General features: G+C 40.7%; 1 protein-coding gene across 1 annotated transcript; it reads right to left on the bottom strand.

Moving 5' to 3' along the window:
• Positions 1–31,180: 31,180 nt before the first annotated feature.
• baiap3 (BAI1 associated protein 3) lies at positions 31,181–57,296 on the bottom strand. Its single transcript, XM_061090429.1, has 33 exons — positions 57,163–57,296; positions 49,163–49,250; positions 47,764–47,847; positions 47,458–47,565; positions 46,766–46,825; positions 45,822–45,888; positions 44,724–44,937; positions 44,481–44,525; positions 43,916–43,993; positions 43,188–43,293; positions 42,913–43,020; positions 42,738–42,830; positions 42,008–42,111; positions 41,792–41,909; positions 41,494–41,618; positions 39,532–39,622; positions 39,230–39,286; positions 38,982–39,079; positions 38,819–38,870; positions 38,573–38,724; positions 38,298–38,421; positions 37,585–37,725; positions 36,941–37,036; positions 36,492–36,707; positions 35,290–35,358; positions 35,108–35,187; positions 33,745–33,853; positions 33,235–33,306; positions 33,049–33,132; positions 32,281–32,401; positions 32,074–32,197; positions 31,483–31,688; positions 31,181–31,284 (listed from the first exon to the last, which is right to left on the bottom strand). Exons 1-33 carry the CDS (start codon positions 57,294–57,296, stop codon positions 31,181–31,183), a joined length of 3,528 nt encoding a protein of 1,175 aa, XP_060946412.1.
• Positions 57,297–72,089: the final 14,793 nt, after the last annotated feature.

The raw sequence follows: 72,089 nt of genomic DNA, 5'->3' as shown, positions 1-72,089 counted from the left end.
ACTCGTGGACTGCAGGCAGCAGGAACTTGGACATTTCTGGAATGGCATGAAAGCCGTCAGAGAAACATGAGTCTCCCTGAAGAACTGTGGGGGGGGGGAGATAATCTCAAAGAGACTGTATCATCCGATAATGTCGTCTTTTTTCAATTGCCACAATTGTTTGTTTCTTGTCAAAAACATCATTAATCGCCAAACAATTTCAGAATGTCATTTATTGGGGAAAGATATAGGCCACTGCTCTGTCACTGCATTATTGAAAAAGACAATATGTCACTGTTGGCTGAGATTAAATAATCCTTCCACAAAAAGAGGAAAAGCTTTTTTAGGCTTGAGAAAGTGTCTCTTGATGTCCTGGTACTCCCACTGCTTCAGACAATTGCTTCTGCGCAGGTGATGCTGCCAAGTTGTGTCCTTTCAGCGACTGCGCTCATATTTCAAGGCCCCTTAGCAGCCGCTGTTAGTTTCTATTTACAGAAAACAATCCCCACGGACAAACAGTTGCTGGAAAATGTCAGATGATGAATGTCTCATGGAAAGAAGTGTCTAAACATACCAGCATTAAAGGAAAAGAAAACATCCCCTGGAGTTATATAGAAAATATCGTGCTACATTTTCACAGAACGGTGGTTAAAACAGTTCTTTCAGTTTTGTAGATGATTGGTGTTCTCGTGTGTGGTATGTCAAATGCAGACATATTAGGTTTTTTTCATCCAGCCTGACCCTAACTTGTCAATTTGACCAAATAAGGTTAAAAATGTGTATATTAATTAAAGTCAGAGCCTCAGTAGCTCTGAGCAGAGATGCTGCTGCAAGATTTAAAGTTTATTTATATAGGGACTTTCCCAAGAGAAGGAATTCAAAGTGCTCTACATGAGATTTAAAAACATTCATGATGACAAGCAACATAAGACAATACAATAAAAAGGCGTTAAGAAAGAAATGTCAAATAGATAATTTAAAATGAACCAAAAGGGCACACACCTTTCTCCCCATGTCAAAGCAGTGCTTTATTATTAGCTGTGTGTTTTTTCCTGCCACTGTTTCATGATGAACTGTTTCTTTCCACTTCTCATAATAACATAAGAGATTTATAACTTGGCGTTTAGCCTTATTGTACGTACTTGCTGTATGTTTGCTCTCATGCTCGTGGTATCGTCCACAAAGTTGTTACCGTCCACATAGATTCAGCTGTAGTGAAGCACACACCCACGAGTGGCCTGCACTGTAGTTTTGTCTCATGCCAGAATTTGACTGCTTAGAACCTGTTGCATCATACATTCAATGAGTTTTGGAGGAAAACGCTGCAGAGAAAGTGAAACAAATTTCCTTGGTGCAACCCAATTTTTTTCATCCACCAAGATTCGTGGTAATCTGTCCAGTAGATTTTGTGTAATCCTGCTAACTAACAGACAGAACAAAATTATAACCTGCTTGCCGGAAGAGATATACAAATCAATAGAATCACAAGAAAGCAAGTCAGATTGCAGTCCAAGAAATTTGTGATTATTTAATCTAATAAAAGGTCTTGACAAAAAGGAAAGTCTTATATTAAAGTTTTTTACAACTCCATGCCGTCATGACTCTCTAACAGAGGATCGCTGATACGAAATCCTGCAGAAAAATCAGCTCAAAGATGTCTGGTCTGTCTTTCTTTGCCAAACCCCGATTTTTGTTTTCGACGTTCAGGCCTCATTGTTGTTTTCTTCACCCTTATTTGCTCGAAACACTTTTCCTCAAAGACTCTCCCAATAAATCGGAAAGTGGAGCGGTCAGGAGAAATTGCCGTCCTTCCAAACTTTCTTTTTCTCGAAAGGCTTTAGTGCGCACACAACGTCAACACAACAACTGTTTGGATTCTGTGTCTCTTTCCTCTCACTCTCTCTCTGTGTGTGTGTGTGTGTGTGTGTGTGTGTGTGTGTGTGTGTGTGTGTGTTTGATGTCGTGGTTTGGCTGTCCTCTAAAGCATTCATTTCAGAGCGGTTACTTTGGGCCTCATTTTGACTTGCTGGCTGTCTGCCTACACCCTGTGGCTAACCATCCACTACAACTGCCTGTGTGTGTGTGTGTGTGTGTACAGCATTTCTTTTGTGCACAAGTACTGTACATCCCACTGTAACTTATAAATATATATAGACTATAAGTTGTTCTATCGGCAGAAAAAGACTTGTTTAGTCTGGAAAGGTGAAGCATGAAGGAGAGCCCCTGCAGCCAGTGCAGCGACCGGCCTCCAGTCAGCTGATGTTTTTCAGCTCCACTCATCCTCCAGCAGCATGCAGTACATCGCAGTTGACTCATGAGCCTATTAATGGAAGGATGGAAGTGTGTACACAGAACATGATGAATTATTTTCTTTTAATGGATTCCATCATTTTTAATCAGTTAGAGTCGCATCCTGTGCAGGCAGTTCAGTGGAGAGCAGAACTTATCTTGTCAGATAGAGAAACTTCTCCTCTGCTGCACTTCCTCCTGCCTTCCCGGACAAGATCAACCTTTACAGAGGAAGTGTCTTGTAAAATAGTTTTATCCGCAACAGGAAGGCCCGTATGGGGAAACTGTCAGTGTCTTCTTTAATGTCCCGCACAGGATGTACACTTTATATTCATGACTTTAACAGAACTTTGGAGAAAATAGTTTTGCGACGTTTGACATTTGTATTTTATGTTACTTGTTCCGTGCCCATTGTAAACGTGCCTGTTTGGAATGGGTTGTCTGCTTGGCCTGTGGTTATGGTAGTTGCAGCTTTCTTTCTGAGGGCACGATGATCACACATCCGTATATGTAGAAGTGGCGTACCTTCAACTCTCGTTCACCCACATTCAGGTGCAAGTGAGGGTGGGTGAGTGAAACATTCACTTCCTGTAGCGAAGCAAATCCACAGCGCGGCTTCGTGTGGAGTTGAACTTTTGAAAATTTTAACGCAACGCGATTGTGTGGTTGACTCCACTCGGCTGTCACTGGCATCACATCCTGCACTGCCCACATTCAGCAAGGGGAGATATGTACTTTGCCCCGGCGGGCGATTATCATTTGCCTGCATTCATGTATGTGTAACCGTTCTTCAAACTGTATAAATGACCTGCAGTTATCGATCTGTGGAAAGTAAAGCTTGTCTGCAGAACCCTGAAGCTGCTGCACAAAGTGCTCTTGATATTTTTATTCAAAGTTTGGAGATGCTCAATCCAGTTTGCAGAGCCAGGAACTGGAGAGTTAGTTATTGTAGTCGTTGCCGTTACGTTGATGAGCCCCAGCCGCAGCTGCTACAGAGCGCTGGTCGTCTGTTTAATTAAGTTTTATTATATGAATATATCATGTCTCCAAATTCCACCAAATTCAACACTGCACTTCCCTTGGGCCCTTAACAATACAAATGTCAAGTGTGAAGCTGGTAACACAAAAGGTTATCAAGAAATGCGAACCCCATACAGAGAGACATTTTGGGAACTATAAATATTCTCAAAACACAGCGATGAAAAAAAGACAGAACACAGTTTTGGTTGGAAATGAAAGCAATCATTTTAAACGGTTCCTTCTGCTGTTTCAAAACAAATCCCTCTTTGACTAAGAGACATTGTGTAAAAACAATGGTGCCTTTTTATATCGTGCATGAGCGGCGCCTGAAGGGGGAGTTCAATCCGTTTTTAGAATAAATGAACCACAGACAGGAACTGTGCAGGGAATGACTGGAAGAGGAAAAGGAAGTGAACAAGTGTTATGAATCCTTTGAATGGAGGAAAAAAACAGCCTCTGGCCTTTGGTGTTTCTAACTCTTGATCTGCACATGGAGTTTGTCCCGTTGCTATTCGATCTGTAGTCGCTGTGAAAGCCTCTCGTCAGTGTGGAGAGCCGGATTTGTGCGGATGTGTGCACAAGGGAATGGGAGACAGCCGGGGAGGAAATGCTACTGATCTTTATTGGCAATAAACTGGACATATATCTTGCGGGTGATAGACGCACATGACCTTTGAGGTGATTTAGTTACACTTAGGAATCTGAGTGAGTGTCTGGGGAAGCCTGACGTCAACAGGTTCTTTTTGGAGCTCTAGTGATGCAGAGACGAGAAAACACAGGAGTTGAAAAGGCCTCGGTCAGTGTAAACTTTCCTATTCCTGCTCTATTCTTCTCCTCCGGGAACCAAATCATCTCTGCTTCACCTCTAACGTCTTAAAAGCTCTTGGCACAAAACAGTGTCCCAACTTCCACCTCCATTCTAACTCAGGGGCCGACATTAGTCCAGGTGTCTGTGGCAGCCGTTGTAACATTGATCGATCTCTCTGGAATCTCTCGGTCATTGACCTGTGCACGTGTATCAGTGGGTTTAAACATTTAAAGTGCTCTGTGTTCTACTTCATGATCAAAGAAAAACATTTTTTAAAGGCCAGGCTGCGGTTGTACCTCCTGCTGCAGCTCCTAATCAGGCAGAACACCCCCCCCACCTACCATAAGCCTCCTCTGCCTCTACCAGGCCTGATGAGATGGCTTTGTGGGCCCCTTCATCAGATAAGGCTGTGACTGATAAGGCCTCGACTACTCTGAGAGGGGCCTTCCTTTATGGTAATGGATAACAAATACTTATGTACCCACAAATAGCCGTGGGGGTAAGTAAGGGCCTCTGTCGTTTGTCCTAAAAGACTTGATATAGCAATGAAGATTTGTTAGTTGTCTTCCTTGCAGATATTTGGATGTGAAGGTGAATATCACATCATGTCTGTATGGAAGCCTCCACCAGCTGCTGTTGACTTAAAACCTGAAACAAGGTGGAAAAAATTTGCCTGGCTGTGTTCAGAGATAATAAATCCACCTACCAGCGACTCCAGAGATCAACACATTACACCTAGCTTGTTTAATCCATGTGAAATCCAAAGTGAGGAAAAAACCCACATGGTTTTATGAGGATTATGTGCAAGTCCATCTCACGTCCTTAAAAGTCCCAGGGAAACGGATGTCAGAGCTAGTGGATGGTAAAACACAAAGCTATGGAGGGAATTGTGTCGGACATGGACTGGTGTTCGGTCGCCAAAAGGGCTGAAAGTGCACAGTTGACATTAACCTCGCAGCTCAACTTGGAAAGTCGTGACTGGAGCCTGCTTGTGTTGTCGAGGACGACTCGTCACCTACGGATGCAGATTTAACAGTCGGACAGTCGGTAACTTGCAGAAAGGGAGTTTATTAAAAAGTCAGTTGATGGCAAATTGCCAAACACCCCTGAGTGCAGAATGAATCATCAAACAGTGGTATCCATTTTACAGGACGGCAATTAAAACAATATGGTTTCCTATGACAAATAATTGCGAATGACAAGAAAAGTAAAGAATTATCACAGGGACAGAAAACTATATTGGGGTTCAGGTCGGGTTTGGTTCATTTCTGTCGGGCTCTTACAGGGAAAAAGGATTAAAACTGTATTTTTTTTATTTCATTTCATGGGGCTTGAAAGAGGAAACTCCCGAAATCACCTGTTGATGGCTTTTTGTTGTTACTATTACACAGTGTTGGGAAGGATACTTTCAAAACGTATTCCGTTACAGAATACAGAATACATGCCCAAAAATGTAATCTGTAACGTATTCCATTACATTAACTAATCTGAGTAACGTATTCTGAATACTTGGAATACTTCCGGTTTGTATTGCATTTTTTAAGTGTATGATTGCGGCGTTGTTATAGTCAGTGGAGCAGCAGCAGTTTAAACTCTCTCTCCACCGATGCGGCGGGCCAGCTGGATGTCCGGCTCCCATCCACTCCCACCTCTGTGCCGGCCCCACCGGAGGCTGAAGGACCCCCCCCCCCGCGCCAAGGCTGCCTCGCGCCGTGCAGCGATCGTTTCGGCGTCGAGTCTATTTTGTTTGCGCTTGACGCGAGCGTATCGCTCCAGGAAACACACTGAAAAATGATTTTAAACGATATTGATGACATATTTTATATGATATAAATGATAAAGTATGCATCCCATAGTTTGTATTCCCCTTCTGTTGTCCTGGAGTTTTAATTTGACCAATTTTACCGATCACATTATTAAATGCCCCCCTCTGCCCATCCACTACAGACACACAAGCAGTCATAAAGATAAAAAGAGAGGGGGGGGCGGAGAATACGTAATTTACCCTCGACACCCGACATTGAACGGAGCAAACAGCGGAGAAGTTCTTGAAGATAGATGACATTAAATTGGGACGCTGTTGCAGTTAATGTTGGAGAAACAAGTGACCATATGCTTTTATACTTCTGGGTCAACGGGTGATATTATCAGCGCTTCACGGCGCTTCAGCGTCCGGTGTGAACCCGGCGTGCCTCGCTAGCCTCCTGCAGAGCCATGACAGCGGAGCTCTGGGAGCGCAGGTCGGTCTTCTCTCACCAGGCGCTGGAAGGGCAGCTTGCGGATCAGCAGCTCCGTAGATTTCTGGTAGCGACGGAACTCTCTCAGAGCCTCGGTCCCGGGCCTGTAACGGTCCCGAGTGGGTCGCGGTGAGGCTTCTTCACGCCGCCGGGGTCCGGGCGCTCTTACGGCAGCCCTGGTCTCCAGCTGCTTCCTGGGGGCTTTGCCTCCGGTGGATTTACGAGAGAGTGAATAAACTCGAGAAGTACCGTCATGTAATCCACTGATTTCAACAATGTAACTGTATTCTGAATACCATCTATTTAATTTGTAACTGTAACGGAATACAGTTACTCATAATTTGTATTCTAAATACGTAACGCCGTTACATGTATTCCGTTACTCCCCAACACTGCTATTACAGCAGCTTGTGTGCAAATCTGCAAGACTACTGCCTCTGCCTCGCTGTGCTGTACATATGAGGTCCACATGTATCGTGATACAATAAAAAAAAAACAAATAATGCTCCTCTTGTTGTGGTTATGGCTCGTGTTGTAGTTTCACCACCAGATCAGGCCAAAAAAAAAAAAAAAGCCACAATTTCTCCAAGATTTATCTCTCAACACCCTTGTGGTGAACCAACTGGCAGCCAGCGGGGGATCTAACATCAACCAGCCATTTGTAAAAAATAAAGCCGCAGAACAGTACCACATGTTCTACAGTCACATGAGGTATATATTCTGGCTCGTGACTGTTTATACAGCATCAGTGTGAGTCATGATTTCTACATGGGCAAGATATAAAGTACATCAAAGATAAAACTGCACATTTTACGTCAAAGCTTTCAGCCTTAAAACCTGTCCGATGGAAACACACCAAACTTACTCTGCCCACAACTGAAACAGGTGAAACCCAGAGCTCGTCCAAAACTGCCTTCTCTGTAATCCTGCGATAAATTCCCAGGGTAGAAAATTAATAACAATGTCATAACAAATATTTTTTTATTTGAATAGAATAAAAACCCTGTTGGTGTGTGCGGTGGAAGCTGCTTTTGATTCCGAATTTTCTTTTCACCACTTTTGTAATAACACCCACTCTTCTCAGGCCAGGAAACAACACACGGAGTGGAATTCTCATATAACCGGCTTCAAAGAGCGCCATCTCTCTCTCTCTCCCTGGGATTACGCTGTGAATTACTGCCGAGCTCAGAGAGGACGAAGCTACACGCGCATGACGTCCATTGATCTCGCTCCGATGCAAATTATATGGTTGACTAGCCACATGAAATCTCTGTGGGCAGTGGGAAGCTAAAAGGCTGTGTTAGTACACAAAGAACGCCCCAAATTAAAACATCTGCTTGGTGCACCCCGTCCCTCGGTGGTTGTGTTCCACCTGTTCCAGCTTTTTGACAGAGAAAAATTAAATTTAAAGCAGAGTTCGACTTTTATCTTTTTCAGACAGGGAAGTGCACTTTAGAAGGAGGAGTGTGGCAGCTGTAATTGAGGAGGGAAGACAAATGCAAACAATCACAGTGTATTCATTCGAGACCTTAATGGCTCCATCAAGATGAATCACAAAGAAAAGCCAAGTGCACAACACTGTTTTGACTCAAATGAGGATGAAAAGGACAGAAAAACAATATGGGACTCTCTTGCTCAGTTAGACTTGCTGTTAAATCATCATCTCGGCTGAAGGGGAAAGTCTTTGGTTACTACGCCTCCAGCCACAATGAGGAAGTGCTGAACAAAGTTAGACGCCATGAGTGGTGAGGAAAGGGCCCAGATGCTGTTGATGCTCATCCCTCACATCTGCCACATCTTGCTTGTGTGGCATAACAAACAAACAAATGTTGTTCTGTACAAATGAAAACAGTACCAGATGACAAATTATGCCAGAAACAAACAGCGGGCGTAACATGGCGCCTCAGAACGGCGTTTTTTGCTCCTCACGTCACCAGTTATTTTTTCGAATTACACACGAAACAAACTTGTGACAGAACTGGAGGGACTCATGCAGCTCATCAATTTGATGTTGCAATACCAGAATTACACAGAGCTGTGTCCTCATTCAAGGGTCAAGTCCTCGATGAACCTGCTCCTCTAGCGACTGAAAAGTAACTAAATTCAATAAAAACAGGGCGTTTGTATATATATTAAAATCTGATAAAAAGGGTTGACCTAACAGCCGCGTGGTTTCGGGCGCATAACACCTAAGGGCTGGACTGTTTACTGTCTCTCTTTCATTGGCTCTATCCAGTCAAATAAAGTTAAAAATAGACAAATGTCATAAAAATGTTGCCCTTAAAAAGCTGATAAAGTCTATATAATATGTCTCATTTTACTAATCTTTCAACAAATTGTGGAAAACCAGCAATATGGCGTCTAAATGTAATGATTCATTTAGCCACATAACCTTAAACATAACCAAGAAAACAGGTTGTGTGTAGATGTATCCTCCATTATTTTAATTTTCAGATCTGAAAACCACTTGGACTTTCTATAGAACAAATAAACCCGAGCACAGTGGATAGTTTATAAGTAACACATGATGCTTGTACTCTCAAAATTCAAGGAAATTATGCTGGGAGGATACTTTCAAATTGGGTGTAGTTGAGTTTTTATGACCTATTCACTCTAGAAATAGAAAAATATAGACCTGTCCGTCAAAACAAGCTGAAGCTGTGAGTGTGGTTCAGGTCAAGTCAAACGTTTAATTCTTTACAGTTTAGAGATCTTATCATTTTCTCTTTGGCAGAAACATTTCCATGTTCTGGTGCGACTACACGTCAGAGGAACACAACAAGGCAGCTGATCCGTGAACTGGTGAAGGATGATGGCAAAACACGTTGGCGGTGCTGTTTTCAGAGTGGTGCTGTCAGCATGGCGCTCCGTGCCCCCCCCCCCCTCTCCCCCCCCCCTGTTCCCGTACACAGTGGGCCTTTCAGCTGCCCCTCTCTGGGCCCCCTTCCTCTCCACAGCCCTCCCACTCCCTATTGTTCTGCTGTGCGGTGCTTTGAGGCCTCCTCTAATCAGCTGTGCAGGCTCCAACTCTCCTATTCATAAACAAATCTCTCCCTGCCCGACTTTCTCTGCTCCCTAAAAAACATTCAACACGGAAAGTAACATTAAACAGGAGTCGACGGCCGATAAATCACGTTTGTCTTCCTCCAGCGGGTTTTGCTCCTGACGCTCACCCCTCTCTGCCTGCTATCTGTCCTGTTTATTGGCCGTTTGAATGCATTGTGGGAGGTTTGCGTGGAGGTAGAGCTGAGGTGGCCGCCCTTGTCTGGGAGGCTTGTTTTATGGCACGTCTACCTTCACCACACATGCAGACTTTAGCAGACCTCAGAGTGTTGGACGGCACCGACTCCCTTCTCCCACACGGAGCTGGAAACGAGACAAAGTTTGGAGCTTGATCCATTGTTCTTCTGCTCCTCCTGCGCACATTATTTATGTGTTTTAGGTTGGTAGAGGGATGGATGGTGTGAGCGTGGTGAGGTCACGCCGAGGTGGGACTCTCCGTGTTTATAGCCAACACATGGGGGACCTGGGATGGGATCAGTTAACCACCAGGGTGTCATTACACAGTTTTTCTTACATCAGCCACATTTCCTTCACACCCCAAAACACATGATGACTGTATAGTGCAAACAAAGCACATGCCTCATCTCTGTCCGGCTACACGGAGACGGATTGACTGCTAGAAAACCCCTCACCACAACCTTCTCTAAACTCCAGGGATTGTCTGGTTGACATCTTGAACTCAAATCACTCCGCAGCAGCTGCTCCAGGAGAACCAGACCTCAGGCTTAACCGGCTTGTATAAGAGAGCCTGAATGAAAACACGGGCCTCCCGGTGCTTTCAGTCAGATAAGAAGACGTCCCTGAGCATTCCTCTGCCGCTGCCACTGCTGCCCAGGACCGAGTTTTATCTGCATCTCCATATCTGTGGCAGTTCAGGATGCATGTTGTTTACTAGCTGTGCTGCAGAAGCTTTTTACTCACTTGTCTCCGAACTGGATCGCACAGAAACACGATGCAATCAGCCTACATTTACTAAACATAATGGGCCACCCAGCAAGCTTCAGCGCCACGGAGATAGTGCAGCCAGTCAGCCACTGGCTCCACGTATTAAAAAGGAACACACCCAAAGTTTTCTTTTCGGCTTCACAGAGTACATTCAGTCTGCTCAGGTGGTTGTGTTCACTGCACCTCCTGCCAGTCGTAAAAGCCACCATCAGACAAACCACATGCATTACCTCACAATAACTACTGAGGTGTTGATAAATCGCGTCGGATCTTTCAATTGGAGCTTCAAGGGGTTAATGCTCTCCGCTGGGACGTGCAGGAAGAAAAGCTATCATTATATTTAAAAACCCTCTGGGGGCATTCCGGGATTTCTACACCTGGATACATTAAATCAGACGCAGTAAAAGTAAAAGCTGACAGAAAATATAAGATTTACTTCGTGTCATTAGACAGAAAGGATTTACCTCCGAAGAATATAAGCAGCAGAATTATGACTGTGGTAGACAATAGCTTCTTTCAGTCTTGATTTATTGTTGATAACATAAGCTGGATCATGTCACGGTGGTTAGTTTACCACATTCTGGATAAAAACTAATAAATAACAGGGTTAACCCTTTAAGAATGAGGTGTTAAAATTCACAATGTGAAGCCAAACATTGTTCAATCTACACTTTATTTTATATTCAGAGAGATTCTGAAGATATTGAAAATGATTGGCTACATTTATGAGAGATTTATATAAAATGTTTCCTATTGACACCTTCTTCGTGCCTTTCTATTGGATAAATAACATAATATTTCAAATTTCGTCAGAGAGCAAAAAAATGCCCTCGGCTCCATCAGCTCTGGAGTATCGGATCAGAGCTACAGGACGATGCTGCCAAAAATCTTAAATAACAAACTACAATATGAGTGCAGGTGTACGTCTGATAAGAGTTAGATATAGATGTGCCCTTTTAAAACTCAAGTTTAAATGTCTCAGAACTTTCCTGCAGTGCACACGTTTTCAGATCAGCCAATTAACATTAGTTTAAAACTTTCAAAGCCCAGTTTTGGAATACCACATAATATTTATGCCATGTATGCTAAATAAGTCATGACTTCATCTTCAAGTGACTTGTACATGTACTGTACCTGCTTACACACCTGAGCAAACCTTTGCTCTCTTTTTCAAAACTAAAAGCAACACGTTTGCTTTTAGCTTGCTTCCATCTGTGTATGTTGCTTCCCTTCTGGGGCTCTTCTGATGGATTAAATTGTCGTGAAAAGTGTTTCCATCCCATTAATATCTGATGTCATTATGTTGGCACTGCTTGTTTTTCCAGGATTAGAATTAGACCTACCATAAATAATACTTCATTATGTCTAATGACTTGTTTACTGGTCTTGGCTCGACGCAGAGTTTGATGTATGGGCTCTTTAAAGCCCACTTTGAACTACACTATAAGCTAGTTCCAGCACAGGCAGAGATTTATGATGCAGATTGTTTCATAAATAATATGTGAAGCAATAATGCATTTAAACAAAGCCAAGTTTAACCTTTCCAAAGATTGTACATATATGCTGTTGACAAAGATACTCGGACCACATTTAAGTCTTGATTCATATTTGACTGTTAATCTATTAATTTGTGCATAAATCCAGAAGACGTATGACGTAGTTACATCTGGAACTGGAGTTTCTACCTGAACAGATCTGCTCCTGCTATGAAAACAAATACAAAAGACAATGAGAGAGGATTGGGATAGATACAGATGCAGCGGGGGGTCTAATATATTTCTTCCACAGATACGATGAACACATCACTCCACACTTCAAAGAGAGCAGTGCATTCTGGGGCAAACGGCGGGATTTCGCTGTTGTGTAACATCAAGGGGTGTTTCAAGGATTTGAGCGAAGGGGAGGCTGTGTGTGTGTGTGTGTGTGTGTGTGTGTGTGTGTGTGTGTGTGTGTGTGCGTGTGTGTGTGGATAGGAGGGTGAATGCACTTGATTTATTAAAGTACACTCTGTCTGGTCATGCACTGATTATCTGTGTTTGTGTAATATGCCTTCACACTGTGATTGGCTAACCTCACTCTACATTACACATTGTATGAGCACTGGAGTGGATCTATAGATTGCATCTCTATCTTCTTGACCTTCTGATTAAAAAAGAAAATCCAGAAGCTGTGAAAGATCAAATATCAGAATGTTTAATTGATTTAAATAAATGGATCGAGGTTTATCTGAAACTAAAGTATTTGTCCCATTGTTTTTCAGACTTTTACTGAGTGTCATTAAGTTTTGGAAAATACTATATTCAGACTACAACTAGAATGTCACTCGGTAAAGCTCACACCTTCGTCAAGGCCCTTTATGAAACCCCATTTAAAATTCATTAGATCTGGATTTTTATTTAGACCTGCACCAATATTTAAGATTTTTGTAAAATTGAAATCCATGAATTATTCTCAGAGAAATCAACAAAAATGTAGGAAAACTATCAATCTTGCAATGTTCTAGAAAATCTCTGCCGAATGCCGCATCCTTCAAACTAATTTTGTGATAACCCGTCCAGCAGTTTTTGCATAACCCTGCTAACTAACAAACAAACAGTGAAAACCTCCAGGTTGGAAGGGACTGGTGAGATTCCCTTTTCTCACAACTCAATCTCTCCCATCAGGGAATCATTTTGTTGGATGTGAGAGAGTCTGTCAGATCACGTCAACACACCTCCACCAAACTCCTGATGACAGACGGCTCTGCTGCCATCTCGACAAGCAGCCGTGTTGTTTGTGGACGCCAGTCAAGGAGCATTATGGGTGAGACCGAGCTGGCGTTGCCAAATAGCTGGCATCTGGATTGAGTTTCCCGCTGCTCGGGCCGTGTCCTCAGCAGATGGTCCTCGCCAAACAAGCAACGCAGCACTGATTGGAACCAGAAAGGGGGGGAAGGTCCACGCTCTTACAGTACGTGCCCCCATTTCATGCATGCTTGTCAAAAAGCCAGTGTTAATAACATGTACCTCAGGGAGTGAAAAGCACTTCCACACTGTTCTGTGGTTGACGCAGGCGAAGCTTCATTTACTGCACAAGGGAGCGATGATTGATCAGCGGAGTTTCTGTCTGTATCTGTTGACTTCAAGTAGGAAACTGCACATGCTTAGTAAAGCTGTGATATAGATAGATAGATAGATAGATAGATAGATAGATAGATAGATAGATAGATAGATAGATAGATAGATAGATAGATAGATAGATAGATAGATAGATAGATAGATAGATAGATAGATAGATAGATAGATAGATAGATAGATAGATAGATAGATAGATAGATAGATAGATAGATAGATAGATAGATAGATAGATAGATAGATAGATAGATAGATAGATAGATAGATAGATAGATAGATAGATAGATAGATAGATAGATAGATAGATAGATAGAGTACTTTATTCATCCCCGAAGGGAAATTAAGTTGTCATAGCAGCCGGTATATTTGAATACAATAAAATACAATACAATACAATAGAATAAAATTAAAAATAAAAGGTAGAAAGAATAAAAAAACAGAAGCACAAGATAAAAATACAATAAAATAAAATAGGTAGATAAGGTGCATTGGCAAGATGATATGATATGCAATTCAGTTTTAATTGATGCCTTTGTGGGTACCGTCTCTGCACAGAACAGAGGCAACCAATTTGTTGGCATGTCAGCAGATGGGATTCGGGGCAGGTGGTGTTGTGTCAACAGTTCAGTGGAAACGTCTTCATCGAGCTGAACCAGGGAGAACAAACAAAGTGCAAGGCGACAGGAGAGTGAGACGTCACCTCGGTGCAGCTGGCCTGCCGCCTCACAATCTTCCCCTTCTCTCATCCACGCTGGGTGCACCCTCGAATTACCAGGCATTAGCTCCTGGACCCTTTGCAAAGGGAGGCGGGTCAGACATTGAGCTACTGTTCGGCTGGAGTACAGGATGGCAGGTTCTTTTGAAAGGCTCACCGCATGATGTCCACATGATGCAAATACACGCTGCAGCGCAAAGCCACAATGGCCGCAGAGTTTACTCGCTGTGTGGGAGCGGATGAGAGCAGGCATGAGTGCTGGCAGCTGCCAGGGTGGTCCCGGGGTCTGTGTACGACGACATCCATCAGGCTTTGAGGTGGACTATAGAAGCTGAATGTGGGATTTGTGATTAAAGCCTGTCCCGGTGTAGAGGCATGTCAGGGCTGCTCTGTAGAAAACTGCCACGTTCAATTTGTTTGTCTGTCCCTGTCATGGTGTCTTTGTTCTTCTTGATACACCCACACTCCATTAAAGGCAACTGTGGAGACATTCACAATACTAAAAATGGAGTTTACATTTTGAATAGCAACTATACATAAGTGGCTAAGTGGTCATATATGTTTAGCTGAGGATGTGTATTTATACTCAGATGTCAGAGCTGAAGGAATGTGCTGGAAACAACAGAACTATATAAAGAACTTAGTTGGGTCTTCAAGTTACACTGGCTTTTGTGGAATCTTATATATATATGAAAAAAATGAGGAAATGTTTGAGTTACTATGTAAAAACAACAAGAAAAAGATTTAATAGAAAAATTTGGGGTTGAATATATATTCATTTGCTCCATGGAAATCAATCTCGGAGACCATCGGCTATCGTCTGATGATGAATGAGCCTCTGGTGGCTCTGCCCAAAGTGTTGGAGCTTCTAGTGTTGACAGCAGATCTATCTGAGACTCTGTTAACAGTCCGACTACTTTATTTAATCAAATGAGTCAAACAGTGATACTTCTTTCTGGTGTTTTAGGTCTAGACAACATTTTGGCAAATAACAGTCATCTTGCTGATGTATTTCCTCTTTCGCTCTCCACCTGAACTGTTTACCTCGGTGATTGGTGATCGGTGATTGGTCAAACTAGAGATGGATACCAGAAGGTTTCCAGCCACAAAGTTTTGTCCCTCGCCTACAGTGTTAACATATTCCCATGGTAAATCTGTTAATAGCGATTACATCCAAATAACACGAGTTGTGTGCAGGGACTCGGTTCAGACTCGCTTCAATAACGTGTCGCGTTAACAAAGTTAAAGTCAAGACCACGGGCAACAGCCAAACAAAACATGGGACAGCTGAGCCAATCGGGAAACACTGTGTGCTTCGACAGAATGCTAGGATAACATTTTAACAGCTGCTCCTGCCCTGAAAAAACACAACTTTAGAGTGCCCACACACACACTTACACACACAAACACACGGACTTCCAGTGCATGCTGTGCACTCCTGGTGTTCTGAATCTGCTGCAGGCGTTGATGCTGGTGTCGGAGCGGACAGAGGCTTGGTCGGGGGGGCGATGGGACTCATGTGAGGGTCCGGGGCGGGAGAGAGAGGCTGCTCCAGGGACTCACACACTGTACCCACCAGACCTGTGACCACAGAGGCTCTCTTAAGTTTTATGTTTCTCGCTTTTATTCCCTTCAGGGAGCATTCCTCCAGTCCATTCCCACAGCCTCCATGTGAGGGCTGGGGAGAAAAAAGACAGAGAGCACTCCCACCTACTGAGCTTTGACTCAGGAGACTTGACGGCATTGGAACCCTTTTGCAACTTCCACTCATTTATCCACTTTACATGAAAACAAGTTATTTTCTACGAATTTTGCATTTGTTCCAGAGGCTTGTCAGGTTTTTTCTTCTGCTTATTTCACTCATATTCAAAGTGGCAATCTGGGACTGAAGCAGTTATGGGAACTGCAATGTGTCAGTTGTGAATTCAGCACTTAGCCCTAGTGCGACTGCTCACAAGTCATTTTTGAGGTTTTTCATCAGCAGCTCAGTTTGAAACATTGCAGCCGTGTAATGGAACAAGAAGGTGCAGCCACAGAGAGCTGTTTGATGAAGAGCTGCGGGCGACAGGCGGCACACCTCCAGCTTCTAACCCGTCCTCGGTGAAACTGGTGAGACGGCCCATTAGGAGCGGGTTCAACGCAACCTTTTAAGAACTAGATGCCAGGCTAGAGAGACCACTGTCGTTAAGTCCCTGTAGACGTCACTCTACTTCTCAGATTTCCCAGTAACACAAACCAAACAAGCACAACATCCACAGACTCATTCAACCCCCCCGCTGCTCGAAGGAACGATACAGGAAATCGTTCCTCCCAACCGCAATAAGACTGTTCAACTCTCCCCCTCTGTCAGAGCCTCCATCACAGAACTGCAATATACCTGTCTCCTTGCACTGTGTACCTGTACAACACTCCGCTCCATATACACTTACTTCACATCAAATGTGATATGTGTTCATATAAACCATATTGATATTATATATCATTTTATACAATAATGTCTTTTGCACACTCTGTCTACATATTCTTACACTCATAGTATATTATATTACCTATTGTATAGTCAAATACTTATATTCATACCTCTACTATATATCATATATTATATCATACTCTCTGTATATTCTTTGTATACATAAGTCTATATACACATATTTATACATGTGTACATGTTATAATTACTATTATTATATCACTATTATTATTATTATATATACTGTTGCTGCCATTATTACTATATACTGCTTGTATATTGGTATAATTACTATCATATATAAATATATATTATGTTATATTATATACTATATATACTGTACTATTTTTATATACTGTCTAACAATAACATTACCATCATATCATCAGTACTATTACCATCATCTTGCCACTGCACCTTATCTACCTATTTATCTTGTGTTTCTGTTTTTATTCTTTCTACCTCAATATTTTTTATTTTTTTACTATTGTATTGTATTTTATTGTATTCAAATATACCGGCTGCTATGACGACTTAATTTCCCTTCGTGGATGAATAAAGTAATCTATCTATCTATCTATCTATCTATCTATCTATCTATCTATCTATCTATCTATCTATCTATCTATCTATCTATCTATCTATCTATCTATCTATCTATCTATCTATCTATCTATCTATCTATCTATCTATCTATCTATCTATCTATCTATCTATCTATCTATCTATCTATCTATCTATCTATCTATCTATCTATCTATCTATCTATCTATCTATCTATCTATCTATCTATCTATCTATCTATCTATCTATCTATCTATCTATCTATCTATCTATCTATCTATCTATCTATCTATCTATCTATCTATCTATCTATCTATCTATCTATCTATCTATCTATCTATCTATCTATCTATCTATCTATCTATCTATCTATCTATCTATCTATCTATCTATCTATCTATCTATCTATCTATCTATCTATCTATCTATCTATATATCTATCTATCTATCTATCTATCTATCTATCTATCTATCTATCAACTATGGTGGAATACACCAAGGGCAAGGAGACAGTTTGTTACTTCCCTTTGGCATCTATAGTTAAAAATATCTTCTTTGCAGACCAGATGACACAAGCTCTCTTCTTTTTTTAAATGATGGTCAAAGTGCTTTGGTTGGATTTATTGGTCTTGCTGGTAACTTTAATTTCTCCCTTGGTCCCTGACGTAAACACAAAGAACTGGTTCGAGACAGGAAGCTGGATCCAAACGACCCCCTTTAACTGCCTCGGTGGGAAATAAGAACGTGAGCAGACAAAGCAGCATAAAATCAGATCATAGTTGCCTGCCACTTATTTATTAAAATGAATTCTGTAATTTTTGTCTATTAAACCACATTTACTGTTACCCCTGGAAACCAGAGGTGTCGCTAAAGCAACAGGAATGAAATCCTCCAGATTGCCTCTTTGCCACCACATCCTTTGCACTATTCCTTACCCAACCATGCAATTAATGCATGGAATGAAAGGGGGGCATGGGATCCTTCGTGTGAGCTGTGTTTGGGATCAACCAAGGGAACCGCAGGTGGTGTGCTTTGCTGAACTGGGCGGATAAACAGAGGGATTCATGTGAACATGCCCTGCACCGAAATGGACTTCTTCGGAAAGCCCTCCGATCGGAAAGAAAACAGTTCTGGTTTAATTGAAGTCCCAACATGAACTTCCTCCACAGCCATCAAAATATGGTGTTGGCTGGCCTCCACTTCATGCATCTTGGGTTTGTTATTTTAGAACCATCCTCTCCGGGATGACCCAGCTATTCATACGAGCAAGAGAGTGAATTCACAAACAAAGATGTCTTGGAGATCTGATGAAATGATCAATGGTTCTCTATGGAATCAAGTGATCTCCTCTGGGCTGTTTTGGGACGTAAAGATTGGATTCAGATGCTGTTCGTGTCATGACCTCTTGGGTTATCACATAAGTCTATAAAGCACTTATTGTTCTTGATTTCCTCTGGCATTTTGCATGTTCAGCCGTACATAATCATCTCTGCACAATTGATAGATCTATATAAACATATCACAGACTAACTACTGTAGACATCATGAAGATATTTGAACAAGAGTATTAACAGAAACATGTAAGGAAGCAAACTTTGCATGGGAACCAGCGTCGGGGGAAGTCTGCTTGATGTGTTTGTTTGAGAAACTAGTTTCAACTGTCACTCCCTTCAAGACAGAACAGAGACAAGGTGAAACTCGGGGCTCTGCCAAGATCAAACTAAAAATTCTGGATTTTAATTTGGATCTGCACCAAATTTTACAAACTCATAAATGTCAGTCCCCTTAACACGTCTGTGCTTCTTATGAAGATTTATGAATTTTTCATGGAGATATCAGGGATGTTGAAAGACGCCCTGATTCACTAAAGTCAAGAAAATCAAGACTTGATCTGATTCAGAACTGCACCAACACTCATCAGGTTCTTTCCTGACCCCTGCTGCATCTTTCTACCGTGTTTCGTGGTAATCCATAGTATTCTTTTCATAAATCTAATTTCAAACAAAAAAAAGCAAGTAACAAACAAATGGGTGAAAACATAACCTTTGTGTTATTAAGGTTTGATTATTGTCACATACAGCACTTAAACATAGACAACCGGGACTCTAAAGAGCTTTAAACTAATTCAACATGAAACAAGGTTTTGAAGCCGTCTCTAAAATAGTCCAGGCAGTAGGCGCCGAAAACCTAAAAGTTTTATTTTCCAATTAGCTCTACTCTTTTGGAACAACAAATCACAAAATGTTGATACATTGAAGAGGACCATTTACAATCCAGTTCCATAAAGCAGATAAATAGTGAAGGTTTTGAACGCACAGCAGTGACTGAGATGGCAAACATTAAGGGTGTGATATGGGTAAAAAGGGAAACTATGTGATGCAACTAGGGTTGCAAAGGGGCGGAAAGTTTCCGGTAAATTTCCGGAAACTTTCCGGAAACTTTCCGGAAACTTTCCACGGGAATATTAAGCTCGGGAATTTTGGGAATTTTGAAAAAAAAACAACTATGCAAATTAGACGCTGAGCAATAAAAACATCATTCAAAACTCTATTTTAAAGATGTATGGAACGTTGAGTTTCAACCCTCCACTGTGCATTCTTCCATCACATGCACAGATAACTCCCAGCATCCTTCACTCTACAGCAGGGCTATTGAGGCCTGCTGTAGAGTGCAGGACTAGTCAGGTAAGTTTCCATGATATTACTGGAGAAAATATATTAGCATGCTGATTGAGGATTGTTCATCTGTTCATCTAGACTATTTCCATTAATTTATCCATCAATTGTAAAATATTTGTACAGATGATTCCAATTGTTTGGCTAACTATTTATATCTCTGGCATTGCATTAAGGCTTTTTTACAAACTTTTTTCTCATCTTATTCTACAGAACAATGCCACGTGCACTATCTCATGTGTGGAGACATTTCACCCCATCCAATGTAGAAGGAAAGGCTGTGTACATTTGCAAATACTGTGCAAAGACCTATGTTAAGAGTGACACAACGATGCAGAAGCATATAGTCAAGTGCCCAAAGTTTCCTCAGGGCTCAAATCAGCCTATGACACAACAAAATGTTTATATTCATGTCTGTATATGACAAGGTAAATACAATTAGTATAAATTACCCACAACATTTCCAGTTTATTCCTGTTAATTCCCGTATATTCCCGTTTATTCCTGTTTATTCCCGTTTATTCCCGTTAATTCCCATGGAAAGTTTCCAACTTTGAATATTCCCAGAATTTTGCAACCCTAGATGCAACTGTGGCCAAAGAACAAGACAACACACAAAAATAAGTAGGAAGTGGAGAGAAGAAGTGTGTTTAATGGTGGTTGAGTTCATATTTACTCAACCATCCAGTTAATGTATAGACAGGAAAGGGAACATGCATGGGATCCTTCACGTGAACGGGAAATTCACAAAGAAACTCAATAGTTTGCCCTTTACAACACTCACACACATGATATGAGACATTTGCAGCCAGCACCAGCACATACAAACAGCATGAGAGGAAGCACATTGTGTCCAAGTCGGCCTCAGTGCCCCCCCCGTGTCCCGTCTGGATCACAACCAGGGGATTTCTGCGGTGGTTTTCCTACAGAATGAGTTTCTTGTTCCGGCAAAGTATTTGGGAAGTGTGAAAAGTTTGCTGACCTTGAAGTGAACCGCTCGGAGACTTTTATCGGCAGCAACCAGTCACATTCTCGCTCTTTCACCCCCGGTGGCCATGGCTACAGTCGTCTTTGTTGGTTAGCGGCCTTCAAAGGCTTCAAACGCAGACCGGTGATCACTTTGGCTTTGCGACTGACCACTTGACCCTCGGACGGCCCTCTTGTGGGGAGCTGCAGTAGGAAATGAACTGAAGATTACTCCGACCACAATCAGTCAGGGGATAAGAAAAAGGGGCTTCACACCAAAGGATATCAGCTCCTGCAGCAGCACAGAGCGAGAAGAATACCCGGGTCATTCAAAGATAAATGCTAAGGTGGTGGTCCTTCAGATTCAATCACTGCCAACTTTGGGTGGTACGGCTGCTACTTTGAAGGATTCAGACTTGGCTTGTGTTATTTTCTCGAATTTGAAAAGGGCAACGGTGACACAGAATAAATAAAAGGGGGTCTAAACAGCTCTGGTCCAAATGTCATCTTTAATGTCACCCCGATCACTGAGGCAATGCTGATGTGAGAACAAGTCCTCTCCCTCTGCACCAAACTTCAACTTTTACGACGTCAGACCTTCACACCGCGGGAGCAATTAGAGTTGGTTCTTTTCTTTCAGGGAGGGAGAAAAGTATTACCTCATCCATCACAGCAGTCAACAACAACAGAGAGGGTTTTGCTTGTGCAGTGGTAGAAAAGTAAAGCAGAGCGTCGCATATGAATAATGATGAAAAATACTTTCAGTGTCGGAGGAAAGGATTCTGTTCAAACTTTTATCGAGGCCAGATCACTGGCATGATCCCTAACTGCAGTTTTCTTTTAAGTCGAACAGGAAAACAGGGTGCATTAAAAGTACAGGAACACAACATCTGATTTGATGGATTATTTACGGTGTTGGAGGAAGTACTCGAACATTTTACATAAAGTAAGACAAGGCAGACAAAAATTTTGTTGAGCAAAAGCAGAAGTACCACATTGCATTTTCTACTTGAGAAAAAGGAAGTTGCTTTTTTAATATGCTTAAAACATTAAAAGTAGAAGTAGTTGGCAGAGTTAATGATGTAGTTGTTTAATACAAGAATAATACCAAATAAAGAATGCTGTAGTTCTAAATTAAATCTTAAATTAAATTCACAGCATTTGGCGATATCCAAATACAGCAGTTACCGACTGCTTGATAACAAGTGACCTGGGTGTCAACAAGATGTAACAATAAAAAAGGAGTTGTAGATTTTGCCAAATTGGTAAAAGGCATCATACATTAAACTTTTGTTGTAAAACTGGGAGAATAACTTCAGACATAATGACCTAGTGGAAGTAATGACTGATCATCAGACTGTGCTATGTAACATGCAAACAAGAATATGAATGGAATATTCTATTCGCAACTCTTGTGAACACTATTATCAAATAATGGCGAAGAGTCAGAATATTGGTGTCCATGTAAATGTAGTCACAGAGTGATGCGGCTGCAGGAGGCGGGGTCTATTAACGGACAATTCCTCTCTCGATATTGCTTACATATAAAACAATGTGAACTGAATTTTAAAAATGAGTGGGAGTAGAAGATGCAGATGTCTTCTGATATGTGAAGTTTAAAATGTGTAAAAGTAGTCAGAAAAAAATCAACTAGAGTACACATACATGAAATATGTACTTAGGTACAGTAACAAAGGTAATGTACTTCATTAAATCCCACCACTGCAGACTATAGGTTCAAGAAATTAAGAGTCCAAACTACACAAGCCTCAAAAAATCAATCAAAATACTCTCAGTTGGACAACTTCTTCTTTGCTAGTCTCAAACTTCTGTGGAAAGCTATTAGATTTTATGGCTTCATGGCTTCTATTTGCTGATCATTAAATTTAAGTGACAACCTCCTGTTTGTTTGAGGAAGTCTGAAGCCTCAGAGGCCGCTCGACGTAGACTCTCTGTGGCAGCTGACTTCTCTTGGCCCCGTGTTTTAAGGTAATGGACAAGGTTCCTTTTTACATCAGCAGCCAAGTAAGACACAGTTAGCCCCCATTTTACACACATTAACGAAACTGCCAAGAGGAAATAACATTTCCACAGACAAAGAGGAATAGCAGGGAAGCTAATGAATGACTCCTAAAGCCCACTTATCCTCCTGTAATCACTGCCAACGTTTGAATATTCCATTGTTGGAGCCCTTACGTCATCAGAACTACAGAATCTCCTTCTTTGTGATTTGTTGACGAGCCCTGAGTGAGCACATAGAGCTAAGAAAGCCTATAAGTCAGAAATAGCCGGGGCTAGATGTGCGTGTTTGGGACCGACCGAGGGAACCACAGTTGGTGTGCTGTGCCCGACCGGGAGGATAAACAGCAGGATTCATGTGGACATGCCCCGCCACAATAATGACTTCTTCATTGAGCCCTCTGGGAGCAAAGAAAAAACAGTTCTGCTTTCATCTAAAGTCCCAAAACGAACTTCCTCCTCCGACAACAAACCATGGTGTTGGCTGGCCTCCACCTTGTGCATCTTGTCTCTTATTTGCCTGCTCTGTTTTTGTAGGACCAGAGAGAGCGAGTTCACAAACAAGGACGGCCGGTTGTCGAAATGATCAGTCGCTTCAAGAGGGAATCAAAGAGTCTCCTCTGGGCTGGTGTTGGACATGAAACATCGCAAGGAAGTCATATGCTGTTCATGTGATAACCTCTGGGGTTATCATGAAGGTTTCATTATTACCTCGTGTTGCATGGTTATCTCTGTGTTAATGTACGTTTACGAGTTATTTCTGAATCTCGTGTTTTCCCACTCCCTTCTTTGTTCTGTCTCCTGTTTTATTTTGTAGTTTCTGCTCCTAGTGTGTTTTCTTTCTTCACTTCCTGTCTTTGTGATCATCTGCACCAGTCCTGAAGTGTTCCACCTGTGTTCAATTGCCCCTGCCCTCCCTGTGTGTATATAAGTCTCTGTGCTTCCCTTTGTCCTTGTCGGTTCGTTGTTGTAACGCCTGTCGTAAATGCCTTGTCTCCTGTGCTCCCCTCCTCTGCTTCTTCTCCTCTCGTAAGCTTCCTGTCTTTTCCCCTGTGTGCTCTTTGTTTTTTCACTTTTGACTTTTTGAGATTTTCTCTGTTTATTGTTTTCCATTAAAAGGACATTTTTTGTTTAAAACTCTGCTCCTGAGTCCACCTGCATAATCCAACCCTGAAAATAAATCCACGAAGAACTTCTTGTTCTTTATTTGCTTTGGCCTTTTGGCATGTTCAGCTTAATAATCTGTATTATCGCATAATAAGCATAATCTGTGCATCACTGTCCTGTACAGCTCTACGTATAGTTATAACAGTCAGTTACTGTGTCGACACCCTGCAGACATTTTAACAACAGCGTAAACCGGAAGAGAGAGTGAAGGGTGACTTCAAGAAACTCTCCCTTACAAAGAAATGATTGCAGTGTGAAAGAGCCATTTTATAGGATATGTTGTTTACTAGAAACAAGACACTTCCCTGCGGATAGTGCTCCAACAAGCAACCCTACAAAACCTGATATATGTACAGTGTAAACACAAGCAGTCATTCAAGCCACTGTTTATATAAAAACATTAGTTTACACAGCTTCCACCATGAGTTCTCCTGGTGCCAGGATCTACATCAGATCTTGATCTACATCAGGATCACATCTACAGCATTTAAGGAGCTTCATTTTATTGCTAGAAATGGCAAAAAACCTTCATATCCACACGTTTCATTTCTATATGGGGAGTTTCATGATGGATGACTGCCTCCGCTGCAGCGTACTCTGGTTGCCTTACCTCACAGTGATTATTGACAAAACCAAACTAAAGTACTTAAATTGAATATATAAATACAATAAACTATAGAACATCATTTTTTAGGGTTCATGAATACCTTCCACAGAACAGCATGTCTACACAACTTCCTTAACCCCACAAACACAGCAGCTGGCTGTCTCTATGACTGCACTTTCCCTCAGTATTACCCACGCAGCAATTTTTAGCTTGACTGACGCTATTGCAGGGCTCTGCTGCCGACACTAAAATAAAATGTTGCAGTATTTGTAGTATTTTACCTATTTTATCACGATCCAAGCAAATGTATGCTTCAGTGCTTTTGTCATTTTGCTACTCCTCGCAATATAATCTCCTCCAGAAAATGCAAGGCGATTAAAAATGTCGCTGTAGCTAACTGAAGGGACGTTGAGCTGTTCTCACAACTTTTTAAATCACCCATACTGTTTCGTCATCTCTGATTTTAGTCTATTTAGTTTATTTAAAAGCCTGGTTTCACAGCGAGCCTGACAGAAGCGAGCGTGAGAACAGTATCTTCTGCTTAAACTGCTAATAAACGTTTTGAATCAAGGGGAACCTTACAATGATGGAGAAAAGGTGGATTGGCTTTGTCAAGCAGTCACTGTTTTTCACTTTCATCACTCTTTGCTCTAAACTCTGAACCCTCTCTTGAACTTGCACCACCTTCAAGTGCAATGGAATGCATGCGAGTACAGGAGCTCAAAAACACTGAACTGACTGAGGCACAGGACAAACCTGAGTGGGGACCAGAGAAAAGGGCTTTTTCAGGATCATTTTAGAGACATTGTTTTTGTTATTTAAACAAGATATATGGTGCTGTTGTTGGCTTGACTCATATGAAAAACATTTGGAAATTGTTATTATTGGAAGGCGTTCATGCAATGATTGCTACGGAGCTCAGCACACGTACGTCTTAGCTCTTGCCAAATCTTTTTAACAGAGGTCTGGGTTTCCCCTGTCATTCTTTTTAATTGTCTTACCATACTAAGAATTGTGGGTAAACTCTGTGCGAGGTCTGCGGGAGTTCAAAACGTCTGCGACAAAGCCCTGGAGCACGTACTGATTATACAGTGTGACAGACCTTCTCCTTCGTGGACTGATCAGATCATGCGTGGAAGTCTGTGGGTCCTGACAGCGGACCCCGGGATCGGACCGCTCACTTCGTCGCTTGCTTAGCTGCGCTGAGATCAGTTGACGCGGCACCGTGTGAAGCTGAAGGGATTCTCTAATAGGTTCTGTTCAGGGGCTCAGTGGAGTCGCTGGCTTCGGCCGAAGCCCATTTGCATTCCTCAGGGGCAAGCTGTCCGGTATTATCTCTGCTCACTCCAACACAGGCCCCTGAGATCACAAAGGACTTGCTGTGTCGGCCTCTCCTCACTTCGGCCCCATCATATCTGACGGAGGGGAGAGGCCCAACTTCAGAGGCACCTAATTATGCGAACGCCACAGCGAAGGATGCACCTGCAGACAACAGGTGTTTATCTACTTATCGTGTGAGGAACCTTCCTCTCAGCCCAGAGGACACATGCAGCCCTCGACAGAAGCAGACTAAGTCTTGATTGAATCATATTTCACTTTGAGTCGTACGGGAGGACGTCTCTGCGGAGTGCTGCAGAAATGCTCATTCTTTCCATCCCCTTAAGTTCTCTGAAGACATGTAAATAACTCAACAGCAGAGCCTGTACATACATGCATGTGCTTGATGAATTGATGTGGTTGGGCTGAATTAATGATCCTTCTCTTGGAAGACCAATCAGGTGAAGTGTCATGTGGCGTCAGGTCCTCGCTGGAAAGCCTCACGGTGCCACGTCAGGGAATCTGCAGGTGTGTAATCTAAAATCTGAGCCAGAGGGGGGGTGAAAAAGAAGGAGGGAGGGGACGGCCTCTGCAGGGAAACATTTCTGTGTGGAGGATTAGGGTTGTTTGAGGGGAGATAAGACACGGCGGGATCACAGCGCTGTTTAATGCATCTGCCAGAGCCAGAGGAGCAGCAGCCGTCCAGGGCCGCTGCCAACATTCCGGGGGATCAACACCGGCTGAAGGCCCCCCCCACTCGCCCCTGCTGCGGAGACTTGAAAGAATACCTGATAAGGAAACCTCACAGGAGCCTCTTTCAATAATACACCAGACATTTTTAATTTTACTCATGTACTCAAATTTTAGGTATAGTGTATTTTTTGGGGCATTATGTCTTTTGTTACTTTTGAATGAATATAAATGATACAAGTCATACATTATATAATTTCTAACTTATATGAATTGATTGTTGGAGAGTAATCAACCTATTGAAATCCTAAATATCACCTCCACTGCATCGATAACACATTGACACATCACTTATACAATAATCAATGATATATTTAAAACATGAATTTTAGTTTTCAATCAAATTCTTCTCTATTAAATCGGATGATTTTATGACTTATGTTTGAATTGCTGCCTTGTGAAGGACTTTCTATTTCTTATTAAAGTAGATATTTCCATATGATATTTTGTATATTTGGAAACACATTAACATGGGAAATTATTTTTTGTCTACGGCTCATATGCTTAATTTTGTTACTAATACTTTCTACTTGAACATTAGTAGCATTGTCACATCACTGTTATAGACATTTATAACAACTAGAATGAAAGTGCTTCTTCTTTTTCTTCTTCTTCTTCTTCTTCTTCTTCTTCTTCTTCTTCTTCTTCTTCTTCTTCTTCTTCTTCTTCTTCTTCTTCTTCTTCTTCGTCTTCTTCTTCTTCTTCCTGTTTAAAGAACTGTTGGGTATATAATATAATTAGGTCTCAACCTCATGATGTGCTCTGACCATGTGACGACTGCAGAACCTGTACAATTTTAAAAATCACACTTTTGATGAAAGAGGAAGACCATGAGTCTTAAGAGGACATCTGGGTACTGAGTCTTGATTTCCAGCTCTGTGCTGCCATAAGTAAGTGACAGTTTGGGAACTACATGCACAGGCTACAAACCAGTTAAAAAAAAAGGATGTATAAAGTTACGAGGACCTCTAGTGGTTAGAAATGGAAGTTCAAATACAATTCTCAAATTTGTATGCCACTGAATGCAGCTTCATATTTCAGGACGCAGGATAGAGGGTGAACCACTGAGTGTTATAAACTCTCAGCTGCACAGAGACATTACAGGCTAGTGAGCTGTCAGGTGCACCGATGAATGTAGCGTGTGCAGGAGCTGACTAGAGGGCATGTCTGCATTAGATGACATGTTCCTCTTTGCACCTGAGCCAGCGCAAAACTCGGTGGCCTTCAGTCACAAGGGGGCTTGTAATTTGAAATGTATTGACTTGCTTTCAGTCGAGTTTTAGACCCTTTCAAAAATAACCATGCCCCCCAGCCCCACCCAGGCAAGAGAAATCCTCCTCTAATCTTCAATCTCAGGAGAAAGTGTCAAGATGAGTCCTCTGATCTAACATCGGACAGAACGAACAGACCTGTTTCACACTGTTTGTGTGCAGGGTTTTTTCTCCGGGGTTGCAGCAGTGTTTACCGAGCGTGTTTGATTGTCAGGTAGCGACTGCCAGGGATAGGTAACATACGGTATTAAAGGTCGAGGACAGAGGGAGAGACAGAGATTGATCGGAAGGATGAGGGCATGGCGGGGAAGATAAAGTGAAGACAAACAAGTCGGTGTCAACCTGAGGCATTTCTTTACAGCGCACACACCCATGCTGAGTCTGAGCCCCAGCTGCAGATTTCATCATTCCTCTGGTACTGATGTTTGCTCATGTCAATAAAAGGAGTCTAACGAGTTCAAATTTACATACAATCTTTATTCAAGATCATGGACATCTCTCAAAGGTATAACCCAATAAACAGCAACACAGGCATTTACAATTCAAGGACAAATAATTCACTGTTACGATAACATATCGAAGGTGTTTCGCCTCTGAAGATAACTTTTCACCAACCTGCTGCCTTCAAGTCGGGCTGGCAGACCACAAACCATATACGCTTGAACAATATTTCTATATTATATATCTCAAACTAAACATGTCCATGTCAGCACTGATATTCTGTTCACAGTCTGATGTCAATGAGGCCTTTGACCTCTTTTGTTTTTCTCCATTGTGACCAGTTTATGAAATGCAGTTTTTTTAGGACATGAAAACTATGATAATACTACACTGAACATTTTCAGACTAAAATATCTTTGTTAAATTTGAAAATCAGTAAAATAAATTAATCTACTCAACCAATACTGACCAGAGTGAATGTCTATGGACAACATACAGACATCTTTAATACTTTGAATAAACACAGACAGCTGTACGTGTATGCTGTGTGTGTATGAGAGACAGTGTGTTTCCTTACATAAAGCAAAATAATTTTCATGTTATATATCAACCCCTGCACATTGATAAAGATTTACGTCTGTATTGTGATTTAAAATTGATATTTTAATATATCATTTCAGCTTCATAAGATCATATCATAGTTTACATTCATTTTCTGTAAACATTTGACCTGTAATGAACATGAAATATAATAGATTTATAATATTTAAGTCATATGATGTACTGTTGACATGGATGAGATTGAGAGGGATTGCTCAGGAATACTAACATATTCTGTCTAGAACATCTTAAAAAACGGTATTAAACATACAGGGGAATGATGGTCTTAAAGGATTCCTCGCTTCTGTTTGCTAAAGACATATTTCTTGAACACCTGAACGATCCCTGTAACGCAGCACACTCTCCAGGCATAGATATGTTTGTTTTGTTTTTTTTGCGTGCTTTTAACTCGCAGCTCCACAGGGAAACGACAAAGCACGACACAAGCAGCTACTGTAAAGATACATCGCTATCAAAATGCTGTCGGTGTTAAGATTTGGTGCTAAGTTCTCACTACTTGCTACAGTGTTTCTTCTCTACTCTACATATTACTACTTTTGGGATCCTGTTGTTTTGTCCGTAAGGTGTCTCTCCATAATAAAACTAGCTTCTTTCATTAATAGCTCCCCCAAAGGCCAGAATGTGCATTATTCATTTTTTTGTGAATGCTAGCAGGTGGCGTGTTTACTAATTGTAAACTTTAAGCTACATTTTCAACAGTAAGGGCCAGTTTCCTAGACAGGACTTAAACCTAAAGTTAATACTTTGGTGACATTTTAAAACAGACTGATGGCTATAGATATACAGTAGCTTCGAATTTTCCTGCATTTAATTGTCTACTAATGCCAAGTTGGGGCTTCAAGACTTTCTTCTTCAACAAATCACTGTGAAGTTCTCAAAACACGACTTGCTGTCTTGTCATCGTGAGTTCACACTATACAACCAAGGAAGAAACAGTTTTTAGCCTTGTTTGTCCACGATTTTGTTTAGTTACAATTCCAGATACTTCAAAAGTCCTGTTTTTAAAAACACAATGAACTATTCTAGATTAAAGCCTTCTCCTGGTTTAATTAATTCTCCCTAGGAAACAAGCCCTTGAGACTAGCACCGATAACATAGCTTGATAGGTCACCCCTACTATGAGAATCAAATCTCTGTTATTATGATAAATCTCTGATTTCTTTGAGTAGTTTTGTTTCTCAATGTTCATCCAAAGGTGAAAGTTCGAGTGTGTGTTTTTCTGCAGTAACGTGAAAGTCGTAACCTTTCAGTCTGCGACACACAGCTTCAGAGGACTGGAGAGAGTCGGGCGATGAGAGTCTTGTAATTATTCCCACACTGACACACAAACTTGATGGCCGTTTCCAGAACTCTCTGAACGCTACATAAGCTCACTCGCTGCAATTAGCATCATAAACATTGTTGACTCACTGGTGTCAGAAGAAACAATCTTCCCACCACTACTGTAGCACTGTATTTGGCCTCTTAACTGACCCATCATAAGCTTTTTGAAAAGCGGTATGAACCCGATCTGTGGCGTGTGTGTGTGCCACGCAGCCCCCCGGCCCAGAAACACAACCCTCAGAATAAAGTGAAACCCCCCAAAGCTACTTGTTGTTCATCAATGATTCCCTTCACCTACAATAGGTACCACAGGATTTATTTCACATCCTTAAATAAGCTTTTAATGCATTTTATCCCCACAGTGTTTGTGAAGAATTGTGAAAAGTCTCGACACCTGTTAAACTCCTCTGCAACTGATGAGGTATAGATTTAAACTCTGACTGGATACTATTGGATATGTAAGCTACTTCCACAAAATAGTTCTGAAATGTTAAATCTATCATATCAAAGATTATACAACAAAGATAACATTACTTCATTACAAAAAATATAGACTAGTAACATTTAGGATCAACTATCCATTCAATTCTAAAATATAGCTGAAATGAGACAGCATAGGGTTGCACAGTGACAGGATGTTCATTTTCCCAGTAAGAAAACATCCTTGTTTTCCATTTTTTCTCTTCTCATTTTGGTATAATTACTGAACAAACATAGTATTGGAGAATAAAAATCAAATATTGTAAACATCGTACCAGTACAAAAGCACAGGTTGCAAGACGAGGTCAGAAGACACCGATGCAGGCGGCGCTGACGGCTTCTACTCCTCCTCCATTGACTTCTCAATCTCCTTCAGCCTGCGGACAAACTCCTGAGCCTCCCTGTCTCCGATGCGAGCTTCCAGCATCCTCATGATTGGCTTCTCTGGAGGGGAGAGCAAACATATGAGAGTAGTTCTTACACCTGACACAAATACCACTAGATTAAATGGCTTTTCATGGTTGTATTGGAGAAGTAATTGGAAACCCTGACCTATACCCTCTGGTCTCCAAAGAAGACAATATTATGTTTGTGTAAAAGAAAGAAAGAAAACATTCTGATATGGCCTGGAGCTGTATGTACCACTGGGTTTACTGCGAGACAGGTGCAAAATGGCCGGCTGGACACTCTTGCCGGCAGGTGAGGCGTTCGGTCTCCCTGGCCAGCAGAAGTCGCTGAGAGGAGCCATGGCTTCGCCGGCGAAGTCGTTGGTGGAGAGCCAGTCGTAGTCCATCACGGTGAAGGTCAAACATGCAAACCTGTGTCTGTACTGCTCAGGACTGACGTGGCTGGAAGAGACAGGAACCAAATCACTCAGGTTCATAGATGTGAAACAAACCTCTGGCATTCCCCTTGAAAAAAAACATTCAAATCCACTGTTTTTATTTGGATCTGGCCCAAAGTTCATCACTGCTATACATCCTCTAAACATACCGGACTTTTGCCATCAAAATGAATCATTCTTTAAAAAAATCAACAAAAAGAATAAAAATAAATATATTCCTGTATCAGCCCCGGATCCGAGTCCTCATCAAAATGTTTAAAGATTCTTCCATGACCCATATCGCACCCTTCCACCGAGTTTTATGGTAATCCGTCTGGTCTGAAATTATAATCACTGACAAAAACATAACCTCCTTGGCGGAAGTAATTTAATAGATAAGCATTACTCACAAGTAAAAGAGTTCATCAAACACTGGGTGCAGGGTCTTGAGCTTCACTTGCGTGCGTTGACTCTTGGCCATAGGGAAGAGGTGGTGGGGACAGAGCTCCACTATGACGAACGGGTCGCTCAGACCTGGTGACGAGAAGAACGGAGAGTGAAAACCCAACTTCAAAACATGAACCTGTATTTGAGTCAGAAGTTTTGTTTTGTTTTACCGTTAGCGTCCAGTGCTATGATATCCGCAGCATGCAGAATCTCCACCGTCAGTCTCTGCTCCGGAGCATCGTAGTAGCACTTGACACTGATTCGACCGAAACGGGTGTGTTTGAGTGTTTTCTGCAAAACATTGAGTTCATGTTATAATACAATATTATTAAACAAAACAAATTTAAAGCTTTGAGAAGAAGCCCGTAAGTGAACACGAACATAATAAAGACCTATATCAACATATTTAGTATGTAATATCTTAACGTATTTAACACATCTGAGGATTCTTAAGACCCTGTAGATACTACGATGTTAAATCACTTAACATATGGTTTCCCAACATGCAGCCATGGATCATAAAAAGGACTAATTTAACTGAAACCCATTATTGTCAATTTGCATTTGTATTTTTTTTAATGCAGTGTGAGATACTTCTGTTTTCATATTTATAGTTGGATCAAATATATAAAACACCCATGTATCAAAAGATGTACTGTAAATATATTTTACTCTATATATTACTCTAATTTATAACACCTTTTATACATCTCTTGAAGTCAATGCTTGTGGAGACTTCACACCATCAAGGTATAAGGCATAGAAGTCGAGCAGTATAGTTACAATGTCTTTATTGTGCTCTTTAAAGAGCCTGGTAGAAGGGAATTGTACACTCAGAGGTAAGACAACAGAAGACAAAGTGTTGTGCTGTCCAATCGATACTTCTCTGTCCACTCTGGGGCTAAAATGAGACTGTCACCAGGTATGCTCAAACGCACTTGGTGGGAAATCTTCTCCAGATAGTACTGTTCAATCAGCTCGAAGGAGGAACATTTATTCAGCCTGAGCTCCTCGTCCAGGACCTGAGGTGACATGAGGATGGTCAGAAAGGGAAAGAGATAAATGACATGGGAGGTGGAGGCCCATAAACCAGACCTGGGCTGATACGCTACGAGAAGTCCTACCTTGTAGTCTCCGCTCTTCATGTCTTCCAGGGAGAGACCCTGTCCCTTAGAATTGAAGAATTGCAACGCGGCCTAAACAAAATGCAGAAAAAAAGTAAATTGCAAGCTTGTAGCAGCACATTCGAGCCTTTAATTTCTTTCATCTCAGGATAGACGTGTTGTTAACACAAACAGCATGGGGCCTCTGACAGCAGGAAAATACCAAACTCCAAACGCAGCCCACTCCTCTGACGCTGGCTACTGATGCAAATCACATCCAAATGCACCGCAGCTTCTCTATTGTCATTCATGTGGGAACACGGAACTACTACCTGGTGACTTTTCAAACATCTAATTTATGCTAACGATGCACGACATACTGAGCTAATTAAAGGATGATGATGATAACAGTGGTGATGATAATCATTACAGGGGTGACACATGTCTACTCTTCTTAGCTGGTGCGCAGTGGGAGAGAAGCTGAAAATAGGGTAATTCAAGAAGAAAAAAAGTATTTCACTGAGCACTGACCTCCACTGTGTACTGGAAGCGGTTGTAAAACTCCACCTGCACGCCTCTGTTTTCTGTCACCGCGTCCAGGATCATTTGCAGGAGCAGCTCCCACATGCTTTGGAGAGCTCTGCGAGGCGGCAGCAACAATGAGGAGACACCCACAAGTTTGTGTTTACCAGCGCATCCAATTACAACCCTGCACCCCCTCACTCAGCCTCGATAATAGCTTAATAATAATAACTTGTAGCACAAAACATGTTCAAAGGGTGTTATCAATGTTGCAAAGCTCACACATGCCTACACAATTGCAGCATCTCATTTGTTGAGCTGTCACAGCTTTTAACCAATACTTTTAAATGTACAAAAACATCGTATGTAGAGAAGAGGAGACCATGGTTGTGTCTCGGTTCAGGTTCTTGATCTTTCGAAGGCTGCATTTGAGAGAACATGCCTCTCAGTGGCACAAATAGGCTGTCCCACTTCGAAGTGTCCTTTAAATGCGGCTGACTAATGCGTCCTTCCATTCCAGAGAAACAAAGGATCCGACAGGTGGATCCTTCCCGGCCCAACGTACACCAGGATTCATTGTGTTTCGGTGACAGAGGGGAAGTGGCACGTCTAAGACTATAGTATCTCACTTCATCTGAACTGAACAGTTAACGGTGCAGGTTAAAAAAAATAAGGGCATTTAAGCTTTCTCTTTGTGTCCAACTTCAGCACTGTTGCTAGGCAACAGCAATAAGGGTGGTAGTTGGTGACCCTGATCACAGAAAGATTTCGGTTCAGCCTTTGTGGTCGGACGCCCATGAAGACCTCCTCCTCTGTGGGCCTGAAGTGAGACACAGCTAATGAGAGGCATTATGTAGTGTAAGGATATATTTGTCAAGGAGATGAAGTGATTTAAAGATCTTACTATTCTTAATTCTTTTTGTGGCCTCACACCTCAGCATCTCAGGCCTTTCCCATCAATGCCCCCAGTCTTTGCAATAGACCGCCTGTGGGCCTCAGATTAACTGGCTCAGTATATAAATGTCTGTGTGTGTGTGTGTGTGTGTGTGTGTGTGTAAGGTCAAATCATTGACATCTTTAAGGACAAAGTTGGCCGAAGTCAGAGAAAGTGAAACTCCACACACTAGTTTTAACACTTTGATTGCAATACGTAATGTGCAACAACTGCTGCGTTTTCTGTTGTTTCAGTTATGATTTAATGATATGGTGCTGGATGCTTCTTCAAACTTTTGTCATTTGCTTCAACAGATAGACATGAGCAATAAGACAGCATGTGTCCCAACTATAACCAAGGACAGATAGAGTTAGGGTTATATGATGTGTACAAAAATAAATGAAGATATTTTGACAGGGAGGAGAAAAGAAGAACTACCTCGTCAGGTTCTCCTTCACCAGGTTTTCAGTGAGGATGCTCATCGTGTCTTGTAAGTACTTCATGAGAGGTGACACAGCCTGGGAGAACGTCACATCAACACAGATTACATGTTCTGCAGGAAAGATCGCTGTGACAAGAAGGAAGGCTGCAGAAAAAATAAACACTGCCAGAGGCCTTACGTCGTCGTTGTTGATGGAGTCGGGAGACAGGCTGATGTGCTGGATGTATCTACGCAGCTCCGGGAGCATCTGCACAGAAATAATCTCTCACACATGTGCAGCAGGGGAATGTGTATACACCAGCGTGCACATATGGTTTCCCAACATGCAGCCATGGATCATAAAAAGGACTAATTTAACTGAAACCCATTATTGTCAATTTGCACTTGTATTTGTTTTAATGCAGTGTGAGATACTTCTGTTTTTACATTTATAGTAGGATCAAATATATAAAACACCCATGTATCAAAAAGATGTACTGTAAATATATTTTTACTCTAATTTATAACACCTTTTATTAGGGACGGGAATCGGCAGGGACCTCCCCATACGATACTATCACGATACTTAGGTGGCGATACGATATGTATTGCGATTCTGTAAGTATTGCGATTCGATATTACGATTTCCTGCGATTTCTTTTGGTTATTTTTTTTTTTAAATACTAGACCATGGAAAAATGTTGAATCATACCTTCAAATACAACACAGTCAAATTCACTTAGAGCTTTACAAGTTTTATTTCAAATATTAACATTAACTTAATGACTGCTGGGCAGCCAATAGAGAAAATAAATAAAAATGTTCCCTATTATTGTATAGTCCCCAGTCAACTGCACACAAACTGACAGATTAAGAAATGTATGCCACCTAGGCTTCTTTTAAACAATAAATAAAAGGTAAATTGAATAGAATGAATAAAAGTTTACTTAGAATATAAACTTTTATATAAACAAACAGTAGGCTATTGTTGTTTGCATGTAGGCGATGCAAAGCTAGTGCTTGGGTATGTTTAGATTCTTGTGCAAAAACAAGAGCTGGTCAACTTGCTCCCTCCATATATCCCCCCCGTATAAACCAATAAATAAGTTTAAAAAAATTTAAAAAAAATTTAAAAATATATATTTTTTTATTTTTAAAAATCGATTTTGGAGGCAGCATGGTGATTTAAAATCGTCAAACACAAGAATCGCGATTCGTAACTGAATCGATTTTTTCACCCATCCCTACCTTTTATACATCTCTTGAAGTCACTGCTTGTGGAGACTTCACATCATCAAGGTATAAGGCATAGAAATCGAGCAGTATAGTTACAATGTCTTTATTGTGACAAATTGCTGCAGGTCTCACATGTTCAAGTGTGGCCATAGAGTGAGTGTTTACCTTGTCAGTGAGCAGCGTGATGAGACGCTTGGCCTCTCTCTGCAGGTCCAGGTCCATGTTCGATAGCTGCCCGTTGAGGGCCTTGTACACCTGCTCCTTCCCCTCCGCCCCACAGGACTCCTCCATGGCCCGCTCCACACCTTGCCAGTCCAGGTCCTGGGGCAGGCGACCCAGGAACACGCGCACATGCTCCATGTTGTTCAGGGCGATGCAGAGCTAGTGGAAAGCGAGGAGGAGCCGAAGAGGAGAGACAGAGGGTAAAGGTGGAGAAACAAAAAAAGGAAAAGAAGCAGGGCTACAGAGAAGTGGAGGGATGGGGTGCTGATGTGAAGGATTGTAAACATATCTGTTCCCCTGTTTAGCCCTTTGCGTTGCCAGGGAGAACTCTCGCTGACATTTACTTCCCACCTCATGGTGCTCCCTCCCCCAGTGGCGTCTACAACCCTCACCTGCACTGTGAAGCTCTTGTTGTCTCGGCCCAGCTGGTTCCTCTCAATCTTGCGTGTGATCATCTCCGAGTAACACACGGCCTCACTGCAGAAGTTCTGTGGCGGACAGAATTAAGATATTAAGATGCATTTATTTGTCCCACACAACACATGCACAGACATGCACAAGCACACTCATGCAAGGAGGGAAATGTAACCTCTGCTTTTAACCCATCTGGTGCAGGACACACAGAGCAGTGAGCAGCCATGTACGGCGCCCGGGGAGCAGATGTTGGGGGAGTAAGGTGCCTTGCTCAGGGGCACTAGACAGGGTAGGGAGAATCCTCTTGGATTTTTGGACAGATCAATCCAGGTTCGTCTTTTTGTTGTTTCTCCGTGGAGTCGAACCAGAGACGAACCAGAGACCTTTTCTGCCCAGAGTCCAAGTTTCTGCCACTAGTCCACCGCCTCTCCCTGTTACTATCCAGTCCTGTTACTATCTCCTACTTTTCTTTTTCTTGTATTTTAATTCTGTTAAAATCTTAATAATTCTGTTAAAATCTTTTCATTAATCCTGACTATACATGTTGTGTCTTTTCTGAGTGGTGTTTGTGTGTATGCAGGATGTGAGTCAGGTGTGTGTCGACACTGGAAGTGACACTCACGTCTGTCAAACGAGTGACAAAGATGAAGGCGCCTGCAGAGTCTGGCCAGGCCAGCTGGAGCCAGATCTCCCGCACCTGGCTGAAGCACGTCGCCACTTCCACGGCGGAGGAGCTGTGTTGGGCCTCCTCCACGGGTTCCAGCTGCAAAACACATGGAACATGTGCATGAATGAAATGGGCAACATTGTTTTCGAAAACTATGTGAAACATTTGCTTTTTTTAAATTCTTCGGTACTTCACTGACCCATTTAGCATGTGTAAGGTTAACAAAAACAATTATAAGCGCATCATTTTGTAATTTAAAGCCGCTATAAAGACATTTTTTAAGTTTATATTATTAATTTGTCAGCTCCTCTGATGAAGTATCCATGACTAGTGTATTAACATTCCTAACATGTATTCATATATTGTAGTTTTAGCAGGTTTAAGCACATCTTCATCAACAGTTTTATCTAATTAAAAATAGCTTTTACTTTATATGCTTGTAGAATTCATTAATAGTTATGAAATCTAAATTATTACATCCACCAAGGAGGTTGTTTTTCACCACCAAACTAGGTGGAATGATGCAGTATGGGTCAGGGAAGAACCCATAACATTTTAGTATGGATCAGGGGGCAGATCGAGGAATTTTTTTCTTTTTCTTTAACATTGTGAGTTATGAGACCTTTCTAATTTTCATTTGCTTAATTTCCAGTGCCGGTGTCTCTTACTTGGTCTGTGTCCACTGCTTTACGGATCCTGTCGCAAGATCTTTCGTGAACGATCTGCAGCCACTTATGAATCGAGGACTTGAACCAGTTGTGGAAGCCTGTCAAGGCCAACATTTTAGCGTCCCTGTCAGAGAAGAACACATATCTTTTTTATTTGTTGTGAAAAATCCAAGGCTGAGTTTTCATCTTCCTGCTGACATTTCAAATAAATGACCAAGAGACAGAGCCTTTTAAGCTGCCATGTGAACACCCATTAGTTGAAAGTGATAACTCACTTGAGTGGAAGGAACTCCCGGAAGCCTTTGAGGACTTTCAAGGACATGAAGAGCTCAAAGATGGTCTCTCCCATTGTTTGAGTCAGCTTGGAGCTCTCCTGCTCCAGGGTCCCACACACTCGCTCCATTGCTACATTTACGTCATCCGCTACCTGAAGGTCGAAAGAATTTGACTGTGTTCGACTCTGATGTGTCAAAGTAACAAAAATCCAGTGTGCAGGAATATATTTGTGTCTTTTCACATACCTGTTTCTCCAGCTGTCTGTATGATATGCTGAAGAAATCTACTTTCACAGCACTATGAGAATAAAAACTAAAGTTAAAATGGCAACAGTCCAACTATGCAAATCAATGTTTCTATGGCAGGGAGCAGAACAAGTTTGATTGAATTTACAGTATAGTTATTTACCTGTAGAAGAGTTTGTTGTAGATCTTCTGGGCCCTCTGGACGTCTGCAACCACAGCATCCACCACCTGAACCAGCTTCTTCAGCTGCTCATCCAGGGTCTACATTAAAACAAATATACAATCAGCATCCTGTATATTAATTCAGTTCAAAGGCACGTCACTACAAATAAAAAAATATACGTGACGAGATGAGTGAATTTTCATTTTTCGGTGAACTATCCCTTTAAAAATGAATCAGTTTAAACTTACCCCATCCTCTGGTTTATAACGGGCAATTAAGCTCTCGTACCACTCAGCCGCTCCTTTCTATTGAATAATTACACAAATTAAGAAGATTAGAAGGATTAATTAAGTATGTTTGTATAATCAAAGCCTATGAATTTGTTGAATACATTTTACAGCAGCATAACAAGCATCAAGTTTTCCTGCTTTATTACAAACACAACAGCAATAAAGTACATTTGTGCACTTGGTAGAGATACGCATCGTGTCCCCCTTATTTTCATAAATGCAATAAGGACCAATATAATTGGAAATTATTCCATTGTTACCTTTACAGCGGTAGTGATGTCCAGGTGCAGTTCATTTCGAAGAGGACATACGGTTTTAAACGCCCGCATGTTTTGCATGTAGCCAATCCCCCTGGCATACACAGACAGGAAGGAGCATTACAAGCCAATAACCACGGTCATGTTGATCTGCTTTCACGTCATACACCAACATATTATTTTTTAGAATTGAATAAGGACACAATATTGCAAAGGTATTTCAACTTTAATTATTGTATTTACTATATAAACTATATCTTAATGCTGTGAGCTACAATATATTTGTGGGCTCAGACTGTTTCATGGCGACCCCACAACTCCTATTAGGGCTAAGGTCCCCACAAAGTGAGGCATGCAAGAAGAATGTAGGTGTGTTTCTGACAGGTCGAGACGATCTTCTCTGAGGTATCGATCACTGGGCAGACCTGGATTTCTGCAGCAGCATGTGTCTTCAGTAATTAGCTGATGTTACTGGCTGGCATTTGTATATCATCAATGCATCATTAATTTGGTTAATTTTCTACTCAAACGACCATTTTTTTAGTTTGATGGAAACTAGAAGGTGAGGACGAAAGATTGGGATTTCAGTTGATCCAGAGTAGGATCGCTTGTTTTGCACAGACTATCCATGGTCTCCCATGGATTGTTTATACATTTTCCCTTGCTCCTCACATTGTAGATGACAATGTGTCTTGAAAATGATCGTATGGATTTCCATGAAATTCACTGTGGACATTCATGTTCCCCAGGGGATGAATGCATATGATTTTGGTGATTTTCCCTGTTCTAAAAGTCTCACATGTACATTTTATTGGTGAAAGGAAGCATTATATGATTTAGAGAATTAAGGAAAAATATGGACAATGTTGCTCATGACTAGGGTTGCAAAGGGGCGGAAAGTTTCCGGTAAATTTCTGGAAACTTTCCGGAAACTTTCCATGGGAAGTTTAGCTCGGGAATTTTGGGAATTTTGAAAAAAAAGAAAAATACCCAAATTAAACGCTGAGCAATAAAAACCTCATTCAAAACTCTATTTTAAAGATGTATGGAATGCAGCACACGCTGCACGTTGAGTTTCAACCCTCCACTGTGCATTCTTCCATCACATGCACAGATAACTCCCAGCATCCTTCACTCTACAGCAGGGCTACTGAGGCCTGCTGTAGAGTGAAGGACTAGTCAGGTAAGTTCCGATGATATTACTGGGGAAAACATATTAGCATGCTGATTGAGGATTGTTCATCTAGCCTATTTCCATTCATTTATCCATCAATTGTAAAATATGTTTACAGACGATTCCAATTGTTTGGCTAACTATTTATATCTCTGGCATTGCGTTAGTGTTTTTTTACAAACTTTTTTCTCATCTTATTCTACAGAACAATGCCACGTGCACTATCTCATGTGTGGAGACATTTCACCCCATCCAATGTAGAAGGAAAGGCTGTGTACATTTGCAAATACTGTGCAAAGACCTATGTTAAGAATGACACAACGATGCAGAAGCATATAGTCAAGTGCCCAAAGTTTCCTCAGGGCTCAAATCAGCCTATGACAAAACAAAATGTTTATATTTATGTCTGTATATGACAAGGTAAATACAGTTAGTATAAATCACCCACAACATTTCCAGTTTATTCCCGTTTATTCCCGTTAATTCCCGTATACACCCGTTAATTCCCGTTAATTCCCATGGAAAGTTTCCAACTTTGAATATTCCCGGAATTTTGCAACCCTACTCATGACCAAAATATGTATAGCGTTAGGCCAGGAACAAATCCTTATCATCTCCTCTGATATGAGAAATGATTCAACAATGCTGCTGGAGTAAGTAGCAACAGTGCTTCCACCACACAGTGTGACTAACTGGCTGTATTCTCTCAGTGTTTGTTGGGATGAGAGGTTGAGCGTCTCCTAATATGGCAACAGGGGCGGGTGCGTGATGTGATGGCAGTGTGACTTTACCTCAGCATGAGCTCGTAGCGTGTAATGGCAGCAGCACTGGTGCAGGGGAAAACCTGCCGCATGTTCTTCATGAGGCACAGGCAGTGCTCTGTGTACAGCCTGAAGCTGTCTGACAGCTGCCTCTCCTGGACACAGGAAGTCCCTCAGTTATAGCTTCAAGTACAATGGCTGCCACGCATTTTTGGCCAAAAACCAAAAACCTTGATGAATGTCAGTGACGAGCTGAGCTAATGAGGTGACTGTTTCCACATGATGAAAGGTGTGTTCATACTGTGAGGCCAATGGCGGACAAACATACCAGGTCTCCCCTCACAGCGGGGGGGTCCCACTCTGCATCGATGGTCCTCAGGAGGCGCAGCAGCAGGGAGTAGCACACCCTCTGGGTCCGGTGGTGGCTGCTGTAGCACTGCCAGCGACTGTGTTAAGAAAATACAAAACAAAGTATTTACCTTTTGCTTAATGCCGAGGGTTGCATATCTGATTTGATCAATTTGATTCCTCCATTAACACTCACATAATGGCCTGTTGGAGAGGAGACAGATCAGTCTGCACAGCATGGTGAGTGAGCACCGTCCAGGCTGGAGGACCAACCTGTCCGTCCCAGTTGTACGGCTCCTTCTGGAATCATATGTGGATGTGGAAAATGATCAAGTCATTTCACTCATCACATCTATTCAGTCAATCATACATCAAGAACGTTGGTTTATTTTAGAATGTGGCACGTAATCAAGAAATACAAAATATAAACATAAATGTAAATTATGACTCCCTCCAAAAAGTGGGGTATGTTTTCATTGCTGTTTATCTGCAGGGTTACATAATAACAACTGACTATTTCTTTCTAGTTACAGTAAGTTAGAACAACAAAATCATTTATACTTTCTTACTAATCTAGAGTTGAATCAGCTGATACATAACAATATGAAATTCACTATATGTCTATAGAAAGTATGTCCTGTCTTCTACTATTTAGATTTTACACTGGAAATGTCCTTGCAGTTAAAACAAAGCCTTAGAATTTCTAATCCAATGTTCGCCCCCTGGAGGCCATGCTGTTTTGTTTTTTTCCCAGATGAAAGGCAAATCAATGGATTAGATAAGGCTGTCTGTAAACTCAAGTGCTTTTAACACAAAAATAACTAATTAAAGTGATTCAATGATTCATAGTTTTTTTGTAGAGTAGGTCATGGCAAAAAAATGACAATTAGCTTTAGACTGTTTGATTAAATCTGGAGGAGACTCACCTTAACATTAGCATGCTCATACTCCACAATCTGATTCAGCAGTTTCTTGTGAATAGAAACATTAGAATCCTTCTTGGACAAAGATGTGTCTCTCTGATGGATGGAAAAAAAACAAACATTAATATTAAAAGTCGCAGACTTTCATTATCTACACTTAAGAAGACGTTACAAAAACCTGGCTGGTGAAGAGTTTCAGCATCAGGTGACATTCTCCCTGAACTTTAGAAGCACTCGACCGAGGCTCCAGCTTGAACCACGTGTCGTAACCCACAACAGGAATCTCCTGCAAGAGGGACAGCAGCTTTAATCATTGGCACCGGCACACTTCCAGGGACTGCCTTGTTTGAATCCTTCAGTCTAATTGAGGATGTGATGGATTAGTCACGAAGTAGCTCGGCCCCTCTGACTAGTGAGAGTTAGTTTGGAAGTTCTCCCGCTTTGAACACTCACGTTCAGAGGGATGTTAATGCATCCGAGGAAGTCATCAGCGTTTTCCTCAGAACCCGATGATGCAGATCCATCGGCACGCATGGACTTGGCAATCTGCTTGAAATACCTGAGAAGAGAGAGCAACAGGCATGGAAACGTTTCTCTTGCTTGTCTCTGGTTGAGCCCCTAGTATAGTTATAATCAGGCATTTAGCTAATGCTTACAATTAGTGCGACAGCAAAATAAGTTTCAATTTCTAATCTAGTTTTTTTGTTGAAATGATAATTGCACCTTTTCCACCACAGCATTAGGACCTTTTGTCCCTCGGCTATTATTTGCAATCTCAGGTTTTCATTAGACAGTCGTGCCATTTACTGATCTCTCTATGACCTGCCTGAACTCCTCTGGTCTCTGTCTGCACAGCTTTATTGTCAGTGGGCTTTCCTATATGTCAGTGTCTATTTAAGGTGAAAGGCCAAAAACCAAATGATGTCTTAATCAACCAAGAGGATAGTTTCAGGTTTTCGGTCTCTTCATTTATGAGGTGCAACATTTCACTTGAATAACATGGAAATGACCCTTTGATTGGGAGGTTGAATGATTTATCATTTGACTGCCAAAAAGTGATTTGGATGAATCAATGAATTACCAACTTAGATAAAGTAAACTTGTAAACCAGCTGACCTACAGCCCTCAGATAAGTTTAGATTGATCGCAATTCAGGATCAAACAATACAAGTTTCCTCTACCTGCCCATTCCTCTAAGTCCACTGACTTCATTGAGCTTCTTGCAGGCTTCAGCTACAGACACGTCATCGTCGTGATCCCTGAAGAAGAAGAGTCAGATGTCAGATGTTATTATTACAGCATCTCATTTTGACGAGGAACATGTTTCGTTATCTTTGTAACAATTAACGGATCCGAGAGGTGACGTTCTGCAATCGAGACCCATTGTAGCTGAAGAAAAGCAGCAGCCAACTTCCAATTTAGAGCTGAGACATCAAGATTAAAAGACAACTGAATCTTTATAGTGGATAAAAGTGTCAACTATAACCAGAAACAATATTTTATCAAGAATTCTATGAATTCAATGTTATTGCAAAATAAAAATACAAATGCTGAAAATACCTTGGGAAAATATGGGCAATTGTGCTAAAGACACGTATTGGTTGTTACCCATTATGCATACAAAATAAACAAATAAATAAAATCTAAGCTAATTTAACAATAATCTAATACAATGTAAAACGTGTTCGTCCCTCTGGCATATTTATGTATGAGGAATTTAAGTTGTCGTCCGTGCACAAATCTTACCATATGTCCAGATGTAAAAGGTCACTGTGAGCATCATCTATTTCACTGTAAGAATAAAAATCCCATGAGTAAACACCAACAATAAACACCTTTCATGGTATTTGCAAAGAGTCAGAAATGTGTTGCACTGTTCACGTTAATGACAACATCAGGTGTTAAATGTGAAACTGTGAATCCCTTGTGTCACACATGTAGTATCACCACGTCCTGCACTTGGTTAAAAGGTTAAACGGCTGCACTCACAACACAAAGTGCTCGTCCCACACCGGGTTGAGAGTCTCTGGTTTGACCTCTGTCACGTGGATGCACCTGGCGGGTAGCACCTCCTTGGTGCTGGAGCGCTTCTCCAGCTTCTCCTTCCTCTTCCTGAAGCTGAACTTTCTCTCCTTCTTCTCCTCCACCTCCCGGGGGCTCTGGCCCACCAGGATTCCCAGCATGCAGTAGGGGTCACTGTAACCTGGAAGGCCGCAGTGTGACACAAAGAAAAGGTCAGTACACACGTGAAAGGCTGATTATGTTATGGCAGGAAGAAGATGGACGCCAACACAGTAACAATCAGGGTGTTATTTTGGGGGGGAAAGGGATTGTCAATCAGACAAGCTCAGTGTCCTCTTTTGAAGTGATTTTCATGAATCCATTGTCTCCAGCAATAACTTGTTTTCACTTGTAATCACACAGCATGCATTTTCTGTGTTAATATCTGTTTATAACCTAAATAAAGTGTTTTATTAATATTGTTATTATTATGAATAACCTTAGGGCAGAATCAGTAATAATGATTTGTTGTTTATATTATACATGTTTCAAAAATATTACACTTCAATTTCATTTTAGTCAGCTGATTGATGATAAAATAATTTATTAAACAAAAATACTTTTATAAAATAAATTAAACCTCTTAAAAATCCAAATATATGGAACTAAAAAGAATATATACTGTAAAGTGAGACTTAAAATAGGAAAGCCCGGTCATTACTCATTTTAGGTTTAAGTCATAAGAAATAAACTTAATCATGCACTCTGAAACAGGTTTTGAGAAACTTTCATTTCTTTTCATCATGACACTAGAAAAAGTTCATAAGCACCTTGGTATTGCACCAATCATGCATTTTATTATCTCTACAATCTAACTTGTGTTATTACTGCAAAGTGCACTTATCTGACACTATTGCTATGATTAGATGAAAAATCGACAGTGTTGGGTGACAGGAGGTGAATCACTTGAAGATTTATTGAGTGAGCGCCACTTATACTTTATCAATCCACCATTGTTGCAGGATAAAGCACATTTCATTTTGTTTTCCATCAGTTACGTCTTATTTAATGCTTGAAATATCTCACCATTCGCGTCCTTGGCCATCAGACTCTTTGCTTTCAAGACAGAAACTCTCAAGGAAAAACTGGCTCGCTGTGGAAAAGGAATTTACAGGCCGTTCGGTGAGAAACAAGGTCACACAGTGAGGACATTACAGTGCCTTCCACTAATATGATGCTCTTGTGACTATTTAAGTAAATATCAGCGTGCATTACTAAAGGAATGTACAAATCTATTCTGCTGTGCTTTACGAGGTCTCTTACAGCTTTGTGAGTCGAAAAGCAGGAAAACTCAATGTAACAACGAAGGCAGATAATGTAACTGTCGATAATGTTTACAAGGCCAAACATTTTCAATAAGCCATACAGTTCTTAACAGATACATATGCAAAGTCCCTGGCAGTCAAGTGCAGGTCTTCTATACTTCAAAAATCCAAGGGCATTACAATGTTCTCCAACTGTGGCTCCAGATCTGAAGGCTCTCACCTTATTACTACTGCATAAACCAGAATATAGCAGAGGATACACTGAAACAACTGACTCCACAACCAATGTGTAAGTGAGGCTTTCTAAATCTGCACTTTATTTACTTTATTATTACTTTATTAACTCAAGATTAAAACTGGAACTGATTGACATGTACCATGAATCACGTTGATATTTTAGATCCCAGCAAAAACCTGCAATATATTGATAATGATGTTGGAATTCGGTAATGAGTATATTTTTCTATTGTTCCAGTCACCAGTTGGTTTGCATTAATTTCTCTAGTGCAGCATATTGAATCTGTCAGGAGACTCTTGGCTTTGAAAAAATTAGCTAGATTACACACAGAATGGAAATTTACCTTTGTACCCCATAAGTTCTCCCATAAGCACAAAAGCTGATGAACAAGTGTGAATTTTCATAACAGCAGTATGGATGAACAATTATTGCCATGACAATACGGACAAATGTACAAATTCTCTCACATTGGCTTCCTGAACTTTCTCGAGAATGATGTCATGTTCCTCTTCGCCCATATCGAACACCTTGTAGAGACGACCAGACACCAGAAAACAGGGTTTATTATATATCTGTATTGGCATGATGGAAATACTCTGCTTTCTCAGAGCCAAAAATAAATCAGACATGTACTGACAAAAATCCACTCAGAGGTCAGTGAAATTCCTTTATGAAATCATTGGATCCGAACGCACGCTCTTCACACCTTGAAGAAAGACGCCCGGCGCAGACATATGAGAGGTTAAGAATCCTAAGCATGTCATCTGAATGAAGGGAATATCACGGCTGAATATCAGGACATGTTGTGACTCTGCTCTGATGTTAAATCGTTTAAGCGGCGAGAACATCTGCTCAGAGTCGTACAGCAGCACTACAGATAACACTGTGAGGGTCTGTGAACAGTGTGCTGGATGGATGGATGGATGGATTAGAGAGAGATATACAGAGAGAAAATATATAGATGGATGGATTGATTGATTAAATGGATACTAATATAGATAGATAAGACAGATAGATTAGATAGATAAAATATAGGATAGGTGGGATCGATGGATAGGATAGATATTTTTTCGATGGGTAAATAAAAATATATAATAGATAGATAAGAAAAATCAAATAGAATAGATTAATAAGATGCATAGGATAGATGGATAGCTACCTTGAGCATGTACGTAAACAGCTCTTCGTCACTTTTCACGTGTTCTGCCGAATGCACTCCAACCCGGTTGACCACGGTGTACACAGCCTCCTCATACAGCAGGTCCAGCTACATGAAAAAACGCTCCACTTACTAACAACCCTTCAAAAATAAAAGCTCATGTTCTTGTTACTTCATGCTTTCTGCTCTGCTGCACATCAGAGGCAGGGACGAGGAAAAAAAACACCACTGAGTTTTGTTATTGTGACTTTTAAAACGTTTTCCCTGCTGAAATACGATGGAAGCAGTGAGGCTGAGCGGACGCACCTCTGTCCTGCTGATTCTGTCCGTGATGAAGGCCTGGTCCACGTGCTCCTGAGGGGGGGGCACTGTGCAGGCGCCTCTCTGGCACTGTGAGGGGACAGAACCAGTTCAGACAAGGAAAACACAAGTTCGTCAACAGAACTGGGGACACTGAGGTCCAAGTAAAGAATTGTATTCCTTATCATCAAAACTTATATTCATAATATATATATACTAATCTGGATGTTTCAATGAAGAAAAAAGCAGTGTTATTGTTTCCAAGGACATTGGGAATATTTTCAGCTGGTTTTAAAAAAAAAAATTGTAATTTATCATACATGATATTTAACGACCTGGCTGCCACTTTATAGGTAGGTGTTATAGACCTGAGCCTCTTTGAAAACACAACATTGTGTAAAATACAGGATGTGTGAAGTGATTACTCGTTAATTTATAAGATTTAGTCTTTAGAAGAAAAACAAACTTTTAATCGCGATTAATCTAGATTAATGAATTTCAAAATGTAAGATTAATTAGTTAATTTTTTTTAATCTATTGACAGCCCTAATATATATATATATATACTTATATTTGAAGTTATGAAAGCAGATGTATGCATTACTAAAAAAATGCATACATCTGCTTTCATAACTTCAAATATCTTTACATTTGATAGTGTTACATGTGTTTATGTGTAGTTCTCCTACCTCCGCCAGAGACTTTATGCATACGCCCCTGTCGATTTGTTGGTTTGTTTCTTTGAAAATAAAATTAAGCAAAAACTACTAGACAGAATACTACAAAACGTGGTGGAAGGATGTGGTTCAGGTCAAGAAGATCCCATTCAATATTGGTACAGATCAGGGGCGAGAATGATTCATGGAGTTTGATGAAAACAAATCAGTCATGTTTAGGGGACTGTTGGGGTTTGTTGGAGGTCTGCCTGCTGCTGAGTGCCATTGTATTTTATCTTACATTTCCAAATCTAAGAGGTTGCCAATGCTACTTTGTTAAGTTATTGTCTTAATCTGGAAAATAACAGTGTATAATCTCAAAGCTTATCATATACATGTGTGGTGATGATGTTTGTTGTACTTTGCTTTTTGCTTAGTTCTCTTTCCTCTGCTGTCGTGCATCAGTTTGGAACTGAAGTCAACACTCTCGCAGTGAACATGTCCATAAAGCAACTTTGCCTCTCTGGCAGTGGCAGCAGGAGGAGCTGAACATAGCCGCTGACAGCAGCTGGTCACAGCTGAGCCTCCAGTCTTCAGAGCACCCAACTCAACCCGGCCCTTCTGTCCACTGACGTCACTCTGGTCACGGCGGTGGGCGCGAGTGACAGCGGCGGGGCGGCCTACTCACTACATGGACGTTCTTTAACATATGCAACAGACAAGAAGGTAGGATTTTGGGAGTGAGTTACCTCAGCCTGGGCAGCCCGCAGCATGTTCTCCTGTTTCTGAAGGACAGCGTTCATACGCTCAAAGAACTCTGCACTCTCCTCGGAAATCCTGCCAAGAAGAGGGAGCTGATGACAACTCTAAAAATAAAGATTAAACACTTGGAAAATGTGAATATATGAGAAAATAAGTGTGTGTGTGGGAGGGATTGGATCAGTGTGGCATCAGAATGTTTCTGGATAGTAATTAAAAACACAGTGGGTTTCAGTGACATCCTGTTTACAGACACTATGGTGGAGCATCTGTCAACAGAGATGATCTCTCTCCTCCTCATGATGAGCGACTGAGACTCCATCGCCTGCAGCTCAGCTCTTTGTCGTTTTATCAAACGCCGTCTTATCTCACGCACCAACACAACAAAGCAAAGCCGGTCAGGACCAAAGCTGTGAAGGATGCGACATGTCTTCACTCTGCATGAACCCAGTTAATCTACTACGATGAGCGGAGCTGTGTGCGAAATGCAAATGATGTTTTTCTGTTTCCTCCAGGTGTGAGTGAATCCCCGGACTCCCGCCGGCCCCAGTTGTCATGGTGATACAGGCACATTCAGGGGGAGGGGGAGTTAGCTGGCTCAACACCTTGGGAATCCCCCCACCACCAACCACCACCACCACCACTTCCACCCTCACCTCTCCCTCCGCCCAAATCTCTCACCATGCAACTTCCTTCCCATCCGGTATGGAAATCACCAAGGCTACTGGGAGCAGCTCTGATGTATGTCTGGATCTGCCATATAACTCCTCACCCCCTGTAACCCCCCCACCCCCCCTCACTCCAACCCTCCCAGTCTGCTTCTTCATCTCTCAGCCATCCCCACAACATTATGCAGAAGAGCTGGTCCGCAGAGACCCCGTCACGCTCCTTTATTAGCGTCATCGCATCACAGCGGGCGTGTGGCAGCCCATCCCAGCACCCACTGACTCTCACCCGGGCGGGGGAGCGGATGGCAAACCCCTGCGGTATTGATGAACACTAATGGCAGCCATGCTGGGAGAGTTGGTCGGGTTTGCATATGGCTTCAAATCCACTAACAAATGAGAGGTGGATGTATTCATCAAATAGCAGTAGTTGGCTTTTTAATCTTCACCAAAATATTGAACATGTATATATTACATGTTTCAATCTGGCTTTATATACCTGATTTTAATGTGTAACAGTACCCTACATGTATTTTTTGTATTATTACTGCAGTCAGATTAAGCCTTAGCTCACCCTTAACTTTGGCCTGTTTTGTTGATTACGAGGCCAAAGAACTTGATGACGTTGAGGTTAAATTTAAATGAATTTTAATCAACTGATAAAATGTAAAATCAACTTAAAAACTATGTGCACTAAACTTATATACATTTTTTTTATGCTGAAAAAATAACATTTACTAAATTCAACCTAACATTTTTTGCAGTGCTTGATATATTCTGGATTTACCAGTTACAAAGAATTACATCATGCTGGTTGCTTTTGTGAGACTGACCCGAACATATTCACCTCAATGATGAAGAAGTCCAAGAAAACCAGCAAATATTATTTGGATGAAAGAAGCTCGAGTCGGTGAGTTTTGGAGATTTCAACAAAAAAAATTACTTATATAATAGGTCAATAATGAAAGATTAATTTTCTCTCCATCAAATGGACTATTGCAACAAAGTCAGGACTTTACTTATAGCTCCAATGGTGTGTTTGTTGATTTTGCTAAATACCAAACTCACAAAATAGAACACGAGTTGTTATTCTCATCATCATAAGTCAGTGATGGAAAGCTTGAAACCACATAAAGTCGAATCTACAATCTGTCAATGACTCCCCCCAAAAGCTGTTCCACTGAAAAAGAGACCAAGTGTTTTGATTTGTTTTAGGCTCGCCCATTTTCATTTGCACATCTAGTACAAATAAGCTTCAGTTGATCATAATACTCGCAATATGAGACACTCAATTCTTGCCTAATCCATTTTAAATCACTCCGGGCATTCTTCCATCCAGAAATCTGTCCCATCCTCGATCAGTCAGACAGCTTGCGGATTTGTCCGGACAGTCTGAGATCTTTTTGTTTCTGAGTTTCGATATGGCGTGTTTATGAGCAGAAATAAAACTGAACTCATGAAAATCTGTTTAATTTTCATTTAAAACATAAAATAAAATGCTGCTGATATCTTTTAACCTTTCTCTCTCACACACACACACACACGCACACACACGCTACCAGAATAACAAAGTGACTCGATGTTGCTAGGAAACAGGTCCTTCAAATATTCATTCAAACACTTCAATTATGTCTCCCCATCTTTAATCAGAAGGAAAAAACATAAATAAAATGGCAAACATGGTGAACTCGCTTCATCTGATCGAATGTGTTTTTAAAACAGCGCTGACTGGGAGAGGGGGGGGTGACGCGGTTGACCCTCACTTCAAACGTCAACATAATATGGCAGAGCATACACAGTAATTAATAGAGCAGACATCAATGTCGTGTGCAGCATGAAAGACAATGTGACGTCTGTATGCGTTCTAATAAAATGAGATGGTTTTTTAAATGTGATTCATTACGGCTGCCAGTGCATAGTATCAGCTTTCGGCTCCGATCATAACTGAGGGCGTCCGTGACAAGAACCCAACTCCTCAACGCTACACACAGGACGGGTTGTTTTACTCTAATTATACATTTGAGTAAGCAACAGCAACACTACAGGCGAAAAGGCTTCGGTGCGGAGAAACTCAACAGCTCCGATAAAATCTTTCCATTCAATATCTTGTTAAAAGAAACAGCAGCTAGAAGTAGTGATGGACTGAACAGTGGCCTGGTGTGAAATTGTTTCCCACTCAGGAGCTCAGGAAGAAGTCCAAGAAAACCAGCAAATATTATTTGGATGAAAGAAGCTCGAGTCGGTGAGTTTTGGAGATTTCAACAACAAAGAAATTACTTAAATGATAAGTCAATAATGAAAGATTAATTTTCTCTCCATCAAATGGACTATTGCAACAAAGTCAGGACTTTGCTTATAGCTCCAATGGTGTGTTTGTTGATTTTGCTAAATACCAAACACACAAAATAGAACACGAGTTGTTATTCTCATCATCATCATCATAATCATCATCATCAGTCAGTGATGGAAAGCTTGAAACCACATAAAGTCGAGTATAAACAAATACATGTGTTTATACTCGCTCACTGTTTGGGAAATCTGTTTCATCTTATTACCTCCGACAAGAAGGTTATTTTTCATCTTCATTTGTATGTTTATGACAAAAATAAAGCAAAAACTTTGGTGCAGATCCAGATTTTTATTTCACTTGCTTCTTTATTTTTGTCAATTAATCAGAGAATAATTTTTTTGAGAAAAATAAACAAGGGATGATTTACACTCCAGAGTCACATCTTTTCATATTTTTAATCAATTTCTCTGTGGGAATTCTCAGAGAGTAATTAATGGGTCATGATGAAAATAAATCAGGCACATTTAGGGAACGAATATCTATTAGTGTGTGTAATTTGGTGCAGCTTGATGGACTTTAAGGAGACTGTTGGGCCTCGGCGCAGTGCCATTCCAGTTTGTTCTTTATTAATCAAACAATGATGCAGTTTACCTATTGCAAAGAGCAACAGTTTGATGCCCTGATGTCTGACACTGTGACAGACAAAGGCAGCTTTCACATGCACTGCAACCCTGAACTTTTATGGACCTTTCCCAGATGAGCTGAACGCAAATGACTGAACGAGCTGAACCAGAAATTAAACTGCCAGCTCCCAGCGTGCAAAGTCTGTCTAATGTCTGCATGCCACTGGTGAAACCGCTCTCCTCATCCAAACTGAATCATTTCAGTAGGTCCAAGGGAACACTTCCCTCACGCAGATAGTCCCCGGTCGAATGCAGCATTTGTGTGAAAGGGCAACTGTCAACTGTGGGCCGATCAAGTCCGGACATTGTCCAGAGCTCACGTGTAGAAATGGCCAAAATAAGAAAGATATTATGTGAATATTTTACATGTACATATGACTGAAATCCCATCATAGCTGTTGTCTTAAACCCATTTGTGAGGATTACTTTGTTACTTTGTTTGTTGCTGTTTCACAATCAGGAGACTCAGCACTACAGAGTACTGCTGGTTAACGTGTAGTCTCACTGGGTTCCACTGTGTTTGAATCACTATGCATGTATACAGGACAAGCTTTGTTGGGAATTTGGAAATAATGTATTTCTGAGCACAGACAAGTGGAGAGAAGCAAACAGATAAAGGGCTGGAAGCGGCTGACACTGGGCACAAAGCAAATAGGACGCACTAACATCATGCATACGCTAACTGGGGTACTGTAATTCCACAGCAGATTTTGCCCACATCCTCCTCCCTTCTTCGCACTGACCATTAACAGTCCAGCAATACACTAGGTTTTGACCCATTCTTGTTGAAATTGAACCAATCTAAAAGTGCTTGTGTCAGGAAACTCTGACAAGTTTGTTTGTATGTATATATTCAAAAGATTAAGTAGGAATTAATGGGCTTAAGGCTGAGAGCAACAGGTGGTGGCTGAATCAGGAACACAAACACGTCCATGTTTTGGTATTTTCACTGGATTCGTTGCCAGTAAGAAAAATATCAAATCAGCCTTATCCTTTAAATGCATAGCATCTCCACCATTAATGGCTGTAACTCTACACGCATTTTCTTTCCATTTAAAGTCATTCTCAATATATGGTTACTCTGCATTGATTTAAAAACTGAGATCTTCAACGCAGTGACACTGAAGACTCAAATCCGTAAAAGCGACTGCAGCAGGCTCACGATTCAAATCCTGTGAAGTCGGGTGTGTAATATGAAGTTCACTGTTGATGACAAAGATGGAGATGAACAAGGCAAACAATAATAAATGAAAATATCAAATCAAATCCAAAAGGAATCCCTGTGCCTTTGATGCAGTATGATGCCTGGTAGGGTTCATCTCCGACAGCGTCTTGTGCATTTGACTTACCAACCCTCTCACATAGTGGTATCGAACAAATTTTGTTCAACTTAATTAAAAAGTGCCAGAGAGCTCCGCTTTGACAGTCGACTGTACTACTGGGTCAACAACTGTGGATGGAGCGGCCCAAATCTTCACGGCCTCATTTGCAAATTCTCAATTAAACTGAGAGTGCCTGCCGGTCAGCCGCAGACCGACTGGATAACAAAGATCAACGGTCTGCCTCTAATGATGAGCGCTCAGGGAATGTGCTCGGCTGAGGCTCAGTTTGAAGGCTGTAGCCCTGGGGAGCTGGAGAGGGAAATGAGAAAAGGGTGAGACACTGACAGTTCAAATCACTGTTCAAAGAAGAACACAAATGGGGTTCCACCGGAGCAGATTTTATATCAAACTTCATTAAAAATATAAATCAACCTGTGACAGCATTAATATTATGCTTAAAAATACATATGAAAAATCTCCTGCAACGGTCCTCTGTAGGTCTAGTCTCTAGTCTGTAAAACCCAAAATGTATCAGTCTTCAACGAAACATCTAAGGTTATCTTCCATGCTAAAAATAGCCATCCTCGTCATTACAAGTAGAAGTTCACATTGTGCCAACAGCCCGTGTTTGGGTTGCTATAGAAACCTCAGGTTCATACTATTACCTTTGGCTTCAGATGAAGCTTTAAAACAAGACTGATAATAAAAGAAAACAGGTGTTTGATTTCACCGGGGCCACAAGGCAGAGATGTAAAAACTCCAAAAACAATAGAAAGGATCAGACAAGATCCAGATTTTGGGACAAAATCAATTTTATGTCCAGTTTCATTTTTATTGTCCAATGCTTTCAAGCACACAGAGCTGACAGAGACATGACAGAACATTATGGGAAAGAATATTAACAAAATATTAAGAAATAATATAACAAAAATACATACAGTACATACAGCATAATATACACATAACCACGATACTTAGAAACGGTACATATTCACGTACATGTATAGATACAAACATACTGGTCATACAGTGTAAGCACATTTATGCAAATATAAATACAAACAAGTAAATATGTATACATATGCACAAGAATATATATAAACATACAATGACAAAAACAAATCAGAAATGACAAATTATTTAAGATGGCCAAGAGGTATTTTCTACCAAACACACCTGGAATCAAACAAAACTATGAACATGTATTATTGATTTATTTCAATCTAAAGAATTGTCTTTTATACAATTTATCTTAGAAGAGTACATCTTTATTTACACTATAGGAGAACTACTTCATTATCTGGATATCATGTCTGGAAGATGAACGGTATGTTTGTCAAATGCGAGGTTACAGATATTGATTATTTTTTTTACACTGATTACCCAAAGAAGAAAATTAGGTTGCCATAGTTTGCCTGTATAGACAGCTTATTACAACCCATAGTTAAGTTCTTATTGTTAGGCAAGATCTAGTGGCCAAGGTTAGTATGGTAGGAGCAATGGATGGAGTCAGGTGATGTATAGAAATATTGATAATTAACCTATTACTTTTATCTATAATCGTTCCAGACCTTTATGGGTATGTTCATTATTGCAACCATGACAACAAAGGTTTCTACAACCAAACGGAATGCGACACACAACATTTAGTTGAACATACACATTAAAATACACAGTACAAATACACACTCAATAACTCAGCACACATAACATTTATGTATATTTACATTCGCACACAGAAGCACATAAAAAAAAGTTAAAAAAAGGTAAATTGCTCTTTTATTTTGAGATGCACGAAGGCGTCCATGTCATTTGAGTAAAAACAGATGTTATAGAAATGATATTGTGAAACCTACGTTGAAGTAGAAGCGGGACATGAGATCGTGTGGTGTAAACTGATATACAAGAGTGCAATGTTTGTGATCTCCTCAGAGCCTGACTGTGCATGTACTAGAGAAGCTGATGTGTCCATGGGGAATAGGCAGCTTGTACATTGCCTCTAATGGCAAGACACAACTGTGGAACAAATGGCTGCAACATTAAAACACTGCTGACAAGAAGTGATTATCTATGGCTTAGGCAGGACAGAAGATGAATTAATAACGGACAATAATTATTGCCTATGTGCTGCCGTTTTTGAAAAGCTGTCAGTACAATACTGAGCTGCCCTGACTGCAATTTGTCCACCGGGGGTAAAGCACAGTTATCAATTAAAACGGACATTTTCATAGAAATAGCTCAATAGCAGCAGAGCAGTTCCAGCTTCAATTTTGCTGCAGCATCACTCTGTGCGTACATTAGAAGTGTTATCTCTAGATGCTGCCAACTTCATGAGAACAAATATGCAGATTTTCTAATAAATATAAACAAGTTCCCTCTTGGAACGAAGTTTTCAGTTCTACCAACCGACTAAATACTTATAACTTGTACTCCAGGAGTTTTTCATCTGATAATGGTGGGTAGGGCTGCTCAATTAATCGAAATATAATCGTGATTACGATTATTGGATCAAACGATCTCCAAACTACTATAATCGAGTTGAAACGATTATTTGGCATTTAATATTGAGAGGAAATTTCAAAGTTCTCAGTTACAAAGTGTTTTTATGGAGAGTGTTAAGGGTTTGAATAACCAGGCACCGATATCCTGCATGGTTTCACGGAGAAATAAGACACGCAGCCGTAATAGGTGTTTACCGGAACCGGAAGTGACTGGTACTTCCGGTTAGTCATTTAAAAAAAATAAAGGCACATATTAATAATCGTTTGAATAATCGTGATAACGTTTTTGTCCAAAATAATCGTGATTATGATTTTTTCCATAATCGAGCAGCCCTAATGGTGGGTGATACCATTAATTCACGTAAACTATCCAGCGGCAAAGTATTTATAAAAAAATATATATATTTTAAATGAAAAAAGGCACAAAAAATTCACAGAAATCCAAGAAACCATTACCTTGTAATAACCAGAATCCAGTTACAGCACTCGACGCCAGGTGTAAGTAAAAGAGCTCCCACCAGCGACTCACCTGCGGGGTAAGGGGTCAGGACTGTGTGTGAGGGGGCTGCCGGGGGCGGGCGGCGCCGGCTCCCTCCGGCTCCTCAGCGACTGGCTCCTCTGCACCTGCCGCAGCACACTGCTCTTCAGGTCCAGCAGCGACATGATGTTGTGTCACTGCGGACACAAAGAGCCAACATCACGTTAACAGTCACTCAACTGCAGGAGCATGATTGGCAGCGTTTGCCTGAAGCAGTAACTCACAAGCCTGACTCTAAGAAAGAGTCAAAACACTTTTACGGTGCGATCATATTCATAAAACTGGTTGTTTCCTGACACACAGTTGGTGTAAAGGGTTTCTTGTGGTCGGATCTGCTGCAGAGCACACATACACCTTTGCCCTTTTAACATAATTATACTCTTTCTGGGTCTGTCTGGCTGAGGCCCCAGGGTGTGCAATTTATCCTCTACCTTTTAGTCTGCTCAGTTCAGTCACTCGACCTGTATTTATGGGACTTTGTAAAGAAATATGCAAATCAAGAAGCAGTGGCGAGCTGGGAGTCATCAGAGCTTCATTATAGCAATGTCAGAAAAAGGGTTGCGTTATCAAAATAAAAAGGCAAGAAAAGAGCGCATAAATATAGCACTAACTATGTTTAGAAATGTTTTCCTGAATGTCTTAAAGGTTCAGTGTGTACAATTTGGTGATATCTAATGGGGAAATTTCATGTTGTAGCTGAATGCCCCCCCCACACCCTCACCTCACCCTCCCCCTCCCCCCTCCAAACATGAAAGAGAACCGTTTTAATTGCATAACATGTCATTTAGCTTCTATCCAAAGCTTCTTTACAGTTTGTGCATTCAACATCTATGAGGGTTCAGCAATCGGTCTAAGAAAAGAAAGGCACAAGTGTTGAGGAGCCGACTCAGTAACAACTTATGTACCTGTACATCAGAGGTAATATGATCAACGGTTAAAACATTGAACTTAGTGTTAATCATGTAATTTGCACTTTCTCCCTCTTGACAAACAATCCACATGTAACTGGCATTAATTGCAAAGCAGCCATGTTGCACTAAGTAATTAGGATCATTCAGTTGAAAGGGAGCTGTTGAGTTCCCAACCGTGTAAATGGAAACTCTAGTCCCTGATTTTTAATTGTGGGCTTGGCTGGACATAAAGTATTTTTCAACAATGGTACAATCCAAAACTCAGAGCTGCCAGCAGTGGTTCAGCTTCATGGAAGTATTTGGGGGGGTTGCTGTGCTTTGCTCAGTCGCCCCAGAGACCTAATGAAGGCCACACATTCTACATTTGATATCACACAGAGAGCAGTTAGATGCATTGCTCTATCACTGTTCATTTCCATCCATCCATCCATCCATCCATTATCTATACCACTTATCCTTTAGGGGTCACAGGGGGAGCTGCTGCCAATCCATGCTGCCACTGAGCGAGAGGCAGGGTCCAACCTGGACAGGTCACAAGTCCACCACAGGGACAACATACAGAGACAACAGCTGTTTCTCTCTTCAGCAGCTGCATCCTCCAACGGCCGCTTAAACCGTGTTGGCCAAACCAAAGATAGCATGGTCGACCTACTACGTCTCAAGCTTGTCCTTAACAGCCGTCGCCTAGCAACAAAGCCACAGATGAAATTGTTTTGGGGTTGATTAAAGATGTCGAAAAAAACATGTGTAATGTGAGCTGTTTGGTTAAGAACTAAAAATAAATTCTCCTGACGTTTTTCGCCTCGCTTTTTGCCGCCATTTCCTCTTTTAAAAAACAGTTTGTCACTAAAATCGCAATGAATCATGAATGTGGGCTTGGGAAGGATCCTCCCAATGGAGCCTTCGTTGCTCTAGTCTAGAAGAACATATTTGTCAGCCACATTTAGACGCCTTTAGACGCCAATAGTCCTACGAATGCAGCAGACGAAGGATTTGGCGCCTGAATTGGAACACAGCTAACAAACCATTCACACTCACATTCACACCTATGTTAAATCTAGAGTCTCCAATTAACCCAACCAAGGCGCAGTACCCGGAGAAAACCTTCTCTGCTGTGTACATCTCCACTGATGTCATTTTAGAACAACTGTCTGGATGTTTGATTAAGTCCGACACTGAATCTGACATAAAGCAGTCTTCTATAAGAAATGCTTTACCAGTTTTAGAAAAATGCTTTATTGTGTCATTGCCGTGGTTTGGATAACAATAGCAATACCAGTCTCACTTCTGTACAGTTTGTTAGCTTAGTGTAAAGATGGGAAAACTATTTGGACTAGTTTTCTTTTACATTAGTTGTGTAAAGATTAAAAGAATATGTCAGTTTTTTGACATTTATAGATACTGGTAGCAAGATTTTGTTAGCTTTCAACCAATTTGTGTTGGCCGTTTTAATTTTTGTACAAAGCCAGATGGCAGTTGGCTGTCATTTCAAATCAAAGAAGGGACAAGAGACTGATATCAATCTTCTCAGCAAGAAATCAAATGTGTTGAAAATGATTTACTATTCCTTATAATAAAACAGTTGTCCTCTGTTCTTTAACTAACCGTATGCAGATGTACATTTCTCATTAAAAAATAACGATGAAATCCACCTTTACCTAAAACTGTAATTAATACATGTTAGAAGTAACAAATAGTAATAACAGGAACAATCATTACATTAACTAATTAAGGAAAATATGGGGATAAAGGCACGACATTTTTTTTAAATAGGTCAAATCATTACTTCCCTGCATATTTTAATGTATGGCAGTTTATAAATTTAGTAATATTTAACCGAATGTTATGCAACCATTTGTAGAAAAGGAAAACTTTTCTTGACTACTTCTCGTAACAGTGAAATACCATATTTAGACAAATGAGTCTGCTTGACTACCTCAGAAAGATTGGCACTATGTTGCTAAGCAATTCCCTCAAAGTAGGCCCTGCTGCCATGAAGTGAACTCTCAATTTAGCTTCATGGTGACTTTAAAATATAACTGAGTTATGTGACACAATAACAGGTTTGTGCTCTCTCTACTCAACCCTAGAAGAAGAGCCGAAGAATAAAATAAACCAAAGTTATTTCAGTATCCGTGCATGTCAGTATTCTCCCCGGGATAAATGTAAAGATAACGGTAGAGGACATGTCAAAATTTACGATTTCCTTGCAATAGCAACATCAAATGTTTTTATATTTGCCGACAGCTCAATCAAAAAATATAAACTGTCTTTCCGTTTGTGCGCAACAAAAAGGTTGCATGACAATATTTGTTATATTAAGAGGCACTCGTTTACCGTGAAAATTATTTTTAAATGCAATGCTCCTTCATGGCTTTTTTCTATCAAAAGTCAGTATCCAAACTTCATTATGTTTCTGTGCTATATTCCTTTTATTAGGAGTTAATCCTTTAAATCTTGACAGAAGGTTGGGCGTCTATAAATACCTGAGGATCAATATTGAAGTCAGTCACTAAATCCTCACAGGAACAGAATACATTTACTAGCTGCCACAGTTTTCAAGTGCAACAGAACATTTCAAGGCTCCACAGAAGCATTCAGCATTCATTTCGAGCAAAAGAAAAATCTGATTGCAGGGTTATTGATTGCATAAATGACAGAAGTTTCTACAACAAAACACACACACATCTGCCTAGCAACTGAGGGAGAGAGTCAAATCAAAGAGTCGCTTTAACAGCATTCCATCACTTTGGTCCCTGCTTCTCAGTTTTACTGCATTTTCTTATAATTAGGACTGTTATACTGGCTCCACCTGCATAACTTGAGTCTTTTGTGAGGCTCCAATGGTCCGACAGAAACACAGTAAAGGAGGAAGAGACAGAAGAACACTCAAAAAAAGAGAGAAAAAGACCTGACAAGGACACAAGAGCGAGGGTTTGATTGATGGAGAAGTAGTTTCAGAGGACCGTCAGACCGACTCAGACAGTCAGACGCTCTTTTCAATAGTTGACAGCCAATGTCTACGTCTGTGTGAAAAAGAAGCAATGAACCCGTGGGCTGACAGCTTGTTCAGCCAGCAAAAGACAAAATAGTCACTGTTATTAACATACTGTAATAGAGGACAATTAACTTGGTGTGCAGAAGAGATTCTGAGCTGAATTTACAGGAAATGTTAATGATGTTTGGTTTTAATGATGTTTGGTTTTATATTTAAAGACGACCCTGTTAAATGTTGCCTGTTTTGAATCACATCAATTGCAGCAAATAGATGCAGAGAAACTCAACATACTGGCCTGTGTGACTACTGTGATTTGGAGAGCAGCAAGCAGTAGCCTACATGCTCGGAGAGAGCTGGATATTCATGGTACAGGTTGCATCATTTGCTGAGCCAAAGGACAGTATGCCATTAATCCAGGAGGGTGTCATCTGTTATCCACTTGGAGTATTCTCACTTAACTCAAGTCGACTGAAGTGTCGATACTTCTTCGCTGATAGATTTTATCAAAGAGTCTTTAACAATGTGCCTCAGAAATGTGTGACAATGACAACTTCACATATTGACTCCCTATATTTTTCCAAAATGACAGATAGATGTCATCACCTTTCTGTTTTCATTCAAAAGTTTTGGAAGTGCATAGAAATATTCAACTATAGTCAAAGGGTTGTCTCATAGGTTTGTAATATATACTGATTTATAATAATTCTGCACTAGGTCTAACTTTAGATTCATCAGTTTCTAACAATGATTTATTTGTTGATGGATCCAGCTTGTAACCGTATAATCTACTGACCTCCTAATTCAGACATGTAGCAACAAGATATATCTGGGGTTTATTACATATATAAAGAAACTATAATATCAAGATAAACCCTGAAAAGCTAGCAAGAACAGACACATGATTCTAAATGGCACAATGAGAGAAAGCATTTATCCAAGTATCACATATCGTATCAGATGAGTCCATCATTACTAAGTTGTTTGGATTTGCCAATTCTTTCAACAAATCCTGAAGTCAGACGCCCAATTTAAGCTAAAAAAATAATTGCAGGGATCCATCACTGTCATTCTCTCTTATTAAAAGGAAAAAATTGAGATAAACACTTTAAACACTTTCAATTAAAGTTTGTCAATACCTTCAAAGTGGATACATTTCTTTCATCTTTCTCTTAGGAGTCATCTCCTGGCCTGGAACTATTCAGGTACAACATCACTGAGAACTGCAACTTCTCCGCTAATGGCATTTTTCAAAAGATGTCTGATTACTGGCTGAACTGAATCCATTGGACCAGATCTATGACTTCTTTGTGAACAACCACTTGCTCTCAACATGCTTTCAGGCCTTGTTTCTGCTCTGGTCCAGATGATTGACCACAGACTCAAGGACCCTGATAAAAGCCAATTAGTTGAGCTTTTGATTGAAGCCCGTGGAGATTTACTATGTTATGGTCTTTCAACATATAAATAGTTAGTTATTTAATAGAACTCCACGATTTCATTGGATTTTGGTTGGCTTATGAAATGTATTGTGGGGTGCCAGCATAGATTGCAAAAAAGATTTGGGTGGCATGACATGAAGCCAAAACATTTTGATCTCCCCCTGGTGGCTGGCTGCAGTTCAGGTTGCAGACTATAGATGTTAGCAGAAGAGACAAACAATAAACCAAAATTATACAGCCAATAAATGTTTTCCAAAGATATAATTTCAGGTAGTTCTTATCACACTGATGTATGAACAATTTTTTCTGGTAAATTTGGCTTACATGGGTTAATATTAAAGAAGAGTTTTGAATCCAATATTTTCACCATTACAAAGTATCACCCAATTGATTTTATGCAGTGTTCCTGTGCTGTAATGTCTGGTTGACTTCTCCTACAAAACGCCTTGAAGTGCATTTTTTTTTTTGCTGAACATAAGAAGCTAGAGCATGTGAGGAGAGGTGTTCACCATTAATGCTGACTTCTGTTCAACAGTGTCATGCTCTTGTCATGATTTCTTCAGGAGGCAGAGCAGCAGAAATACCTGAGGCACAGACACGTGTGGTTGCCGTGCTGCACAGAGAAAACCTGTTTCATAACTTCAAACTACGGTGCATCAGACACACAAAAACAGCTCTGCTCAAGCATCACATCAGACCCACTACATGCAGCCTGGTGAGCAAGGGGAGCTGACAGCTAACAGGCACCGCAGAGCAGCTGTCTCCCAGGTGAACTCATTTCAATTACAGGAGAGGATCGCTCCCAACTGGATTTCACTCTGCCTCAGCCGTCAACCCACAGTGACGAAAACGGGTCGACGTGCCACCGCCGGTGGGGCGCCGGCTGCCAAGGAAACACTGTCAAAGCCAAGTAAATGCCTTTTCTCGCTACATTGGTGTCAGAGTCGAGCCAGGGAAACACTTGCTCACCACTGTCTCTCTCCTGTGAGAGCCAATGAGCCCGGCAGCCAAAGCCGCCTTTCTGATAAAAAGGGAGTGTCTCTATGGTAACAGCAGACGAAAGGGAGCCGGTAAATACAGGTAAATGCAATTTTACAAAGCCAAGAAAAAAAACAAAGGAGCCCTTTCATGTGTTTGCTTTAACACAGCTAAACACACGTAGAGCAATATATAAACACACTTATTCCTGACAGCAGGCCACAGTCTGGTCACTTCATTCCCTGACACAACTGTGGGAGAGGTCCATACAAAACAATTCCTCCTCTATATAGAATCTCTTTTAAGCAATGTCAGTCACTATAACACTTCCGAGTCACAGATATGTTTTTCAATGTGACTTCAAGAGCTTAACGGTTGTTCCCACTTCTCACTCCTTTCCCATTTGACATCTCCAAAAGTAAACATCGGATAAAAGACGGCCAGAGATTCTGCAGCGGATCAATAAAGTAACTAGGTTTACGCTGTTCTGCAGCGTTCGGTCATTGGCAGCTTCAAACGCACCGGAGATTAGTCTTCGTGGCGTTTTCAGAAACGCACCTATCTAAGTCATTAGTCTATTGTTGTCGAGCTCTCCTTTAAGTGTCTGTCTGAGCGTGAAAGCTTCATCCTTTAGAGTGCTGTTGAGTGTTTCAAAGGCGCTGGGACAGACACAGAGAGCAAGGAAAAGACGAGGGGGAGAGAGGGGTTCCTTTGTCTCAGAAAGAACATAATCAATGTAATTAGGGGCATGCATTTAATTCATTACATTCCTCCCGAGCCTCCAAAATGAAAGGTAAGTATTAACCATCCCCTCTTGTGGTGACACTGACAGTCATGTAATTAAATCAAATACACATTGTGACCTCCATATTCCGCGAGACTTCATTACACCACATGAGCCTGAGGAGATTCAAGTCATAACTCTAAGTAAATCATGCTGTAGTGCCACTGACGATAACAACTGTGGCTGTCATGGCATTGAAGACGGAGCCTAAAACCTCATCACTGGCAATCAGTTATATTATGCAAGTCGGCCTTTAGGGACGAATGGATCCAACTGTCACTTTCCGCTAATCTTCAACGAGCTGTCAAGTGGATTTGATGTAAAAAAAAACACAGCAGCAACAACGTGTAACAAAGTGTAGACATCGCTATGACCTAGACCGAATCCACTTGTAGATAACAAATAGTCCATAATCCAACAAAAGAAACTGTGCATCTAGTCGTCTTCTCCTCAAAGCCCCCCCCCCCCCCGGAGTCTGTGTTGTCAAGGCAAATGACTGGCACTTTGGCTCGGAGACTGACTGCCAGAGAAAATCCCAGGAATTGATCGCTGTGAGCTTTAAAGGGCGCCTGTAGCCACGCACAAACAATTAAATAAATAAAGAATACAAAACTTAAACAATGGTGCACATCTTTGCTCATTATACCACAGATAATACATCCTTTGTCAGCCTGAGAGACACTCACTCCAGCCGTAACTGTCAAAAATAGCAGCCATTGAGTCTTCATGCGGAAGCAATGCCGCCGCCTCCGTAGTTTACGCACAGAACATCAATCTGAACTGCGCAACGACACAAGTGATGCTCGGAAGTCACACAACTGCACAGACTCTAACAAATTACACACTTCCCAACAATATATTAGCACAGCCTTTCCATAACCTCTTTTTTCCTGCCACTGTGCAGCAGGAGGGAAACACTGGGGAGGCAGCTTTTATAATAGACAGGTTTGATCCACTGTATAATAATAGGAGGTGATGATTAATTAATGACTAAAGGACTCATAATAATTCGTCTAAAGTGGAGTTATGACCTCCACAAGGAGGAGAGCCACACGGAGCCACACGATTCCAACTGTATCAACGAAACAGGCAAAGATGTTATGATTTACTAGTTGAATTATGTTCTTCTTCTATTAGACTTTTTATGCAGTTGATGAATAGTGAAACATCATCATTGCCTCGCTCTTTAAATTTGCCGCACATGTAACTACTGTCAAAAAAATGCAGGTAAATTACAGGCTTGCCATTGCTGTTGCTGTCACTGGGGGAGAAAAGAGAGGCTGTGTGTGTGTGTGTGTGTGTGTGTGTGTGTGTGTTTGTGTGTGTGAGTGAGTGAGTGAGAGAGAGAGAGAGAAAGAGAGAGAGAGCTCCCCAGACATCTCCAATGCATCCAATTGATTTATACACACACAGTGTAAACCCAGCACTGACTGTGTGTCAGCTCCCAAAGGAGTGAAACTCACACAGAGATCAAGAAACCTAAAAGCTCTTTTTTATTTGTATTTTTCTGAGAAACACAAGACTTATTTAAGTAAAAATGTGCGTCAGAAAAAAACTAAACTCTTCTACCTCGGGTTTACAAATGTTCAGTTTTATTCAAGATGTTTTTGTCAACCAGGGGGAATATAATAACAAGTTCACATGTTCTATCTTTTACCTGATGTGATACTGGTGTGTTGCACTTGTGTGTGTGTGTGTGTTTATGTGTGTGTGTGTGTGTGTGTGTGTGTGTGTGTGTGTGTGTGTGTGTGTGTGTGTGTGTGTGTGTGTGTGTGTGTGTGTGTGTGTGTGTGTGTGTGTGTGTGTGTGTGTGTGTGTGTAAATCAGAAATCAATGCAACCTTGCAACCTTGCTCACCTGTAGTTTCGGTAAAAAGCAACGTTATACAACATTTCCCTGAGATAGATCTCCACAATGTGTGTTTACGTGTGTGTGTGTGTGTGTGTGTGTGTGTGTGTGTGTGTGTGTGTGTGTGTGTGTGTGTGTGTGTGTGTGTGTGTGTGTGTGTGTGTGTGTGTTTGTGCGTGCGTGCGTGTGGTTGCACTCAGAGCCAACTTAAAGCTACTGATCAGGTTTGCAGCATCATTCTGTGGATGCTTATGATGAACAGAAGGGGAACTTTCACTATGGCAGATTACAGATTAAGAAGCTGCAAGACGAACATTTCCTCTCAGAAAAAAAAAAGTGCATCAGGTCTGAAACCCCCCCAGGAGACTCACCACACATTCTTTCATATCACACATTAGGCTAGAACTTTAGACCCCCTAAAAAAGGCTAAATTCAAATGATTTCCAACTAATGTGGATTCTGATCAACAGGTGGATCTGAAGCAGCCTTCACATTAACATCATGAGGAGTCGGAGCGGCTGACGCATGTGTAATAGAATTTGAGTTTGCGTTTAAAGATCCAGATGTGATGCTGATGTTGGATGCAGAAGAAGCTCCTGAGCTCACCTGTGTCTCTGGAGCGGTTCTCCGGTGTGAGAGGTTTTCACTGATGTCAGGATCAGTGGATGATGTGCAGGCTCTCAGGAACGAGAAGAAGAAGAAGAAGAAGAAGAAGAGGTTTTTTTTTCTGTCGCGGTTCAACTTCTGTGGAAACCAAACCGATCGCTGTGTTGTGTTTCTTGTGATGAACGAAGAGACAAAAAGCTGCGATTAGTCCGCGGAAATGTCTGCGCCGTCAATGCCCGTTGCCAAATATGGTCACAGGAAGTGCAGCGGCTACTTCACCGCTGTCGGGAAATATCGCAACTGCGAGTGGACGACACGACACCGGTTCACTTCCCCTGAGAAAGAGAAGAGAAGAAACATGCTTTAAGCGACACTCGTCCATTAACCCTCCTTCCCTCATCCCCTCATCCATCCTCCCTACCCTTCATCTTCACCCCTTCACTCATCCCTTCCTTCTTCATCCTCGTCCCCTCATCCCTACATCCCTACCCCCATCCAATTATCCACCTTCCCTCATCCTTACATACACCATATTGATATTATATATCATTTTATACAATAATATTGTCTTTTGCACACTCTGTCTACATATTCTTAGACTCATAGTATATTATATTACCTATTGTATAGTCAAATACTTATATTCATATTCATACCTCTACTATATATCATATATTATATCATACTCTCTGTATATTCTTTGTATACATAAGTCTATATACACATATTTATACATGTGTACATGTTATAATTACTATATTATATCACCATTACTATTATTATTATATATACTGTTGCTGCCATTATTACCATATACTGCTTTTATATTGGTATAATTACTATCATATATAAATATATATTATGTTATATTATATACTATATATACTGTACTATTCTTATATACTGTCTAACAATAACATTACCATCATATCATCAGTACAATTACCATCATCTTGCCAATGCACCTTATCTACCTATTTATCTTGTGTTTCTGTTTTTTATTCTTTCTACCTCAATATTTTTAATTTTATTCTATTGTATTGTATTTTATTGTATTCAAATATACCGGCTGCTATGACGACTTAATTTCCCTTCGGGGATGAATAAAGTAATCTATCTATCTATCTATCTATCTATCTATCTATCTATCTATCTATCTATCTATCTATCTATCTATCTATCTATCTATCTATCTATCTATCTATCTATCTATCTATCTATCTATCTATCTATCTATCTATCTATCTATCTATCTATCTATCTATCTATCTATCTATCTATCTATCTATCTATCTATCTATCTATCTATCTATCTATCTATCTATCTATCTATCTATCTATCTATCTATCTATCTATCTATCTATCTATCTATCTATCTATCTATCTATCTATCTATCTATCTATCTATCTATCTATCTATCTATCTATCTATCTATCTATCTATCTATCTATCTATCTATCTATCTATCTATCTATCTATCTATCTATCTATCTATCTATCTATCTATCTATCTATCTATCTATCTATCTATCTATCTATCTATCTATCTATCTTATTCCCTCATCCATTCACCCTCCTTCTCTCCTTCCTATACAAGCATCCCTTCCTCCACCTCTCCTGATATAAAAGCTACTTACCTGCATTATACACTTGTTATTTATACCAATTAGCTCATTGGTGCAGTAATCAGCCATTAACTGCTGTTTCTCAGTGGAAAGCCATACTTGACTTGGCCTGATGTGTTTTGTTGTTACCCTTTGTAGCTCAGTGTAAACAGTAGTAACATAAATGTGAGAATTAAGACAAGATAAGATTTATTGACTGGCTGGCTGTGACTCACGAGGAAGAGCAGGTAGTCCACTAACCAGATGGTTGGCGGTTCGATCCCCGTTTAACCCATTCCACGTGCTGATGTGTCCTTGGGCAAGATACTGAATCCAAAATTTCCTCAGTGGGCCAGCAGTGTATGGCTGATTAAAGATAGAGAGAGTGCTCCACGCACTGTATGTGAATGGCAAAACTGTATTGTAAAACACTTTGGGTGGTCATCAAGACTATAAAAGTGCTATACAGACCATTTATTTATTATTTATTGGTCACATAAAGGGGAAATTAGCTCTTTTGCAGCAGCAAAGACAACAGTCAAAAACTGGCCTCCTTAAAAGTAATGAATATGTACAAATGCAGTATAAACAAGGGAATATGAATGATGCATACAGTATAAACAGAAAAATAACATATGAGTAATACATAGCAAATATATGACAGTCACACCATGGATAAAACTAAACAGCTATGACATAAAAATGGCTTCCTGTGAGTTTATATTATCTTTGAGAATTACAATATATATTTTTGGTTCATGCAATGCTCAGCATACTTTCTGACCAGGGGCAGGGGATGGGAAAAGACGGAGTTTACATTGTGCACCTGAAGGCATCATTTGACTGTTGCTGAGGGATGTTGCTGAGAAAAATCCTCTCTGCTACAAAGGTGAACAAGGTCCTACTGTCTGTCACTGACATCAGTGAATCTGATTAATGAGCTCTAACATGAGCAATGCCACTATTTCCAAGAAACACTTAAAGGGGACCTACATACATGTACTCACACCACTCAGGAGACAGGAAGTCCTTGAATTTACATCGAAAACAGTCTTAGCCTGAACAGAAAAAACACAAAGATTGTATATTTTCCGTCAAAAGGTTACATGTCACTCTTTGTATGTTATTTAGCGTTGGATAACAACACTAACAATAATCAAAAAAAGAAGGATAAACAATCAATCAATCAATCAATCAATCAATCAATCAAATTTTATTTGTATAGCCCATATTCACAAATCACAATTCGTCTCAAAGGGCTTTAGCATGGTGAGACATCCTCTGTCCTAAACGCTCAGCAAGAGTCAGGAAAAACTACAAAAAACCCTGTTAACAGGTAAAAATGTGTAGAAACCTCAGAGAGACACATGTGAGGATCCGTCTCCCAGGATGGACAGAAGTGCAGGAAAACATCATCAAGATTAAAGTTTTTTAGCAACAATGTTCTCTCCATCCATCCAGAGCAGGAAAGAGAGACTAAAGACACTAAAGAGAGAGATGCATTAAATGTAGGATGATGTAAAATCAAAAAATGTAGGTAACAATATATATATATATGCCTGTATATAAACACATTTATCGTCATTAATAATTTTATCTTACTTTAGAATGTGGTTGAATCATTTAATGCCATAAATATAAATCATTGTACAACCATTAAATGTGGGTTAATAGACAGAGTCACTGCCGAAACGCCTATTTTACTTTTTACACTGCGTCCACCATTAATCACGGTGTTACCGCCATAGACCATAACCTAATTAGCCCGCCATGGTAACCAAAAATAGTACATGAAAGGTAATTAAAATGGTAAATCAAAAGGTGATTGAAATGGTAAATCAAATTAATAGAGAGATAAACTAAAATTCTGGCTTGGACACCTGTTGTGACAATGTGTTCTGCATCAGTCCTTGGTGGAATGACACTCTGACAGTAATATTTACAGCACATGTAAATAAGACCAGATGATGCACAGTTCGAAAACCCTGGTATTACAGGAAGTGTCGGGCACTTTCTCACTTGTCTGTTTGCACGGTAGGACACACGAGAGGAAGGGCATGTGCACGGATGCTTTAAATAGGCACAGGAGCATTAATTACATGCTTGCAGGGGAGAGGTGTCTCTCTCCAAGCACAGAAATGATTTCACACGTGACCATTACAATCGGAGCTGCAGTCGTCTCCAAGCGGAAAACTGGAAGGGATCTCTTCATCAGCATCAACAAAGTCAAAGCTTGCCAGCATCCGGTGCTTAGGGAGTTCCCTTTTCACTGTTTACCCATGATCTACATAAGAGGAATTTCTGAAGCACTCATCATGGGATGCAATACAATTTAAACGGGTTATATTCAGTTGTACATTGGGTAAACACGAAGATATTATTCACAATTAATCCTACATCTACTGACTTTCAGTTCAAAGCCAGTGCTAATCAATGCTTGGTCCTTCATCAGGTAATGGTGGGATATAAACAGCCTCAGTTACTTATTTACAACTTTGTTTTGTATCTTGTGCTAAACAAAGTTAAAAGAGGGTTAATAGAATGAATTCTCTCGGATTGAGACAGACTCCTGGCCTTCGAATGAGAGGCGTTCAATACAGAAAAAACCATCTGACAACAAGTCCAAAGCTGGAGTCTGGAGAATTACATCAGAGACCTTATCTAATGCACTTCTGAGGAAAAACAAAAAGATACAAAAACAACCCTGATTCGGGTATGCTTTGACATAATTTTCAGCAAATTCAAGCAGAAGGCTTTTCCCATGTTGAGAGATAAGACACATGCGACCCTTTGCCTTGTTTCCATGGTCACATCATTAGAGAACTTCCCCAGCTGGCTCCGACTGCTTGATGTGTCGACGGCGAATAACAAGCGAAAGATTTGGTTACGCCAGAGGAAAACAAAAGCTACTTTTGAATCTTTCACTCGACCTGAAGTCCTCTGACTTAAAGGAACCATCGAAGCGAATGTATTTTGTTTTTTTTAAATGTTTTTTTTATACATATTATGTTATTTATAAACCAATCAGCTAAGTCACTGCATTTTCTCAGTCAATCAAAGGTTATTCAGTCACTTATAGTAACCATTTGTCTTATTATTGAAGATACGAGTCAGTACCCTCCTTATTCTCTTCTATCTAGAGAATATGAGAGATGTTTGTCAGCAGTGAAGAGAGGTGTATTTCACACAACATCTTGTTATTGTCTCCATCTGCTGTGATTGCATTATTTCGACACGTGATTTTCTGAATACTCTTAAAGGCCACGTTCATCAGTGTGTTCATCAGGAGTCAGGGCTGCACAAAGCAGCGCACACAGGGAATCATCTTGTTCTCAATGGTTTTAATTATGAAAATAGCTGATTAAAAAGAGTCATTGAGAGGTTACAAGTTACTTCGAGTGGAGTCCTGTTCATGGTGTCTCTGACTAGGTTGGGATACAGGTGTGTGTCTTTTTTACTGGAGAATAGCTGAGAAAATTAAGGAGCAAATCTGTGAAAGTGGCCCAATGTATTCCTAATGTAACCATATTTGGCAGCTGATTAAAAAGATTCCTTGAGAGGTTACAAGTTACTTCGAGTGGAGTCCTGTTCATGGTGTCTCTGACTAGGTTGGAATACAGGTTTGTGTCTTTTTTACTGGAGAATAGCTCGGAAAATTAAGGAGCAAATATGTGAAAGTGGCTGTAGTGGCCTTTCCACTCAGTTGCAATATGACGGCCACTTGATTTTGTCTGAGGAGTATTTCTTT

The sequence above is a fragment of the Limanda limanda genome, chromosome 17 (genome assembly GCF_963576545.1).
Source record: "Limanda limanda chromosome 17, fLimLim1.1, whole genome shotgun sequence".
Classification (NCBI taxonomy): Eukaryota; Metazoa; Chordata; class Actinopteri; order Pleuronectiformes; family Pleuronectidae; genus Limanda; species Limanda limanda.
This window is presented reverse-complemented; position numbering and strand designations above follow the sequence as displayed.

Excerpts from the sequence above, each read along its gene's own strand:
- baiap3 (XM_061090429.1), bottom strand. The coding sequence starts at position 57,296 with ATGTCGCTGCTGGACCTGAAGAGCAGTGTGCTGCGGCAGGTGCAGAGG. Across the intron at positions 38,422-38,572 it reads CGGGAGTTCCTTCCACTCAA|GGACGCTAAAATGTTGGCCT; the intron begins GTGAGTTATCAC and ends CTTCTCTGACAG. Across the intron at positions 35,188-35,289 it reads ACTCCATCAACAACGACGAC|GCTGTGTCACCTCTCATGAA; the intron begins GTAAGGCCTCTG and ends ACGTTCTCCCAG.